The sequence below is a fragment of the Mus caroli genome, unplaced genomic scaffold (assembly GCF_978045245.1).
Source record: "Mus caroli unplaced genomic scaffold, Mus_caroli_1 scaffold_2, whole genome shotgun sequence".
Classification (NCBI taxonomy): domain Eukaryota; kingdom Metazoa; phylum Chordata; class Mammalia; order Rodentia; family Muridae; genus Mus; species Mus caroli.
This window is the reverse complement of record NW_028227257.1, coordinates 48,381,353-48,451,759: the sequence shown is the minus strand read 5'-3', so window position 1 is coordinate 48,451,759 and position 70,407 is coordinate 48,381,353. Positions and strand designations below refer to the sequence as shown.

The window sequence follows — 70,407 nt, the reverse complement described above, 5'->3', positions numbered from 1 at the left end:
ATGTCATTTTCTCAGTTGGGATTCCTCCACTTCAGTGTCAAGCTGTCTTAAGTCTAGCCAACAACTAGATGACTGTTAATCATGTTTGTCAAAAGTCATAAAACACACAATATGAAGAATGAGCTGTAACAGAAACCTGTCTTTAGTTATTAACCTGGGCTCATCACATTATCCCAAGAATGTTAAAGATCGGGAGGGGTCAGAGAACATACATGAAAACTTTACTTTCTATTAATTTTTACCTCAAAAAACTAAAACAACAACAACAAAAGGTTATTAGTTTTAAAGATCTCTGAAGTGAAGCTGCATATTAACTTGGAAGGCATTTTAGATTTAATGAAGTATCCTCAAAGGTACAATTGTTTAAATAAGTGCAGAAAAGCTCTTTCAATGAGATAAAAATCTAAGATTGGGAAGTGTCATGTCATGGACCTGTGAAATGGCTCAGCAGCTTAGACACACACACACACATATATATATGCTTAAAACAATAGATAAGACTGTATTGTATCATGGTTTCGTTGACAACATTTAAAATTATTGTTACATTTTTCAAAAATTTTTATTTCAAGTATTATGTGTTTACATGCTGCTCATACTCATACTGGCCCACTATTTTTCTTTTCAATAGATCTCAAAATAATATATTATAAAACCAATCAGGTTAGATGAAATAGGGTATAAATTTAAATAATAAAATAAACCGAGCAGATGTGGAACTGATGTGTTGTCTCTGTGTGACTTTCCCATCACTACAACAGAATACTTGACATAAGCAACTTAAGGGAAGAAAGACATTTTTGTCCTTGTTGTTGTTGTTTTTTGAGATAGGGTTTCTCTATGTAGCCTTCGCTGTCCTAAAACTCTATGTAGACCAGGCTGGCTTTGAACTCAGGAATCCACCTACCTCTGCCTCCCGAGTGCTGGGATTAAAGGCGTGCGCCACCACTGCCCAGCTGAAAGATTTCCTTTACATATGGTTTTCGTCCATCATGGTGGAAAGGCTCACAGCACAGCACACAGGGAGCAGAGTAGGGTAGTAACAGGAAGGACTGGGGAGAAATGCAGTCCCTAGGGACATGTCCTTGTGATCCCATAGCTCTACCTATTTAATGAGTAGGCAGGGCTAGTGAGGTGGTACTTGCCATCACGTCTGATGACTTGAGTTTGGTCCCTGGAACTCTCATGTCTCAGATCTCTATTTGCATTTGTGGCACGCCCCAAACACACACATAAAAGAAATAAACAAGAGGGTTTACATCACCTGTTCCTTCCTGCCCAACCTGCTACAACCTGGCTTCCGTCGGAAGCACTCTGATAAAACATCAAACGATCTCACGTGGCCAAATATAGGAGTTGTTGCCTCTCTCAGTCCGTCGGAAAACTTCAGCCTCCCCACAGGGCAGGCTTTCTGCTTGTGCCTAATTGGACCCTATACTCTCTTGTCTTCTCTCTTAACTTCCTGGACACCAGTGACTCTAGTCTGTGGCTAGGTCCTGACCACCCCCTCTTCCCTATGCTCATAAAAATCCTTAAATGATGTAACATTTAGCAAATGATATAAAAATATATACTATATGTTATATAATGTAAATATAAAATTTAGCAAGGATCACATTTGACAAGTGACTGCCATGTCTTTCTTGGCAATTCTTTTTTTTTATTAAAAAGTTTTAATTATTTGTGTGTTTGTATATGTGTGTGTGTGTGTTTTCTTTCTGCATGTGAGTACAGGTGTCCATGGAAGCCAGAAGAAGGCATCATATTCCCTAGGGCTGGAATAGGTGCTTGTATGCTGGCAGATGTGGGTGCTGGGAACAGAGCCCTGGTCTTCTATGGGTGTTTTTAACTGCTGAACCATCTCTCTAGCTCTGTATTATTATAATTTCTTTTTCTTCTTCTTCTTCTTCTTCTCCTTCTCCTTCTCCTCCTCCTCTCCCTCCTCTTCCTCCTCCTCCTCCTCTTCCTCCTCCTCCTCCCCCTCCTCCCCTCCTCCCTTCTGCCCCTCCTCCCCTCTGCTCCTCTTCCTCCCCTCTCCTCCTCCTCTTCCTCCTCCTCCTCCTCCTCCTCCTCCTCCTCCTCCAATTTAAAGCAATGACATAGAAGCAAATGGAAAACAAATTGAACATCAACAGCCCAGAAACTTCCTGGAAGCAGCTAATTTTCTTGTCTGGGGAAAGTGTTTTGGGGTAGTTGGGTGATAGTGGAATTTGCAGTAGTTAAAAGGCAGGCAGGCTGACACAGAAACAAAACCCACATGGTTCCAGTTTTACGAGCTGCCCACAGTTGTGAGATTTAATGAGACAGAATGCAGAATTACAATTACCAGAGGCTGAGACAAGACTGGGGTTAGCGTTTAATGCACACAGGATTTTTCTTTAGGACAATGGAAAGTTCTGGATGTGGGTAGACAAAATAGTTATCCAAACTGTGAGTATATTCAATGCTATTGAACTATACATTTGAAATTATATTATTAATATGGTATTATATACTTAATTACTAGTTACATTACCGTGGGGGAGATAATGTGAACCATGGTGTGTTTTTCAGTTGGCTGACTTTGTGGAGTTGGCTTTCTTCTACCTTTACGTGGGTCCTGGGGATATGACTCAGGTTCTTAGGTTTTCAAAGCTGACCCATCTCACTTGCCCTAATAAACATACATTTTAATATGTACATGGAAAGGGAATAAAGTTTGATTTGGGGACATGCTAAGATTAAAATGCTCAGGTAGCTGGATCAGGTAGTAAGCCAAGCTGTCAGTAAAGACTTAGTAGGTGCCATATTGGAGCCACGAGGCCAGAGAACATGTTAGGAAGGGGTGTTGGAGGTCAGCATCTACCCATAGCACGGAGCGCTGGTGTCCACGAAGGTGAAGCAGACAAGAAAGTATAGGGTTAAAATTAGCCACAAGCAGAAAGCCTTCCCTGTGGAAGGCAGCCATTGAGGCAACAGTTACCAGATGTGGCCATGTGAGATTGTTTGGTGTTTTGTGAAGGGAACCTCCCACAACACTTTGAAGAAAGTTCTGCTGTGAACTGGGGGTGGTGGTGCGGCAGCTGGAGACCGAGTCTGAGATTGAGTGTGGTCTCGGGTACTTTTTTTTATTGATTTACACTCCCTGTGCATGGCATGCAGGCATGTTCTACTACCGAGCTACACTCCCACCCTTGGTTATTTTTAGATGAAATTTTGTGCATGTGGAATGGCTTACCGGAGAAAGAATGGCGGGACTAAACAGGAGAGGGGGGAGAACTTGAAGGAGGGACATGGATGGTGTGAGGACCTTTGGTGGAAGCAGGGCACCCCCTGTACTTTCCAGAAGAGACTTTGGTCCTGACATGGGTGAGGCTGGAGATATGCTAACGAGAAGCTCATGTCTGTGCTGGTTGATTTTTGTCAACTTGACACAAACCAAGGCTCATCTGTGAAGATGTAACCTCAGTTGAGAACATGGCTCCATCAGATTGGCCTATGGGCAAGCTTGTGGGACAATTTCTTGATTAATGATTCATGTAGGAGGGTCTAGCCTACTGGGATTGCTGTCACCTCTGGGCATATGGTCCTGGGTTGTTTAAGAAAGCAGATTGAGCATGCCATGGAGGAGTGAGCCAGTAAGTAGTGGTCCCCCTTAACGTTTACTTCAGTTTCTGCCTTTAGGTCCCTGCTTTGAGTTCCTGACTTCCCTCAGAGATGGGGGCGGAGAGTTATAAGATGCTTTTGGTCATGATGTTTAGCACTGCAATAGAAAGGCTAACAATGGCTTCTGCTTTCTCCGTGGGGTGTGAAGTTGGGTCACAAGATGGATAGGGGATCTAAGAGGCTTCTGAACACTTAGGAGAGTAAAAGGAAGTCACTGTAGAGACTGAGAAAGACAACTCCCAGGAGAAGGACAGTGGGCGGAAGGGGCTGTGCTCTGGGAAGCCTCGAGGCCTGAATATAAAGCCTGACTATAAAGCAGCCTCCCTGGTCCTTAGCTACGCGGTGTGTGAGGAGAGCAAAGGTCGAGGGCCACCTGCACTTGTGTCTCTCGAGGTGAGCTCATGGTCCAGCAGTCTCAGCAGCACCTGGGAACTCAGATGTGCAGACCACTGCCCCTCCCCCACTCACTGAACCAGAACCTGTGTGGGTGCAGTCTGGTTGGTTCAGTTTCTCACAAGCCCTCCAGTGTCTCTGAAAGTTTAGAAGCACTGAATGAGGGGGAAGGAGCCAAGGGCATATGCATGAGCAAGTCCAGGCGCGCAGGGCAGCCGTCCTCCCAGGTGGCCTTTCCTAGTGCTCTGAGCTCTGGTGCTCTGCCCTCCTACTCATCTGTCTTAGTCAGGGTTTCTATTCCTGCACAAGCATCATGACCAAGAAGCAAGTTGGGGAGGAAAGGGTTTATTCGGCTTACACGTCCATGCTGCTGTTCATCACCAAAGGAAGTCAGGACTGGAACTCAGACAGGTCAGGGAGCAGGAGCTGATACAGAGGCCATGGAGGGATGTTCTTTACTGGCTTGCCTCTCCTGGCTTGCTCAGCCTACTCTCTTATAGAACCCAAGAATACCAGCCCAGGGATGGTCCCACCCACAAGGGGCCTTACCCTCTTGATCACTAATTGAGAAAATGCCTTACAGTTGGATCTCATGGAGGCATTTCCTCAACTGAAGCTCCTTTCTCTGTGATAACTCCAGCTGTGTCAAGTTGACACAAAAATAGCCAGTACATCATCTATAAATCTACATGGGGAATAGATTGCCATTTAAAGGAATTCTCAAACTGTTGCTAGGCCAAAACATATTCCTATAGCTCTTTTTCTTTTTATGATCACAACATAAATCTTTCACACACACACACACACACACACACACACACACACACACACACTGCAAGGCAAGTAACATTTTTCAAATGCATTCTTCTATACATCTCTTGAATCTGAATTTGAATATTGAGTGTTATGTATTGCTCTTTGCCCTGACCCACTGTGCTTTGAAAGACTTCCGGATTGTCCTTCCTTCCCAGGTTTCTCCATTCAGGATAGCCACAAGGACCTTCTTGGGGCCTGATCCACCTTCTTACGTGGCTCAATTCCAGCTTTCTTCCCCCAGTGCTGTTGGGGGAAGAGCAATGAACAGGCTGTTATCCTCCAGGAGTACTCTCCTTCTCAGCTGAAACAGATTCAAGGATGATTCAGAGCCTCCCGGTCCTGCTAGTGACTCACATGATGCTCTGTTTATGGGTAAGTGCTTCTCCCAGGAAGTTGACAGCCCTATCCTCCTACCTGAGTCACGAGCCCTCTGGTGCTCCCATCAAAGCACAATTATCACCAAGATCAGGGGCGGTGAGCCAAAAAAGACCACCTAGATGTGGCCTCAGAAAATCAGATGAGGGTTGAAACTTAAGCCCAGGAGGTGAAATTTGTTCTTAATGTGCTGGTGGCCTTGGGCAGACTGACAAAGGGTTCAGTGCTCCTATATGAAAATGGAGATATCGTGTCACCTAAGGAGACATCCAAAATGGTGCAAAAGTAAACCTGGAAACAACTCTGGGAGAGACTTTTCGGTACCAAAGAGAGAAGTCCCGAGGATGAGGGCTTTCAGGATGCTCTAAAGCTTGAGAGAGACCTGGCAAAGGGTGGGAGAAGGACATGTAGGGGTCTCCAGGGGACAAGGAATACAACAGGGATGGAACAGAAGGAGGTTAGATTTAGATTTTGGGACCTAGTGGCAGGGGCTTGAGTGACCAGTAAGAGCTCAGAAAGTATAGTCACAACATCCCAAGCCTTGGTTTTGGGATCCCACCTACCTGTCTGACTTCTTCACTGTCTCTGCCTTCATTCGCCTGGTGTTACTACTATCTACCCCACCCACCTCCTCCTTCCTCTCCTCCATGACTGAGCATGGCCTCGTGTGGGCTGAGTACTTCTTTTCCTGTTTAGTTGGTGTGTGGCACCGGCATCAGCCCATCCTGTTTACTCCGCACTGACACACAGGCTGTGGTGCAAGCCTATCATCAACAAGACCCCCGCGTGTGGGAAGCGTCGGGATGCTGACACACACCGTGACCAGATTTGTTTGTTACACTGGAGCCTAGGATGTTCCGTGTTCTGTATGCACCCATGTCTGAGACGGTCAGCTGTGCTGATGACGTCAGTGGGCCAGCATACTGGGTGGGCATGGCTCAGGACTCAGAACAGACCTCCTGACCGAGTGCATATTGCACAGCTCTTCAGAAAGTGTGGACACCTCAGCAGTGAGAAGAGCTGTGCGTGGTGTGGGAGCATCGAAAGGCCTCTCATTCCATGGGTCTATTTCTTTTGAGGTAGTTGGGTGCATATGAGTAAAGGAGCCGAATGAGCGAGTGCCTTCCCCATATCCTCTTTCAGTCTGCCTCCCCTTGGTTGAGACTCTTTTAATTAATGCGATTTGAGGCACCCTCCTTATTATTTTTTTTTTCTCATTGTTGGGTTTTTGTTTTGTCTTTTAGGTTTTTTAAAAAAAGATTTACTTATTTTTATTTTATGTGCATTGGGTGTCTTGCCTACATATATGTCTATGTGTGGGTTAACAGATCCCCTGGAACTGGAATTGTGAGCTGCCGTGTGGGTTCTAGGAATTGAACCTGGGTCCTCTGGAAGAGCAGCCACTGCTCTCAACCACTGAGCCATCTCTCTAGTCCCTGTTTTAGGTTTGTTCCCCCCGCCCCCCATCCCAAGTAATGGCCACGATTTAGGCTATAAGTGGATGAAAATTTCTGGTTAGGTGGCAGGAAGAGGACATGACCATGGAATGATAGATGGTGGTGGTGACCGCCATTTACAAGGAGGCGTGATTCTTGCCCAAGACCAAATTTCTAAATTCTGAGTACAAGGGTCTGAATAAACAAAGATTGTCAGATAAAAAGTCAGGGCACAAACAACACTCATGTAAGCAAGTAATTGAGGTGAGAGGCTTTGAATAACCTGAGGGAGGTCTGGGGTTCCCACAGTCATCCAGAGCTCTGCAGGCCACTGGTTGTCTGACCTGGTTGTGCACCACATTGGAAGGGGGAAATGTCAAACAGTCCTGACTTCCTTTTAGGAGGGGAAATCCATTCCGTGTGTCTCTTCTGCTTCCTCTGGTGGGAGAGAAGAAACAGTCTGTAATCAAGGGGGCTGCTGCTGATACTGCTTGCTAGGGTTGGTTATAAAGTTCCTGGTCTTAATTTAAACCTATCTGCCCCAGGATTCTGTTCCTAAAGATAAGAGCAAGGTATCCCTCGGGAACTTTCTTCTCTTGTCACTTACTGCAAAGATGGCTGCCAAGGCTTCCTGCTACTTCTCTGTCCATATTTGTTACATGACAGCCTGTGGTTTCCCAAAAATGGTATGTTGGAATCCTATTCTCCAGTACTTCCAAGTCTGACAGTATTTGGCCTAATTAAAAAAAGATTAATCCCTAGAAATTATATATACATATATATGCACACACATGCACACACACACATATATTTGGAAATATATGTACTCTGGAAATATATAAAATATATATACATATACACATACACACGTTTTTGAGTCAGGGTCTCTCTACATAGCCCTGGCTATGGTGGACATCTCTATGTAAACCACACTGTCCTCAAACTCACAGAGATCCGCCTGTCTTTGCCTTCCTCTTGAGTGCTGGGATTAAAGGTATGCACCACTATGCCCTATTCTTTACAGACATAATGAAAGTGAAATGAAGTTATTATGGCCACTGTAGATGATAGCTAAGACCAAGGAGATGGATCTGGAAGTCATGGAAAGACAGTGGTTACCTGCACCTTCTAGAAGCCAGAAGAGAAGTGTAGGATAGGTCCCCCCATTCTTGAAGGAACCAGTCTTGCTGACACCCTGACTCCTGGACCTGCCACAGCTCTGAGACAGTGAGCTTTGTTATGTAAACCATCAAATCTGTGCTAATTAGTAATTGTGGTCCTAGAAAATGCTCAATTCTACTGCAAGTACTTGCCTTTGGTTCTTTCTATCTTTTATTTTATTTTTGAGATTATAATATAATTACATCATTTCTCCCCTTCTTTCCTCCCTCCATTACCTTTCTTTTGGAGTCCTAGATGGCTTTCTGACTTTTGGCATAGAGTGCAGTAGAAATGATTAGTTGGCAGACCTGGGCCTATGTCTTAAGATGCTTGGCAGCTTCTGTTTCATCCAGTGAGAAACCAGGTTGCCATGTTATAAGGAAGTGTAGGCTATTCTGGTGGACATGTTCTATGTGGCTGCAGCCAGATTTCCATTTGCTGTGCCTAATCGATACCATATGGCAGCCGATCTGCCCAGCTGGGTCCAGTTGACCCAAAGAATTGTGAGAAATAAGAGTTTTTCTTAAGCCACTGGGTTTTGGAGGACTTACATGGTCATAGACTTCCGAAAGTGCATTGTATTGTGGCAAGCGCTTTGGTACCTCTCCCACCACTGTCCTTAAAGCCACCGTTTCTCCCTTGCTGCTCTTCGTCTGAATAGATGCTGGGTTTTCTGGCTCTTGATTAGTTCCTTTTACATAAAAACATCCAGTGATTTATCTCATTGGCAGTGTCTGTATTATGTGATCATCTTAGCTGCAAAGGAGCCTGGGAAAAAGCAGTTCTGGCTTTGAAGCAGGGATGTAGAGAAGGATTTGTGGCGTGGGAAGTTACTCAAACACAGACAGATATTCTAAAACGTCTGGCACCTTGTGCGACAGTCGTCCAGTTGGAGTCCTTTTGTCTTACCCAGATAAAAATCACAGGTAATTGCTTCCCCTTGTGATCTTTGGCAGCTTTTGGATCCCCTCGTGTTACTGCTCTTGCCAGTCCACTGCATTGGGGATCTTTTTGCAAGTATTAGGATGCCTATTTTTGGTGGTCAACTTGACTACCTACGGAATTAATTAAAAGCAAAATAAAATAGAATAAGAGGAGGGCACACCTATGTGTAGGGGTTGGTTCTGATGCTTTGGTCAGGAATCTGCATGTGAACTCTGAAGATCCTGTTCCCCAGTTGGTTTTTAATCGATCAATAAAGATGCTGGTGGCTAATGGCTGGGCAGAAGAGGTGGGACTTCTAGGTTCCTGATAGTAGGTTAGGAGACACAGGTGGGGAAAGGGAGGGAGAGATGCTTTGGAGGGAGAGATCTCAGGTGGAGTGGCCATTGGTCCCTTCCCCAGGCAGGAGATTAGAAATGCAGCTAAGCTGAGGGCAGATGTAGGGTGTTGATCCAGGAGACGTTAACTGGGCAACTCAGCCAAGGGAAGATTTAGAGTGTTGAGCCAGGAGTAAAGGAAAAGGCATACTAGCTGCGGGAGGCTTAGGAGAGCCCAGCCTTGGAGCCACAAGGCTGGTGAGCTTTCTCTCTCTCTCTCTCTCTCTCTCTCTCTCTCTCTCTCTCTCTGTTAACGACTGCTCCAGTGTTACCATCACTGCCTCCTACTGTGCCTACTGCTTCTCTCAGTGCCATTAAAAGTAGACAAAACCGGGCTGGTGAGATGGCTCAGTGGGTAAGAGCACCCGACTGCTCTTCTGAAGGTTCGGAGTTCAAATCCCAGCAACCACATGGGTGGCTCACAACCATCTGTAATGAGATCTGACTCCCTCTTCTGGGGTGTCTGAAGACAGCTACAGTGTATTTACATATAATCAATAAATAAATCTTAAAAAAAAAGTAGACAAAACCACTTGAGAAATGCCTCTTACTGAGTTTAATGCTGCAAAGCCAGTGGAGGGAGCACAGGAGGGCATCTCTCAGATGATGCATCAAGAACCAAATCCCAAATCTGTCTCTAGCTAGAAAAAGAGCATTTGGACCAACGACAGAATGTCTCATGCATAAATGATGCTTTGTGTCTTCACCAATGGTAGCACACATAATACATAATACAGCATAATACAAATGGGTATTTTTGTCTATCTAGCATAGGCCATGACAGTGCCTCTGCCAGGCCACTAGGGGAAGTGTGTTCCCTCTGTCCTGGGAGGAGATGGTTATAGGATCATCTGAGTTCATTTGGGCGTCTGATAGCAAAAAGTCTGTTACAAACGGAAACAATCTTGCCTGAGTTGGTGCCTTCAGGAGACAGAAAAACCAGGGCATTCTTTGCGTCTATGCAGTGTTCCAAACAGCTCAACTGGCCTAAGGGTAGTCTAGTTGGATGCTTGACTGGCAGCCTTTTGCTCAAAGCAATGAAGCCAGAGAGACAGAATCCAATAATTGCTAAGTAGGGAGCAAGATCTCCCCACTCCCCAACATCTTTCTGTCAAGGGCATAAATATCAGTGATACTTTTAACAAGAACTTTAAAACATCATTAATAGTAATAGTGATTTTTCCCCCCAAGACAAGGTTTCTTTGTGTAGTCCATGATGTCCTGGAATTTGCTCTGCAGTTTGAGGCTGGCCTCAAACTCAGAGATCTGCCTACCTCTGGAGTGCTGGGATTAAAGGCGTGTCAACACGTCCAGCTGGTAATAGCAACTTTAAAAACAGTTTTAACAATGCTTAACACCCGCAGTGCACCAGAAATAGGTGGATCTTTCTTATCTGTCTCAATTGGAACACCAGTATCTTTAATGGCTTTTGGAGGGGAACTTAGTACAAGCTTGGCACACAGCTCTGGGGCTGTTCACCTTCTGGTAGTAAACAGGGCCCTGTAATTATTCTTCTTCCCTCCCTATCCATATGGCTTAGAATAGATGGCCTGGCTCCAGGCTACACCTCAGTGACTGCCTCGGGATGACGTATGAACCACTCAGAGCCAACTATTTGACTGAAAGAAATGAGGATGAGGTCTGTGGGGATGGAGCTCAGAGCTGCTGAAGACATGTTCTCATTGTGAAGAGCAGGTTTGAATTTTTATTTATTTATTTGGGCCATTGCATACCTGAGTCAGTTATACTGCTGGGCTTTTCTGTTGTACGAGTAACTAAATTCAGCTGCTTGTTTGCATGCAAACCATTTGAATAGTTTTCTAAACAGTCAGATCAGATTAATATTTTTGTGTAATACCACCCTTTGGAGCAGGTATTATTTATTAAGGAGGAGGGAACGGAAACAAGAAGACACTAAGTAACTTGCCTAAGACCAAGTAACTACACAGAGGCTTTAGCCCTTAAAGTCACCCATAGCCATTCCACTCTTTGGTGGAGGGTGACAGAGCCACAGAGGAGAGTATGGTGTGTACCTGAGTTTAACCCCAGGAGTGCGTGGTGTTTTAAAGAGGGGTGGGAAGAGGGACTTTGAGTTTGGTGAATGACTAGACCCTTTCTGACAGAAGAAACTTCACCTGAAATTCATTTGTCCCCTACTCAAGTTGGCTCCTAGGTGGTTCCCTTTGGCTGGGACCATCAGAGCCATTTCTGCAGGGCTACCTCTCTTTCCAGGCCATATATATATATATATATATATATATATATATATATATATGCATATATAATATATTATACATATATAATATTATATACACACACATATATATATACATATACATAAATTATATATATAATAATAATTCAGTTTTGGAGATTGGCCCCAGAGCCTTGGATATGTTGAGAAGTGTTCTGCTGTTGATCCACATCTCCACTCCTTGCTTCTCTGAGGCAGGCTTCACTGTGTGGTTCAGCCTGGCCTTGAGGTTGGTATGTAGCCAAGGCTAGCCTTGAACTCTGTGGCCCCCGGACATGGCCTTCTGAGGTTGGGATCATGAGTATGTGATCCGCATCCAGGATCTCTCCTGGCTGAACCTACAGCGACCTGTGCTCAGCATTGCCTGGTTCCAGGTTGAAATCAGAGGAGGGCACCCTGAGACACAGTTTGGAGTAGGGGCTCTGCGGCCACCAAGGGCTTGTATTCCCTCGGACCAAGTGTTGACCTGGTGTAGTACCAGCAAAACATGAAAAATAGATTAGGAGGTGCAGAGATGAATAAAAATAATTTTCTTTCAGCCGGGCGTGGTGGCGCATGCCTTTAATCCCAGCACTCGGGAGGCAGAGGCAGGCGGATTTCTGAGTTCGAGGCCAGCCTGGTCTACAAAGTGAGTGCCAGGACAGCCACGGCTACACAGAGAAACCCTGTCTCGAAAAACCAAAAAATAAAAAAAAAAAAATAATAATAATTTTCTTTCTTTTGTGTGTGTGTGGGAGAGTTGGGGGTGGTTCAAGACAGGATTTCTCTGTTTAACTCTGGCTGTCCTAAACTTACTCTGTGGTTCAGACTGGCTTTGAACTCAGAGATCCACCTGCTTCTAGAGGGATTCTGCAGTGGTCCTTAACTGTGGGTTACTATCCTTTAGGGTTCCAACGACCTTTCATAGGGGTCGCATGTCAGATATTTATTTATGTTTCAATTCATAACAGTAGCAACATTACAGTTACGAAGTAGCAATGAAATAATTTTATGGTTGGGGGGGTCACTACAACACGAGGAACTGTGTGTCAGAATTAGGAAGCTGAAGAACCACCAGATTAAAGGCGTGTGCCACTTTCGCCCGCTAAAAATAATTGATACCAATTATAATTTTTTTTTGAAAAAAGGAAAAAGTGCCAGCTAGTATTAATGTTGGATTTTATTAAAAGTTTGAGGGTTTTACTAGGGAAATACACTTTTTAAAAAGGGCCACTTCAGGACATGGGCTGGGCACTGAGAGGATGTGAGCATTCTTTTCCTTTCACCTGAGGTTCCTGGTTCCCGCGGGCACCCACCTGAGACCTGCAGGACGAGAGACAGTCCAGGACAAGAGGGGCCCTTCCTTCTTTTCAAAAGGGCGGCAGAGTCTGGGTAAACTGAGGCGGGCGCAGCGCTCTGACAGTGCCGGAAGACCTCGTCGGCTTTGCAGGGCGGGGCGGGGCGGCGCGGGGCTGGCTCTGTTCCTAGGCGGATAGGTGGGTGAGGCGTCCCTTTTGCGAGATAGGGGAGCGCAGGTGGCTGTGCCACAGGCAACTCCAGGCTGGGTGGCCTCGGGCTCCCCGCCCCCGGTGGGCGGGCCCGGGGCGGAGCACCCAGGCGGGGTGGGCCGGGGACGCGAGGCGGAGCGGGGCCCCCGCACAGGCCCCGGCGGCTGGCTCGGCCCTACGGTCCCGGCGGCGGCTGCAGGAGGAAGCCCAGTGGCTGCGGAGGAGGGGAGGCGGAGAGGCCGAGGCCGCTCGCGAAGACGCTCCCGGGCTCCGCAAGGAAAGGTACCGTGCGGCCTCCCCGACCCGGGCGCAGGCAGCCACCGAGCCTCGTAGGCAAGGGGCTCCCGCTGGAGGCCGGCGGCGGGCGGCGGGCAGAAGAGGCTGCCCGGGCTGGCCGCGACCCCGGGGTCCGGGCCGCATCCTCCGGACGCCCAGCGCGGCGGCGCAGACAAAGCCGGAGAGGCACTCGGTCGGCCCGGAGGGTGTGCGCTGTGGAGGGGAGGGAACACAGCTTGCGGCGGCGGCGGCGGCCCGGCGTCTGCGGGTCTCCTTGGGACAGCTGGAGGAGTGGGGAGCCGCTCTCCCGCGGGTTGCCCCGGGGCTTGCAGGCTGCCCGGCTTGGCCGGAGCCAGGCTGACGAAGGGAAGGGAGCAGTCGCTTCGCCGGGAAGGGGTGCCGAGGCCGGCCGCCGGCTTGGAGGTGGCGCGGCGGTGGAGCAGGTGAGCGGTGCGCGGACCTTTTGGATCTTGCACCTGAGCAAACCACGCCGCGGCTGGCCCTTTCGTGAGCCGTGCCCACAGGTTGTTGGAGGAACCTACTGATAGTGGCACGTCCCGCCTGGGGTCCACTTGGCCGATCTTGTGGGGGAAACAGCAGGTGCTGAGTGGAGATCACCCGGGCCTGGGGGTAAAGAGAAGGTCAAGAAAGTGTTTGAATGGCCCTCATTTATTTGTGTTCTGCTACCTCTGTCCCTTTCCTCTTACAGAGGAAGGAGCATTACAGGGCTTGAAGGGCTGCGCTTCCTCCTGGGCCCTGTGACCATCCCCTTAGATGTCCCTGGCATTTCTTACCCAGCAGGTTTTGAGAACAGTCTTTGTCCGCCCTCTTCATTTCACAGTCTCCCTGTTTGGCTTTGAACCTCATCCCCGCGGCCCCCCCCCCCCCCCCTGTCAGCCAGGGACCCAATTCCCATCACAAGGATCTCCTCGAAAGTTCTGACTTTAGCAGTGCCCCTAAGAAGCAGGCACCCTTTACTTTCTGCAGTCCATCCAGGGCTGCCCTAGCAGGTTTTGCTTGCCTTGCAGTGTCTTTAGAAAGCTCTGTCCTAGAGTTGTATCTTTCCCTGGGTGCCCCAGTCCTCCCTTCTACCAGCCTGCCCTAGCCTGTCCCCTTCCCCTTCGTTTTGCTGTTAAATGCTTGAGGGCCCCAGGGCTCTGTTCTCAGCATTTCCTCTCCTGACTGAGCTTCTTGCCACCCTCTGTTCACTTTCTACCCCTGTTTTTATTCTTTCTTATGATTAAAAAATTAATTTATGAATACAAAGAACTCTGTTTTTGACTTATTTTATGTGTACTAGTATTTTGCCTGCATGTATGTGTGTGAGGTTGTCAGATCCCTGGAACTGCATTACAAGTAAGCTGTCATGTGGGTGCTGGGAACTTAACTCTTGGTTCTCTGGCAGAGCAGCTAGTGTGCTTAACCACTGAGCCATCTCTCCAGCCCAGAACTCAAAGATCTTAAGTGGCTTCATGCTCATGGTTTTCAGTGGCAGATCTTGTCTCTGGCCCTAGCTGGATCCTACAGGTCTTCTGATGTCTTAATGTGGACAAAGCAGAATCCTGACAATACTGGAGGCAGGATTGACAATACTTGGGTCATGACTTCTGAGAGTGGCTGATAATCTATCTCTTAGGACAGGCAGCTCGGACCCCTTTCCACTCACCCTTCACAGCCAGTCCTAGAACAAGGCCTCTTGGTCCTTTGCAGAGTTCATCTAGGGTCCATTACCCTTGCCTCAGGCTACTGCCCCACCCCAGTCACCTTTTAAGTGTCCCTAAATACTGTAGTAGCCTTCTCCCAGTGCACACACTTACCTTCTTTGCATCTATTTTTAACGGAGCAGCAAGACTAACATAGAACATTTTGATCAGATCATTTTATGCCTCGATGGCTTCTTATTACACTTAAATAAAATCTCAGAGCTTTCCCTTGGCCTAGTTGACCCTTTGTGACCTCTTAGCCTTATTTGACTCTTGACACCTTTATATTCTCCCTGTCAGACACTTCTATCTCTTCAATACCCTAAGCTTTTTCCTGACCCCAGGGGCTTTGCTTGTGGTATCTTCTATGACTTGAAGATTTTTTTTCCCCTGGTGCTTTTACTGGTCATACTTTGCTTATATTTTTCAGTTCTAAATTTAAGTGTACCTTCCCAGGACACCATACTAGCCCATGTAGAGGGCCCCTTCTACACATGATCCATTGTAGAACTTGATTGTATATTGTATATGTAACTTCACTATGTGTAAGAGTTGATAACCCTAGTTATAGTTGTCTCAACTTTGTTTGGCTTCTTAACCTTGACTGGTTGGCCCATGGCTATACCTGAGGTATCTTGCTTGGTGTTCTGTAGGTAACACTCAGGAAAGCTTGATCCACAAGGATGAGGTTGGGCTGGACTGGAAAAAAATGGGCATTACAGTTAGCACAGGAGACTCCTGTAGCTTTAAGTGATCCTGAAGGTTTTATTTTGTTTCCACAAAAGCAGTTGTGAAAATTGATGCAAGAATATGAGCCAGCCAGTAGGATGTGAAAAAGGGAAGCAGGGAAGATATGGGTACTTTGGGGTCATTCCTGTCTAACAAGGGGAGACCAATCACATGTAACTGCATATCAATTGCAGCTAAGTGGTTTCCTTTGATTTCTTGGCTAGACATCCAGGTGTGTGTGTGAAGCAGTGGGTATTAGCTATGTAGAAAGCAGGCTCTCTAATTCAGGACATGGGGACAGCCTGGGATTTATTTTCAACCTACTCCCTTGGGTGGCTGCTGCATGCTCAGACCTAGGGTGGGAGGGTGTCGAGAGGAAGAAGCTGGGTTTGGGGGTGTGCCCCTTTATGAACCCTCATTTTGGTATCCACACTTTTCCAGTTTGTACAGAACAGTCAATGGAGTGTTGAGTCATGGGGCCATCACTTCAGGGTAGAAGGGGAGAGCCAGGGGACCACTGATAGGGAAGGGAGGGGAGTTGGGATCTTGAAGGGGGGACCTAGGATAGACCCCAAGGTCACACTGTGGGTCAAGTGCTGGAGCCAGTAGCTGACAGTTCATATCTGAGGCTGGCATATCTAGAAAGGGCTATGAACTGGCATAGGTGGGAGCCAAGAGGACATCCTGAGGAGGGGAAATCTAGCCAAGGGCAAGAGGGTAGGGCAAGGTTCTAGTGTGCTCAGTGGGCACTAGATATTGTTTTAAGGACTCTGAAGATATTGACTCTTTTAATGCTCTTAGCAACTTACCTGGTTGCCTTTATTTCCATTTGATTGAGGGCAGACTGGAGGCACAGTATTACGATTGAGAGTGGCAGAGTGAGAGATCTGGCTCTGGAATCCAGGCCACTTCTCCCATGGCTCTAGGATTTGGGCCAGTGGAGGGCTTCTTAACAAGCAAGGGCCTTTCCTGCCTTGCAGGGGTGCCTGGTACCCTCTAAAGCTGGAACACTTGCTTAGAGTGGGCGGCCAAGTCTCTGTTTCTGACCTCACTTTCTCTTCTGGAATACATTCCAAACCCACGTCAAGGAATTGAGGTTCATGTACATTGATGTCAGGGTTTGGGGGAGGGGAACTCTGTGATTCTAAACACTAATTAGAATGTCACCTCTTGGTTTTTTATGTCCCTGTCTTTGCTTCTTTGAATTCCCCTTCCCTGGAGAGGGCAGAGCTCAGTAGAGCTCTGCAGACATCCAGCCTCTTTCTGACTTTGCCTAGAACAGTGAGGTAGTGCTCCCATCTTGGCTCTGGCGCCTCGCTGGGGTCTGAGGTGGGTTAGATGTGGTACAGAGCTGAGGGACAGAGGAGGATTGAGGGTGCCATTGTCTCTTTGTCCCTGGAGGCTGTGGAGGTCAGCAGTTTTGTGGGACTCTGCTCTTAGGGGTTTTCTCAGGGGTGTGGGTTCTGGGACCCAGGCCAGGGCAGCAGTGTCTGTGAGCCTTTTCCAGGGACGCCTCCAGACATGACCACCCCTAGGGTCCCGACTGGCTGAAGAGGGGCTGCTGACCACACAGACATAATGTTTATTACAAATTCTGAGCCCCAGTGTTTAGGGATTTGTTTCTCCACTTGGGCAGGTCCTCCATCTCCTCCCAAGAAGAGAAAGTAGGATCACTACATTCTCTTGAGCATTTCGGGAAACTGAGCCACACACCAAGTACATTGCTGTAGTTGTCAGGAAGTTCCTGGTGGAGGCCTATTTATGCCTGTATCCTAGTTTGCTGAGTTGGAGGCTAGGGCAGAGTCTGAGCTGGACACTGGGACTTCTTCGATGTCATTGGCACTTGGAATCTTCCCTGCCCAGTCTGGTGTTCATAGGCAACAGGAACAAAGGGCGTGGTCCTCATTGTTCAGGAAATAGAAGAGCTATGCCAGGTGCAGTTCAGAGATGCTTCCTGGAAGATGTAGTGCTTTGAGGGTGTCCTGAAGTCTGTCTGGGGACTGACTCGTGGCATTACAGGATGGGAAGGGAGGTCAGGGAAAAAGCTTGATTGCCCAGCTTTAAAGTTTGGACTTAAACCAGCCTCCAGGAAACCACTGAAGGTTCTAGGCCATGGCAGTCTTGATATGATTAGAGCTGTGGTTTAAAAAAACATGGTTCTCAAACATGAACACAGATGCACCACCTGTTCAGCTTACTAAAATGCAAGTCAGTCCTGGCTGCTTAAGCAAGGCCTGGGAATCTGTTTTGTTTGTTTGTTTGTTTCTTTGTTTCTTTTCAAGACATTGTCTAAACTGTGTATCTCTGGCTGTCTTGGAACTCACTAATTAGACCAAACTTGCTGTCAACTTGCAGAGATCCACCTGCCTCTGTCTCCAGAGTGCTGGGATTAAAAGTGTGCACCATGCGCTACTGAGACTCTGCATTTCTAAGTGCTTATGCAACGCAGAATTGCTAATCTATTGGTTACTGTCTGTGCAGTGAATTTAGACCTGTGTCCTGTTGGACAGGCTCAATTTAGATGGGACCTACAGCGAGTCCCCTTCAGTCCTTTGTGGACTGGAAGAATTCAGAGAGCTATCTTTATAGGGGAAGGAGTGTAGAGGATGCTTGAGGGTGACCTGCTTGGAAGTGGGGCTAGATGAAGGTCCTATGGGGACTTGGGTCTCAGAGGCTGGCAGCTCAGGCCTGATTTCTTAGAAGTCCAGGAGCAAAATGGGGTTTTTAGGGTGACTGGGTCTTACACAGGGTGATGTGTAGATGGTAGGCAGGGCACCTTATCTCTACTTGCAGCATAGTCTGGTGGGGTAGCCAATCTGGGGTGAGCACCCTTCCTCTAGCCAGGGCGGAGCGAGAGATTGGGGCTGCAGCTCCAGCAGCACAGATGTGACACTTCTGACAAGCCCTCTGTCATTCTCCTTCCCTTTGGGAGACCCTGTTGCTCCTGTTGATGGTCACATGAGCTGCCGTTGTGGTCTTACTCTGCCCAGGTCACCTCCCCAGTGTATTTGGGAGTCAGGGCCTGGCTGAGCCACTATAGGCAAGTGTCTGCTCCCTTTTACCATCTCAATTTCCCTGTCTGTAAACAGAGAGGTTCTGTTCCCCCATGGAGTGATGTCACAGAGTTTGTTGAGTGGGGCGCTGTGTAGTTCCAGAGCAGCAGCTTAATACACCTACGTTCTGGTTTACCATGACAAGTTGTGTGTTAATGGTGCAGGAGACTGAGTAATCTGTGTGGAAAACTGTCTGGCTTGCTTTGGGCTCTCCCAGCTCAGCACAGCCTAAAGTCAGTTGAGGTCCTATTAGATGCTGGCATCACCAGCATGCAGTCACCACCACTCTCCAGCAAAAGGTGGGAAGACGGACACCGAAGGTGAATGCCACCCTGCACCCAGAGGGGCTGGCAGGCTGGGATTGGCCTGCTTTAATGTTAAGTTCTACAGATGTTCTACCAACTCTTCAAAGAAGAGTACAGCCAAATCTGTCTCCCTACTTTGCCAGGGCTTCCTGAGGGGTGAGGAGGCAACATTTCTCAGAGACTGCTCTAAGTTCCCATAGGGATTAGGGAACAGATAAGAGAAGAAATTGGCAGGTCTTGTAGGAGGGTCACGCTGTGTTCATGAGAATTTGAGGTCCAGACAAGTTATATAGGAAAGAAAGACGACCTCATGTTTCTCAGGATGATTTGGCTAAGGGAATATGTGTTTTTAAAGATCTCCTAGTATCTTACTGAGCAGGAAGATTCCCTTTGGGGCTGGCTGATGTGGAAGGATGCTGCTCACTGGAAACCACAAACACCGTGGGAGGAAGGGAAGGGTTGAGGGCTAGCTTCCGAGAGAGGGAGGCTTGGGAAGCCAGGCACAATTCCACAGTTGGGGCTCCGCAGGAGGAGGGCCAGCCGGCCTGGATGCCTCCCAGGCCCAGAGCTGGTCTTGGCTCTTTTGCTCACTGCTCTCTTTGTTGGGTGAATTAGTGAGGGACCCAGAAGCCCTAATGTGATGTCCAGGACATGATGGCATTAGGCCGGGATCTTCTGATCCTGGAAGGGGCTTCTACCTATGTTACACCACTTCGCCGATTTTTTTTTTTTTTGGATAGACTGTTTCTCACCCTCTCATTCAGAAGTCACCCGAGCAAGGTTGACTGAAGCTGAAGCTCCCTGTGACTCAGTTTCTTATTTATGCCGTGGAATAATATTACCTCCTGTGTTGGAGCACCAGCTTGAAGTACTGACTAGTGTGATTAACAAATGAATGGAAGCGATGTCTCCAGGAAGAACCCGGGGAAGGGCCTACCCTGGGTAAAAGCCAGCAGAGATTCCCCCAAGGCTGGGGTGGAGCCCTGACAAACCAGTGCAGTGCTTAGGAAAGGGAGGGATGGGGGCTAGTGCAGCAGAAACTGGCTTCAGGAGTAGTGGCAGTCGGGTGAGGCCGTAGGAGAGAGGGGTATGACTAAGACATCACTGGGGCCGAGAGTCAGAGGATTCCTGAGAGAAAACAGTGGTCAAGCAGGGACATGTGCAGTCCCAGTGCTAGGAAGCTGTCAAGAGTTTCATATTGAGTTACATAGTGAGACCCCATCTCAGAACTTGAATCAAAAAGCAAAAGCATAGCAGCAACAGACAACGAAATGTAAGAGACTGGTAGGCACTTGTATTAGTTACGTAGGCCCTGGGGAGCCATTGAAGTGGGGTTTTTTTTTTTTTTGTTGTTTTGTTTTTGTTTTTTTTTTTTTTTTACGTGATCAGGACAGCGATTTAGTGAGAAATATGTCAGGGTACATAGTGAAGAGGTGGGGTACAGAGTTCCCTGGTGTCTGTGCCCCTTCCTGGCTGAAAGTGTGGGGAGTGGTTGGGTTGCTAATGTGACTCTTATCCTCAGGTTCTGTCCTTCTGCAAAATATTAGGAGTCTCACTCTGTGGCCCTCCCAGAGTGGGTGTAGTCAGCACAAGACAGGACGGGGAAGAGGTGGTATTCAGGGTTCCTGCCCCCCACCTCCCTGTGACTGGTGGGGACAGCCTGAGCGCCCCCACCCTTTCCTTGCACATCTGCAGTGTGAAGACTGTTCAGCAGCTCAGGTTGGGAGGCAAGGTGTGGCATCCTAGCAGTTCTAGAGGAGGGGCCAGACTTTGCAGTGTCAGATGATCACCCCCTGGTGCTGCTGCCACCTTGGTCCCCCTGGAAATCTAGGAAGAGGATGCTCAGTGGGACTTCCCACCAGCCTCAGCCTAGTCCTGTGGTGTGTCTCCTCCGTGTGTCCTTCGCCCTTGCTCTTGCTTCCTCAAACAGGCTGGAGCCCTGGGCTCCCTGTAAGTCCAAGCATTTGCATTTAAGCATTAGCTGAGTGGCCTGGTGTGGGGTTCCATACCCGTGCCATTCATTTCTCTGTCTGCTTCTTGGAATTTATTAGAAAAAAAAGGAAAGAGCATAGCTACCGATGATGCCAGCTATGAGTTAGCCCCTCCCCCTCCCCCCAACCCCCAAGCTGAGACTCTTGTTAAAGGGAACACTGACCAAACCCAGGTTCTGGGTCACCTGGCTTGATGCTGTCTCCTTATCCAGCTTCTCTCCCTCTTAGAACCTGCCTCCCTCCCCCTTAGAACCTGCCTCCCTCCCCCTTAGAACCTGCCTCCCTCCCCCTTAGAACCTGCCTCCCTCCCCCTTAGAACCTGCCTCCCTTCCCCTTAGAACCTGCTTCCCTCCTCCTTAGAACCTGCCTCCCTCCCCCTTAGAACCTGCCTCCCTCCCCCTTAGAACCTGCTCCCTCCCCCTTAGGACCTGCCCCCTCCCCGTTAGAACCTGCCCCTAAACCTTCAACTGTGCCCCACCTCTACTCTGCCCAGGTGCTTGCTGTCTTGATTGTGGAGCTAAGGGTGTTGGCCATGGAAGGCTGGTAAGATCCTGGATTCCGAGTCAATTAGATTTTAGGGTAATGCTGTCAGAAGACACCTAATGGGGCAAACACTCTGAAGAAAGTGTAAGAGGAGGTTTTCATTAATCGGCAGGTTATTACAGACCCTTACTATCTTTAGCTTTGGTGAATTAACTTAGAAAGCACACACACTGCAGAAAGATTTGGAGCTTGGAAGGTAACTTTGGGATGGAGTCAAATGTGACGCTCACGAAAATGAGAGTGAGGGCCAGGCTTAGTGTCTCCTAGAATGACTTGTATAACCTTTCTGAACCCCGCCCCCGCCCGCCCCGCCCCGTTTCCTCCTCCGTGATAGGGAAGGGTTGCTGCCTGGACCAACTGGAACATTCTGCAGGAAGGTGTTTGGCCCTACGCTCTGAGCTCTGAACCTCCGTAGTGACAATATTGGCAGAGTGTCTGGAGCAGACCTGACTTCAAAAGCAGGGAGTTGCCGAGTCTCTTTGAACTTAACAAAGGGACTCAGCGCCTTAGCTCCCCAGGTGTTTTATGGGAGACGTCACAGGCCTTAGACTCAGCTGTAGGCTTTGCTGGGAACAACATTGATTTTACAGACTGCTTGTCTGTTTTGTGGGGGTTCTGCTACCTGCTTGGATATTGTGAAGAGCCTTTGGTGGGCTGGTCCTGTGCACTTGTTAGCAGCCTAAAGTCACCAGGAGGGGGTGACTAGTCTTGGGCTAGTAAGAGGTGACTGACTTTTTAGTGAGGGTCATGAACTGTCTTGGGGTTTCCATTTATTTGGCCAGGCAAAGCAACGTTGCCATATCCCATACCCTATTTATGAAGGAGGAACTGAGGCTAAAGACTGAGTCTAGCATGGTGTTTGCCTGGCAAGCCTAAGCTAGCTCCAGGGGCAGGGAGACTAGAGTGCTCTGTGGCCTACCCTGCCAGGCACCCAGGCCAAGAGGCAGGTGGCCTCCTAGTGATGGTCCCAGGTTAGTTTTGGCTGTGCAACTGTGCCAGGCTTTGAGATGACTCTCCCAGCCCCAAGTGCCTGGGATAATGTGTGCAGGGTTAGTCCATAGAGAGAGAAAATGAGAGGCAGCTTGCCTGGAGTACCCTTGGGATTGTTTCTCAGGGTGGGGTGGTGAGGGTGAGGGCCTGAGACCTGAATAAAGACCAGAGTCTGACCCTGGGTGGTCTCCATCTGTCTCCACAGCCCTCTTTACCTGTTTGCTCATCTGTACAATGGGTGGCAGGGTGCTTGTGAGTGTGAGGATATGGTGAACGGAGAGCCTAGCACAGGGCTTGGTACAGAACATTAAAATCTAACAGCAGTCTGTCTGCTCTGCTGTTCGTCTCTCGTTGGATTTGGGGGGCGTTATTCTGTTAATGCAAACGCTGTGTGTGATCATGTACCTCAGCTATGTAATTTGTAGTGGGATGAGTGGAAGTTTTGCTGGAAAGGCGTTTATTGAAGACAAGGACTCCCTCCTTGGAAATTCTCCCCAGCTCCAGCAAGCCTTAGACAGCTCTGCATTGTGGGGCTGAAGTGTTTCTTTGCATGCAGGGAGCACAGGCTTCAGCAGGGTGAAGTGGAGGCTCTGTGACTCAGGAGAGAGGATAAGCTTGCTGGAGACCCCCGCCTCCCTGGGTCTGCAGTCACGCACAGTTGGGCTTTGTGCAGAGTCACGAGGGCCACTGAGGGTGCAGGGAGCTGAGAGGCTGAGTTCTGTTCACAGCCTCGTTTTTTTTGCAAGTGGTTTTAGCAGAAAGTGCTGACTGAGCTCATCTCCTTTTCCCCAGCGCCAGGCCACCCCTCACCTGCCGGCTTACATGTTCTCGGTGTCCGTCTTTCAGTATCCTCCAAGGAGAGATCGCTGTTGCATCTGGCCCTGGGTGGGATGACTCACATCTGGGGTGGGTTGGCCTGTGTCTGCAGGTAATGGTGACCTCTTGAGGTAGGTGGTGCCTTGTCTGTCCAGGTAATACCCCATGTAGTTCTACTGTGTTTTGGGGGTGAGCTGGGGACTGTGACCTGCAGAAGCTTACCCATCTCTGGTGATGACCCTGGCAGGAGAACAGGGCTCAGAGCCAGAGTCCAGGCTCTACCATTTAGCCAGTGGGGCCTTCATTAGGTATTTGGCCTTGGGTAGGTTTTTATCTTTCTCACACCCCAGACTTATCACAAGGAGTAAAAGGATCAGCTAGATAGATAACAAAGAATTAGTCTGGGTTTATCCCAGCAGTGTCATGACTGGTCACTGAAGTCATGCTGGCCTCCTTGGCTCCACATCCTGCCTCTCAGTGAGTTCCGGGAGGGCCACACAGCAGTCTCACTTCCTCTGTGCCAGTGCTGCCCCTGCCTTCCACCCTGACCTTTCTTTGTGGCCCTTGTAAGCTCTGACTTGTCAGGTTCTTAAGGGGGCAGCTCTGGCTTTTCTGTAGTCCTGGTGCCCAGGGCTGCCACAGAGTGACATTCAGTAAAACGTGCTCAACGAATGCCCCTTCTCCCTGGCGCTGGCTCGTCATAGCTTTCCTCAGACTTGTTATGTGTGGTATCCAGTCACTTTAGATCTGCCCAGCCTAGGCCTAGAATGCCCATATGCTTAACAAGAAGAAGCTCACCACATCCCCCCACCCCCACCCCCGTGTCCTATGTCCACCCAGACTCCACATGCACTGGAACACAGCCTGTGGAGACTGAGGCCTGAAGGCTGTCTGAGTGACTGGATGACTCCTTTCCTGTGGAGAGGAGGGGTGGGGATGCTGCTCAGAGGGTATCCTATCATCCAGTGGCTAGGTTCTCCCTAGGAATAGCACAGGGCTTATCTGTATCTCTTGTCTTCGTGAGAGTCATGGAGACTCTGAGGAGAAGGTGGGATGTGTCCTCCCCACTCCGTCTGTTCCCAACTCTTCAGGCATGGATGGAAGGAAGGTCAGGTGAGTGCATCTGGGACCCAGGGCCTCAGGCTCAGCCAGGAGATCTTTGGTAGGGAGGACAGTCGCCAGCCTTAGTCTCATGAGTTGTTCTCTTCATCAGTATCTCTAAGCATCACCATCTAGGAACAGAACTGACTCCTTCCCTGCCTGTATTAGGTTCCCCAGCTTGGATCTTAGCTGCCTGTTAAACCTTTGAGTTAACCAGCTGTGAGCCTCAGCTCTATCTCTATAATTCGATGTTAATTTGGGTCAAATGCACCACAAAGCTAGGCTGAATTTTACATGTAGATATAGATCTCACTGAATACTTCTGTTAGGGAACATAGGAGCCGGACCAGGCCAATTGTTATCGCTGTTTCTACTTTAGGGATCACAAAGGGCTTCCAGGCTTGATCGGTTAGACTCCAGCCCTATGTCTAGGGGCCATTCCTGCAGAGAAAGAGGCTGTAGAAGAGGGTTAAGAAGACATGGATGAGTGTGGTGCTATGTAAGGATACCCACTGCTTGAAGTGTATTCCAGACCTGGGCTACAGAGGACTTTGGGAGCTAGACAATGACAACATCAGAGGGGACCTTGACCATGACCTGGCCTCAGCTCTGTCACCCTTCTCTTCTGAAACCATGAGCCTCCTGGTGTCTCTGCATTTAAAGCCTTGGCTTGAAATTAGCTTTCACAGATGACCCTAAAATAATACCCATGTTTGTGCTCCTATTCCGTGGAGTCTGACTTAAATGAGCTAGTGTGAGTTTAGGTGTTTGTAGACATCCCCTGGGGTCTGTAATGCTCCTGTCAGTGGGACTCTTAAACTGTTAGGCCTGCTCTCTAGTTCTGGTTTTCAGAGCGGTGGGGATGGAGCTCCCGGAGTGAGGGAGGTGTTGCCTGGGGATCTCCCCCTTAAGGCTTCCTAGATAGGAGACTGAAGGTTATTCATTATCTATTTCTGGGCAACAAATTGCCTCCAAGCTAGTAGTTTTAAAACAGCGAAATCACCACCTGTAGCTCCTCTCTGAGTCACGAGTGAGGATGCAGTTGAGCTGGCTGGTTCTGGCTCAGGATCTCCCAGGAGGCTGCAGGCATCGAAAGTCTCTAGGGCTGGAGGATCTGCCCCCTTGCCGGGTCACTTCTGCTTGTAGATGGGATGGCCACTGTGTCTTTCATAACCCTGTTTTAGGCATCATGTCCCATCATTTCTGCAATATCCTCTTAGCTACAAAGGTCACTTCAAGAGGAGAGGACTTCATTAGGGCCTGAGTGCCAGAAGGGGCATCTTGGAAGCCAGCACTCATGAACTCATCAGGCCTGTGGCAGGGGGATACGGGCCAACCCTTCTCTCCTGATGTGTTTGTCCCTCCCCTGCCATAACACAGCACTTTGTGAAGTGGGTAGCTCTGTCAAGCTTCATGCTTCATAATTAATTAATTAATGTGAGAGGAGGGTCTGTGACCTTTACTGGGCGGCTTCCTTCAGTCTCCACCCACATCTTCTCACCTGGTTCAGTCTTCTCCCACTGTGTACAGGTAGGGGCCTGCGGAAGAATAAAGAACTGTTGCTGCTATGTGCTCTGCTCTTGGCCTCTGCATGCGCTGTCACACAACCCATTTTATGGATGAGGTCACCTATCTTAGGTTTCTATTGCTTCGATAAAACATTGACCAAAAGCTACAGTGGGGGAGAAAGGGTTCATTTGGCTCATAAGTCCTGAGTGACAGTCTGCAGAAGACACCAAGGCAGGAACTGACAATGGGGGATGCTGCTTGCTTACTGACTTATTCCTCAGGCTAACTCAGACTGCTTTCTTTTTTTTTTTTTTTTTTTGGTTTTTTTTTTTTTTTTGGTTTTTCGAGACAGGGTTTCTCTGTGTAGCCCTGGCTGTCCTGGAACTCACTTTGTAGACCAGGCTGGCCTCGAACTCAGAAATCCACCTGCCTCTGCCTCCCGAGTGCTGGGATTAAAGGCGTGTGCCACCACGCCTGGCCAGACTGCTTTCTTATAGAACCCAGGACCACCCGCACAGTGGTGGTACCACCCACAATGGACTTGACCTTTCTACATCATTAGTCAGGAAAATGCCTTACAGACTTGCCCACAGGCAGTTTGATGAAGGCTTCCCCCTTACCCCCCACTCAGGTGAGGTCTTCTTTTACAGATGACTCTAGCTTGTGTCAAGTTAGCAAAGCCGAAAAGTCAGCTAATCTGTCACCCATCCAGTAAGTGGTAGAAATTCAAATTACTGTTATTGAAAAGCTGGTGACCACACCTCAGGACATACCTGTCAACTGTGGTGGAAGGGGCTCTTTGTGATTATAAGTGAGTGAGAACTATCTTTTCTTGGTGATTCCACAGGTGGGCTTCCTATTGGACTTACCCTGCCAGGGAACTATGAGAGTACCTTATGCCTGTTCTATTTTGCAGTATAGTAGGAAATTGAGTCTGGCGCAGGGTGATACCCCCCCCCCAGGGCACCTCCCACTCCTGCCTACTACTTCCATAAAGGAGGTATGTACACTCCATCTCCTCCGCTGCCAGTCAAAGCTGCTATGGGTGCCTGGCTCTTCCTTCTTCTGAAATAGGTTTACAAGAAGCTTTTAAAGCTGTCCTTTTCAGAACTTCATTTTGGGGGAAGATGTGCACAACAGAGGCTCAGTGCTTGGAGAGAAGCCAGGCACCAGGAGGAAGTTAGGGCTTTAGTCAGCATCAGGGCCACTGCTGACTGTGAAATGAGGTACCCGTTTCCCTGTTGTGAACTTGGAGTTGCCTAATGGCTATGGATTCTGGGTAGGGTGGTCAGGCAGAGTCAGGTTTGAGGGGCTCTGACCTAGTCAGGATTGGGCTGGGAGTCAAGTTGTTGGTATTTGCTTGACCCCCAAGGTCAAGATCCTGTTTGCATTGGGGCCAAGGCTGATGCTGGATTCTGAGCTCAACGTTTTGGGTTATTTTACATGTAGTGGAGCTTTGGGATGTGGAAGGGTGACTCCAACCTCTGTGATGGCCCTCTGGGAACCCTCCTTCCTCACGCTCCCTTTGCGCGATAGTTCTTAGTGGCCACATTTCTCTCCTGTGCTGTCTTAATTCACCCAGAAGTCCACAGGCAGGTGGACTTGCCTCTATATTACAGATAGAGAATCTTGAAGACTGGCTTGGTGTCAGGCGGGGCTGAGATATGTAACCCCAGGAGGTGGGAGCATATTTGATATTCTTGGGGTGAGTTCAGAAGTGTTGGTCAAATGAGGCCTAGAGGAAGTCTAAGCCTAGCTGGGCTGCCCTTTTCTGCCCACTGTGTTCACAACTCTATTCCTGTCCATTGGCATGGCCCTTCTGGTTTGGTGGTGCTATGCCTTGTACTCATTCTGGCCTGGGCCAGAAGGCTGGGAAGGGTCTGGCTGGGAGGCTGGGGCGGCCTGCCTCAGACTGGAGGGTGGGAGGAGCCCTGCACAGACACAGAGCCCCTTTGTTTGCCAGCGCAGCGAGGCAGCTGGTGTGGGATTTCTGGGAGTGTTTTTCCCCTTCTTTCTTTTTTTACCTTAAAAGAATATTTTCATTGTCTAGGGGGTCTCAAGATTCTAAACCCTCAGCAGACCTGCCAGGAAGTCCAAAGATTCCCCCCTGGATCAGCCCCAGCTTCCTTCCTTCTCCCTTCCCTCCTGCTAGAACCTTGGAAAGAGCATCCCTATAAGGAAGATGAAGCTGGCCGTTAGTCCTACCTGTTGGAGAGACTCGTGAAGCTCACAGGGTTGGTGGAAGGGGGGTGCAGATACTCTGTCTACTGTAGCTGAGGGCGCCCGTGTCCTGGGTAGGTCTCTCACGAGTAAGCATAGGGCTTCAGGGTGAGGAGGGGTGCTGGTTAGAAGGAATGACCTAGTTTGGAAGGTTTCAGCTGGTGTGATCCTGGATGCTAAAGGAGGTGAAGTGAGGAGGGGGCTGGCGACCTTGGAGCCGTAGTCTTCTGCAGGCAGCAGTGAGGAAATCCAGACTGGGTGACCTGAGGAGCACATCATCTCAGGCGCCCGAGGGAATACAAACACACAGAAGAAAACCAAAAACTGCATGTTTAGAGGGTCCAGGATGGGAAGACTGTTTTGCGTCTTTGAAAGGCGTGGGAGATTGTTGCTGGTGGTATAGCTGCAGCAGTTATCACAGTTGAGGACATAGTGACCTGTGAATGAGTGGAAGATCATCCCAGTTGATGAGGAAGGGGCATCTACACTGTCTGGGGCTGCTGAGCTGCACGGTAGTGTCTCTCAGGCTGTGGCCATGCTCACTTGCTGGAGAAGTACCAGTTTAGCCTGGAATCCAGTCTTGCTCAGTGACCGGGAAGTTGCAGCCTCAGTTCTGAGACACAAGACAGTAACGGATCCCTGAGTGAGATACCCATGTCCTGGGGACCAGTAGGTAGTTGTTGTACTTAAGAGCCAGTATGTGGGGCCTACAGTCCACAGCTGCAAATGACGGCACAGCTCTTAAGTCCCAATGAGGACTTGTGTGGTCAGAACCCAGAGGCGGCTTCTTTGATGCATGGTAAGGAAAGTGAATGCTTGCCTGTGGTCATTAGGTGGTCAGGAAAAGCCCAAGGCTTTGGTGGAGCTTGGGATTTATGGTGTGTGTGGTGGGGAGTATCTTGTGAGAAGGGACATCTGCAAAGCCAGAGGATAAAGAGCATTCCTATGCTTGTTGTAGAGTAGATACTCAACAAATTGCTGAGTTGACTTGTGGTCATATTAAATGAGGTCCAGCCATAGTTATCTTTTAGAGAAGTGGTTCTCAGTCTATGGGTCGCAACCCCTTTGGGGTTGAATGACCCTTTCATAGGGGTCACTTAAGACCATCAGAAAACACAAATATTTACATTATGATTCATAACAGTAGCAAAATTACAGTTATGAAGTAGCAAAGAAGTACTTTTATGCTGCTGGTGGTGGTGGTGGTGTCACTACAACACGAGGAACTGTATTGAAGTGTCATAGCATTAGGAAGGTTGAGAACCACTGGTCTAGAGGATGGTGAATGAGACTGGGTTCAGGTGAGATTCAGAGAGTGGGAGCTGAAGGGTCTGTCCCTGAGGACATTGGGGGTAGAGGCGACATTGTTGGGTTGGCCTAGTGGATAAAGGGGATCTTCTCCTAAGGACACCCACAACTTTGACCCTGGGGCTGTGGATGGGGTGAGAGCAGGAAGATGTGTGCTACCTCAGCTGAGTTCTGGCATTTCTGGGAGGGGCTCAACAGCATCAGGTGTGAAGGAGGGGTTGACATCGGGAAGCTGAGGCCTGTGCTGGGAAAGTGCTGTCAGGAAGCAGTGGGTAATTTGTAGACAGGTACTCATGCTCTGACTGACCCGATTTCTTGAAACTTTGGGGCTTGGCCTGCTTGGGGACATGGATGCTGGGCAGGAAGCCCTAGACACCCCCCTTCCCGCCCCAGTTTACCATGGAGGCCAGAGCAAGAAGGCAAGTGTCTATTGTTCTGAGCTGCCTCAGCTCCCCTCCTCCCCCTTCACTGCCTGGCTGAGCCAGCACTTTTTCTTCATTCCTTTATCTGTGGGCTAGTACAGGGCGTTCTGTTTCTCCTGTGCATACAGATCAAGGCGAAAAGGGGACAGGCATGCACCAAGGACCATTTAAATTCTTCCTCAATAAGACAGTTTCCCTCCCTCCCTCCCTCCCTCCCTCCCTCCCTCCTTCCCTCCCTCCCTTCCTCCCTCTACATTCTCCCCCTCTATAACCCCCACCCCTTAAAAAAAACCAAGTGGGGAAAGTGATTAAAACTAACAGCAGAGGTTGATTGAGCCTGGCATAGCAGGCTTTCTGGATATGTCTTCTCTGATTTTTCAGTTGGGCCTCATGGTGTATGGACACAGGGTGGCAAGATGGCCATGATAGACATCCTCTGCCATCTGTGGCTCTGTGTGGCCTCTGGCTTCTTGTGGGCAACAGGGGTGGATGGAGCTGGTTTGGGACAAGACTCATGGAAGACTAATGCTGTAGAGTTAGCTGGGAAGGTCAGTGGGTTAGGGCCCTCGCAGGTCCTGTGCTGTTTGCATCTGATACCCTTGTCCAGGGTCTCTGAGATTTGGTGTTGGGAATGGAGGGGTCTTTCTGCAGTCATCTATATGGTGGCGTATGGTCCTTTTCAGAATCCTGTCATATCTACAGTTCCTGCATGTGTCAGGTCCTTAAATGCTGATAGTCTTATAATAACCCTATTTGACTGTCAACAGCAGTGTATAGTCATGCCTAGGGGAAGAAAGGTCAGGTAATCTCTTCTGGCTTTTAGAAGGTAGTGTCAGGGATCCTGTGATAAGCAAGACCCCCCCCCCCCAGGTTTTGTTTTTCTTTTTTTAGGTAATGTCTTTCAATGTAGCCCAGGTTAGCTTGAACCTCATGATCTTCCTGCTTTAGCCTTCCCAGTACTGGAATTACAGGTGTATTTGGCCGCAGTCAGTGTGAGAACTCCAGTTCAGTCCCTGTTACACCTGCTTTACATAGTAGCATTTCAAGACCTGGCTCCACTTTTAAGCTTTACAAACACTGCCGCCTTCCCACCCCTTTATTGCAAAAGTGAGGCTGTTGGAGCGTCTCTGGGGCCAGGGTGCTATCAAGGGGAATCCCCACTTGTCCAGAGTATGGGCTCGGCACGCAGCGCAGCGGTGTCAGGTCTCACCTGGTGCATGGGCACCCTGGCGTCATTGCAGCTGACGCAGGCCCTCCACAGCACTCTGGTGTGTTTGCTAGCTTCTCACAGCGTTGGCGGTGGCTGGCAGACTTCCGGTGGCATCACCACTGACCCTGCCAGCGCGTGCAATCCGCCACATCCTCACCTCTAAATTTAGTGCACAGGAACCTAGACAGAGGAGAAGGGAGGGAGAGACTTCAGAAGCCCTGCTTGGCATGTTCCTTAGAGGGTGGGGGCCTAAAAGAAGGGGGAGAGGGTAGTGGAGGAGGAGGGGGAGGAGGAGGCAGGAAAGGCTGGCGCCCACCTATTAGTGGCCTCTCCAGCAAAGCCTGGATTGCCCCGAAGGATTCTGGGTCTCTAGCGCCATCTGCTTGTAGTCTAGCACGCATGTTCTAGCCTGACTTGGCTAGTTGAGTCTGGGAGTGGAGTAGGAGGCTCACTAGGGGAGGAAGCTTATCTGTCTAGGCCCATACATCACATGGAATAAGTTGGGGGAGAAGCAGCCTCTTAGCCTGAGCATATTTAGGGAAAAAAAAGTACCTACTTCGCTAAACCTGCAAGTGTTAGAGGACACTGTACTGGGGAAAATGGAAACCTCGGAGGGAAGTGGACATGTCTTGACATGCTGTGTAACCTCCATTCAGACCCAGGTAGCTCTGCTCCCTCCCCTGCAGCAAGCTCCCCCTACTATTCTCATTCATGTCCCCTTTCCCTTAATCTCTGTCCTCAACAGGTTGTTTGCCTTTCTCAGAACTTCGTGTGAATGGAGCCACACAGTATGTGCAGCTCGGCGTCTGGCCTGTGGCTCAGTCACGTTCATAGGTGCATCTGTGCTGCTGTTGGAGCACAGCTGCTTGTTTCTGTAGTTGCTGAGTTTTGCATTGGGATGCGAGTACTACACAGTTTGAGCATCGGTTCTCATTGGTGGGCTTTTGGGTTGTTTCCAGATTTGGTTAGTGTGATAAAGCGATAAATGTCTTTGACATGTCTATTTGGTGGGATGTGCCTGATTTTTAAAAGTGGATTGCTGTGTGGAGGCTGGGAAAGGCCACGCTTGCTTCATGGGTGTGGGTGACGGGTTTTTATTTGCTTCTTGGCTTGTGGTCTAGCAGCTTCTGTCCATCTTTATTTCCTCATTCGATCTTGGTGCTATTAAATACTGCAGCATCTGTGACTCAAACCTTAGTTGAGACAACTGGTCTTTTACGTTGCTGAGTCAAGGGAATAAAAGGGATAGGACAGGAGCTGAATTTCAAAGCATTCTGACCATTCTTGGACTAGAGGAGCAGTGTATTCCAGCCCTGGGCCACCTTCTTGCCCTACATTACCAGCTGCCCAAGTCTGGCGTCTCTAAGCAAGCTGGCAGCGTATAACTGTCAATTTGATGTCTGGTCTCTGGTGCCACGGGTCATCACTATCCAGTGTTTCCTGGGTTCATTGCTGTTTTGTGGTGACTGGGGGCCTGGGTGGATGGAGAAATGACCTACCCAGAATAGCAAGGCTTGTTGGATACTGGCTCTTTCTGGAGGAACGGGGAGGTGAAGACTGTCCTTCCCACCACATTGCCACCTCACTGATACTCAGAAAGCCAGCTGAAAGGCAGGGAGAGAGGAGAAAGCTGGAAGGGGCAGAAGTGCCAGGTAAGAGTCAGGGACAGAGCCCAGTGCTGTGTGTACAAGTGTCCTGAGCTGCTGTGAACATTCTGGAGCCTGTGCAAGTAACTCTGGTATGTGTGAATATCCTGATGTCTGTGTAAGCAGCCTGGAGTTGTCACAGAGGGCAGCTATGCAGGGTTGAGCAAGGCATCAGGGTAAGTCTCCTGACTTTGGCCTGTTTGGTCATCTCTTCTCAGGTCACCTCTTGTCCATACTTTAGGCCTGTGGGTGAGGAACAGGCAAAGCCTAAGAGGTTTGAGGGTAGACTTGATGGATCCCACCTCTTACCTGTTAGTAGGCCCTAAAACACATGCTCTCTCCCTGGCTCTCATATCTCGCTGCCCCTTCCCATCTCCCTTTCTGCATTTAGAGGTTGTTTCTTCTTGATCTTTTTGATCTTTAGGGAGTGGGGGCAGCTTGCAGTGACCCCTTGGGTCAGGTGAGCTGACCCCCAACCCCCTCTCTCCTCACAGGCTCCTAGAAGGTGAGCACGGACGGCATGCAAAGTTGTGAATCCAGTGGCGACAGTGCGGATGACCCTCTCAGTCGTGGCCTACGGAGAAGGGGACAACCTCGTGTGGTGGTGATCGGTGCTGGCTTGGCTGGCCTGGCTGCAGCTAGAGCCCTTCTGGAGCAGGGCTTCACAGATGTCACTGTGCTTGAGGCTTCCAGCCACATTGGGGGCCGTGTGCAGAGTGTGAGGCTTGGTAAGCATCACTCGGGCCCAGCTACCTCTCTAGGCCACCTTTTGTTCCTCTGGTCCTGCCTGAGTCTTACTAATGTAACCTTTCCTTGGGATAAGTGTTTGCTCATGCACCTGCCTGGGCGCTTTCCGGAAGCTTCCGCAGGCCCTTGCACTGACATCCCACTTTGGAGAATGCTGTCTTGGTGTTAGAGTTGGGGCTGACAATGTTTGTTGGGAGGACATACTGTCTAAGTAAACTGTGGGTACTCATTTTAAAGTCACAAGAAGGAGGGGGCATTGTATAAGTTCTGATTAGTCATTAGTTTTTAGTATGAGTTAGTCTATCATAACTGAGGACAGACAACAGGAACTAGGGTTATTAGAGTGGAAGGGGGATTTTAGGCTTCCCTGTGGGTGATGTGTGTCTTAGGGTTGTCTGTAAAGATCGGTCCTTGTTGCAGCCAGAGAAGAGACTTACCCATGGGATGGGAAGATGTTGCTAGGGTTCTAGAGCATAGAGATATTTCCTGAAATGGAGCTGGAGATGAGGGTTCTGACGGCCACAGTGTGTGTGGGGTGTTCTGGCCAGCAGTGGGTCGAGTGGGTTGGGAGTATGAAGATGACCCAGTGAGAAAACATGCAGTGACCTGGTGCATGTGAGAGATTTGACCCTCTGTGTGTGTATGCATGCGTATGTATGTGTGTGTGCTATGTGTGAGTGAGTATGTGTATGTGTGTATGTGAGTGTTATGAGTGTGTGCGTTATGTGTGAGTGTGTGGATGTGTGTCTATGTGAGTGCGTGTGTATCTCTGTGTGTGTTTGTATGTGTGTATGTATGTGCTATGTGTGTGTGTATGTGTGTATGAGTGTATGTCTGTGAGTGTGTAAGAGTGTGTATGTGCTATGTGTGAATGTGTGTCTGTGTGTATGTGTGTGTGCATGTGTGTCTGTGTGACTGCATGTGTATCTGTGTGTATTTGTATGTGTGTATGTGTGCTATGTGTGTATATGTGTGTAAGTGAGTGTGTATATGTTTGTGAGTGTGTGAGTGTGTATGAGTGTATGTGTGCTATGTGTGAACGTGTGTGTGTGTGTGTGAGTGTGTCTATGTGTGAGTGTGTGTGAGAGTGTGTATGAGTGTGTGTGTGATATGTGTGTGTTTGTGTGTATATGAATGTGTATGTGTGTGTGTTTAAAGGCTAGAGGTCCACATTGATTATCTCCCTCAATTGCATTCTAACTTTTTTTTTTTTTTTTTGAGACAGGGTCTCTGTGTCTCAGTGAGCCTGGAACTAAAAATTTCTGCTAGGTTGGCTGCCCAGTAAGCCCTAAGGGTCCCCCTGTTTCTACTGATTATAGGTATGGGGTTTTTACGTGGGTTATAGGGGACCTAACTGAGGTCCTCGTGTTTTTTGTGTCTTCTGTTTTGAGACAGGGGTCAGTTTTCAGGACAGGTGGGCCTTGGAACTCCAGTTCTTTGCCTCCCAAGTACTGAAATACCAAGTGTGAGCCACCACAGTTGCTCCTCTAGAGGATTTTGTGTTTTTGTACACAGCCTGTGTACGTACGTACTTACTTGCTTACACAGGTGGTCAAGTTGGCAATAGGTGGGCATCAAAGAGACACTCTCTCTAAGTGTAGAGCTATTGACCACAGTAAGAGTCTTTCTTTAGAATCATTCCTGGAAGGTGCATATGAGGTTTTGTTTCTCTTTTTCAGGCACAAACTTGGGTGACTCTTGGCAGTAAGAATGAAAGTGCTGTCCAAAGTTCTCACAAGGCTGGGGCAGCCAAGGAGCCCCAGGGCTCTTTGCTCATTGTTGATTGGCTGGCAGCCTCTGGGAACAGCAGTCCCATTTATGATTCTTTGGGCTTGATGAGCTATTCAGAGTTTGATGTAGAAATAGAAGATGGGGAGATAGGTGGCCCAGTCCCTGAGGCAGCTGACAACTGAGACCATGCAGGGAAGGCACAGGGTGTCAGACGACCAGATGGGAAGCTTGCCAGGCAGAGAAGAGGGAGTGACTAGGCTGTGTGGAATAACGAATGTGAAGAGAGAGGGGAGAACATGCTGGTCAGGGCACCTGTGTTGTGTGCAGACAGGCAGGCCTCAGAACCCAGTGTGTCAATGGACATGCTGCAGCATGGCATGATGGCCATGTCCCTGTCAGAAGTGAGAGCAGGGGTCCAGAGCCAGCTCTGAGGATACCACTTGCTAGGAGGTGAGTAGGCATGAGGTGGTGCCTGGAGCCCTTGGGAATACAGGTGTGGCCGAGACGGCCGTGAGCGGGAGAAGTACCCTTGGTGGTGGCCATATGCTGGTCCTCCCAACTCCTGGTGGTGGCCTTATTCTGGTCCTCCCGACTCCTGGTAAACCCTGATCTCCACCTCGTCTCACAGCTGAGGAGCATCTAGAGACAGAAAAGGCGTCTCCTTGCTTTAGCCCTGCCCAGTCTCTCTATGTGCCTTGGAGCTCCATGCTGTGCCAGGGGGAGGGGGGTTCAGTTCCTTCTCCAGTGGCTGTTTTCCCTCTCAACTATTAGCTGTTAATAGACTCTGGGAGAGAGGGAGACCACTGTGTTTAGTCATTCCCACTGCTGAGCCCACCAGCTTCCCATAGATAGCTCTGACACCGTGGCCACACCAGAGAGTCCTGGTCAACCTCAGTGGGTCACAAAGCAAGATGAGTAGTCATGTATGTGAGGGAGGAGAGAGTGGCTGGTACTGTACTACATACATGTGCAGCATTGGGTAAAAACAAACTGATGATAATAGCAATAACAATAATAAGAATATTACTGTTCTCCCTCTGCTCCTATTGGGAGCTCAATGTAGAACAGATGCCTGAGGCTCTGGAGGTACCCTCTCCGGCCAGCAGGCAGCCCTGTGGGCAGGGTCCTGGGCTTTCTGTTTTTGGTCCTTCAGTCTGCTTACTTTTCCTACACATGGGGGCCTGGGCATGCCTGCCTCTTTCAGAGACACCAGGCAATTGTTCTCTTCTAGCTGCAGCATGAGGCTGTGTTTTGTTGTAGGCACATTCATGTCACAGGGCTATTTTTAGTAACTAGTGGTTTAATTAGAAACAATCCAAGAAAGGGAAGGCATGCAGATAAAGAGGACATGCCTACTTCTTGGGGTGAGGGACAATGCTACTACTGTCTTTAGACTGTGTCAGACAGCTCCTGCTACAGAACAAGCCACTCCAGATATAAGAGCTTATAAAGATCTGTGGGAAGGAAGTGTGGACAGGACTCAGGTAGGGTAAGTGAGTCTCTTGCTGGGTTTGCCTTGATTCCTGCATTTCAGGGTCACATGGAAATGTCACTCAAGTTGGTTAGGATCTCTAAATGGCCTAACCCTCTTGTCTGGTAGGAAGTGTAGGGTTTGGTCTGAGCTCATGTTGTTAGCAAGGTGAATCTCTGTTTCTTTCCATAGTTGTTACTTTGAGAGTGCTGGCTAGTTTTTTGTCAGCTTGATACAAGCTTGAGTCATTTTGGAAGAGGGAATTCAGTTTTGAAACTACCCCCACTAAAATGGCCCGTGGTGCATCTTGACTGATGATTGATGTGGAAGAGCTCAGCTCACTGTGGGTGACATCACCCTGTGCGGGTGATCCTGGGTGCAGGCTGAGCAAGCATGGGGAGCAAGCCCGTAAGCAGCACCCCTCCATGGCTTCTGCATCAGCTTCTCTCTCCAGGTTTCTGCCATGTTTGGGTTCATTCCCTGACTTCCCTCAGTGATGAACTATGAGGTGGACGTGAAAGCCGAAACAGACCCTTTCCTTCCCAAGTTGTTTATGGTCATGGTGCTTTATATCAACAATAGGAAGACTAATAGGCCCCTCGAGCCCTAGGCTCTGAAGCTGCAAATATAACTTTTACTACATTCTGCTAGTCAGAGCAAGTCACAAGTTTAACCCAAATTCAGGGGGCAGACCCTGCCTCTCAGTGGGAGGCATGACACAGCTATTTTTGTCAAGGGGCGTGTACATAAGGTATGAGAGATTATTGTAAATTTAACAGGAAGTTTACCATCTTGAGCCTGGCCTGCAAAAACAAACACATTGTTTCTCTGCTCTCTGCACTATTTTAACCTCTCTGGAAGCTAGGCAGGGAACACTGCCTCATAGCTTTATGACATCTGAAGAAGAAACTGAGGCTGAGGGCAGAGGCAGTGACCTCAGATCTGCTTCCGTTGCTGCTTTGTCTGGGGATGAGAGGGCAGGATGAATTTTTGAGGCCACTTATCTCTTGGATCCAGGAGTGCTCCTTAGCCCTCCTTGATAGAATCTCAGGGTCAGCCCCACGGGGTGAAAGGATCACCTGGAGATTGGGATTATATTCCTCCATCCTGGGAAAATGTTCTATATTGGAGTGGCCCCCTCTTCTGTCCTAGAAGTGTTGGAAGTGGGCATCTTGTATTTGGGAGGAAGGCTTGGACTCGAGAGCCATGGGCTGTTAAGGTGCTAGAATAGATGGTATGGAATATCCTCAGTATGTCTCTTGAGTGGGAGGGAGTTGAGGGTCTGCTGTGTAGTATTGTCTTAGAAGAAGGTAAGACTAGGAAAGGAGAAGCTTCTAACTGATGACACGAGGTGACACTGTGGCACAAGAGTCACTCTGGCCAGTGCTTCTCCCTGATGGTCATTTCATCTGCTGTCAGGTGTTCTTCTGTGGGCTTTGGCTGTTCCTCAGAGAGAGCTGCCAACCCCTTCCTTCCCTGTTGAGTCTGTATGGATGGGTTCCTCTTAGAGAAGAAAGGGAGGCAGTCCTGTCCTTTTCTAAAGAAACCTCTGCCCCTCTAAGGGTCTGTTGTCACCACCAGGAGACACCACCTTTGAGCTGGGAGCCACCTGGATCCATGGATCCCATGGGAATCCTATCTATCAACTAGCAGAAGCCAATGGCCTTTTGGAAGAGACAACAGATGGGGAGCGCAGTGTGGGCCGCATCAGCCTTTACTCCAAGAATGGCGTGGCCTGCTACCTTACCAACCGTGGCTGCCGCATCCCCAAGGACGTGGTTGAGGAATTCAGCGATTTATACAACGAGGTAAGGGGGCCGTCAGGACAGTGTGGGGACTCGTGGATGTTCTGAGTGAGCATCAGGACAGTGTGGGGATGCATGGATGTGCTGAGCATCAGGATAGTGTGGGGACTTGTGGACGTGCTGAGTGAGCATCAGGACAGTGTGGGGGATGCGTGGACGTGCTGAGTTAGGCAAAACACTGATTTCCTCAGAAAGGCCATGAATGTCATTTGCTAGACTCTACTAAGTGTTTGGGTTGTGGTAATTGTTGTCACTATGTTTTTTTGTTTTTGTTTTTATAGATACTGAAACATTTTCTAGTTGCTCCTAGTTTACAGCAATAGAGTCTCAATTCCCTGGTGGTTATTTTAGATAATTTGTTAATTTAGTTAATTTGTTTAGTTAATTCATTTACTTATTTAGTTAATAACATATCTATTGGCATTCTAATAATATTTTTGGAATTACATGTAACCAGCATCGTTCAGGAGACCCTTTTGTACTGATGGAGATGTTTCAGATCTGCACCGTTTAGTACGGTAACTCCTAGCTCCTCACAGTGTTTGAGTAGTTGAACTGTAGCTAGTGAAACTATGCAGGAACTAGTATTAAATTCTGAATGGCTACAGGTATCTAGTGGTTGCTATAGTGAGAGTCCAGCCACGGAGTACTGATTACTCGTATTACATTGGTTAGTATTGCAATCTATTTTAGATAGAAGTGCAATTCTGTGCATCATTGAAGCATCCAAGATTAAAAAAAAAAAAATCAGCGTTCTTAGTATCTCTCAGCAGCACTGCAAATTGCACTGAAGTGATGGGTAAAAAATGGCAGGTCTCACTGTTGTGACGACCCCACTCCCGGTCAGTAAATGGACCGCTAAGCACTCATTGTACACTCGCCAGTCTCCTGCTTCGTGGCGCTCCCTGGTCTGTGGAGGACGTGCACACCGTGTTCTCTCTATGGACCAGCAAGTTATGTGAGTGCAGTTCCATGTTTTTACTCACATACAAAGGGCAGATAGTAACCTGCGTTCTTCAAAGTAGACCTTACTGGCCTACATGCTGACACCTGAAAGTGCTTTAAGCATAAATACTTAGGTTTTTATTTTTTTATTATTTTTTTTTTTAGATAGGTCTCATTATAGCTCATCCTGGCTTTAAATTTGCTATGTAGCCAAGGCTGGCCTTGAAGTCCTGATTATTTTTTTCTTCACCTTCCAAGTGCTGGGACTGCAGATGTGTGCCACCATGCCTGGCTATGTGGCTACTTCCTGAGAATGACCCTCAGTGGCTATGACTTGTTCTACTTCCTGTTGGTCAGTTTCACTTCTGAAAAGCAAGAGAGGGGGCTGTGGAAAATAAAATGGACAAGGTAGTTATGCAACTGCAGTACTGCCTAGTATCTGAAGGAAGAAATATCGGCCAAGATTTCCTTGTGTGGCTTTTGGTCAATACTGGCGACCATTCTAAGTTGCCAGGTGAAGCCATGCCTAAAGGTATCTTTATATAAATGTTTCCAACAAAGATGGCTCTGAAGGGCCATTCCTATGGGTGTGTGTGTTTGTGTGTGTGTGTGTGTGTGTGTGTGTGTGTGTGTGTGTGTGTGTGTGTAGATCAGAGGACAACGTTGTTCCACGTTACATTTCGAGGCAAAGTCTCTTAGTGGTTTTGAAGCTCAGTGTCCCGGCTGGAACAGCTGGTGGGCGAACCCTTTGGCTCTGCCTGACTCCTAGCCCAGGGCTAGGTTTGCGGTATGTGCTGGGGATCTGAACTGAGGTCCTCAGGCTTAAGCAGGAAGTGCTTTACTTGCTGGGCCATTTTCCCTGTCCTGGCTGGTTTGTTTTCTCTCAGTGCTGACTGAGTCCAGGGTCTTGTCTGTGCTAGACTCGTGCTGTACTGCTGAACTGTATCCCTAGCCTTAGACAGAGACTATTGAACACTTAAGCTGTAGGACCTCCTGGACCCCCAGTTTTCCCATCTGTAAAATGTACATGGCTGTGTTTACTTCCAAGTGTTCCAAGGATTGTAATCCCAATGAAAAGTATTTAAGAATTGGTGTAGTGGTCATAGGCCTGTGCCCCACACCCTCCTTTCATGTCTGGGAGGAGACTGTATCCACATGATAGTCCTAGTTGGTGATGGCTACATTTGTTACTCCTCTGTAGGAACCTATGGTCTTCAATGGTTACTATGTTGCTTATCTTATGGGGGAAACCAGGGAGGAGAAGGAGAGTCCCCAGCTTGAGTTCCTGGCAGTGATCGTACAGGAGGAGTCTGCTGAGGCTCCAGCTATTGCTGACCACCCAGCATCTTGTGATTGTAGGCAGGACAAGCTAACAGTTTCACTCATCTCCTTCTCTATAATTTATGCTGCAGAGGCATCTTTACTTCATGTGCCGGTCTCATGTGGAGGCTTCTGTCCTGTGGAACAGCGGGGGTGGTGTGTGGTACTGTAGCCGGCTGCCTTTCACTCTGGCCCCACAGCTTTTCCTGGGGCTGCTGTGCAGAGCAGACATCTTTCCCATGGATGCGTGCTGACCAAATAGAGACTGTTTAAGGAAGGAGATAACGGCTAATCAGCCTGGCTACAAGTGATCAGCCACAGGCTATCAGCTGAGAAGCTGTCCGCTCTAGTCCCAGAAGTGACAGCAGTGGGAGGGGCTCATGCCGCTCTCCCATTCTCACATGGTGTCAGGGCCTTGGCATAGTGGCTAGCCTTCCTGCCCTGGCACCTGCCTACCTTCCCAAGGCCATTCATTTCTTACAGTATTCTGCTGTGGCCTCATCCCCAAACCAACTCATTTCAAGTTTCCTGACCACCTCACCCTCCATCTTTGTGCAGTTTCTTCTGCTTGTAACCCTTTCTTCTCCCTGTCTTTGCCACTGTTGCTATATCCTAATGAGTTAGGATTGTCTTGGTTGACCTCACCTTACCTGATTTCTTTCCTGTCACAGTGTATCATGTTGAAATCTTATTAGAATGTCTCATCGACTTGAGCATGGGCAAGGCTTGGGACTTTCTCTTGCTTAATACATTATGGGTGTGGAACCCACAAATGCATGTTGAGTGAATGCTAGGGCCTGTCTGGGTGTAGACTTGTTCAGTGTTTGGGGGTAGCATGGGAGGATTATGGGAGGGGCTGGCAGAGGAGGCAGAAGGACCCTGTTTCAAGGGACCGAGGGTCACTGTGGATAAGGAGTGGGTTGGTATTTTGGCTGAAGAGTACCTGCCAAGTAGTTTCTGTTTCTTGGCCTGCTGGAGCCTCCCAGCGATGCTTCTTCTGTGTTGCTCTTGTCTCTCTCCCTTCCATGTACTCCACACCAAACGAAGGGGCTCTTTATGGATCTGAGTAGTGCAGAGAGGATGTCTATAGGGGATAAGCTTTCTGCATCTGCTTCTTGGAAAAGGTGAATGTGTGCAGATCAGATTCTCCAGGGGATGGGAGTGGGGCTTGCAGATATGTGCAGAGCCCACAAAGTCCCAGATGTTTTCAGTTTGTTTTAGGAAGGGCCCCCCCAAAGAAAGCTTGAGGTCCATCACACCTCTCTTACTGTTTGGAGGTGAGGAGCTGGCTGACTAGAGCAGGTACCTTGCTCCACTTCATGCAGAAGCCACAGCTGCACCAGGGACATCAGGGGACAGGTAGCTTTCCAGTTGGGCCCTCAGTAGAGGATGATAAGTCTCTGGGTCTCTTTGTCAGGTCTATAACTTGACCCAGGAGTTCTTCCGGCATGGTAAACCAGTCAATGCCGAGAGTCAGAACAGCGTCGGGGTGTTCACCCGGGAGAAGGTGCGGAATCGCATCAGGGATGACCCTGACGACACAGAGGCCACCAAGCGCCTGAAGCTCGCCATGATCCAGCAGTACCTGAAGGTATCTTTGCTGTGGAGTATAGATGCCAGAGTGAAAAAGATGAATTCTGGGGGAGTCTCTGTCCAAAGTGCCCTGCTGCTCAGAGCTCTTGTTCCTTGCATGGCCTAGCCTGCCTCACCTGGCTTCTCTGGGTCTTCCCTCAGGTGGAGAGCTGTGAGAGCAGCTCCCACAGCATAGATGAGGTGTCCCTGAGCGCCTTTGGAGAATGGACGGAGATCCCAGGCGCCCATCACATCATCCCCTCGGGCTTCATGCGAGTTGTGGAGCTGCTGGCTGAGGGCATTCCTCCACATGTCATCCAGTTGGGGAAGCCGGTCCGTTGCATCCACTGGGACCAGGCCTCGGCTCACCCCCGGGGTCCTGAGATCGAGCCCCGTGGTGAGGGTGATCACAATCACGACACTGGGGAGGGTGGCCAGAGTGGAGAGAATCCCCAGCAGGGGAGGTGGGACGAGGATGAGCCGTGGCCTGTAGTCGTGGAGTGCGAGGATTGCGAGGTGATCCCAGCGGACCACGTGATTGTGACCGTTTCGCTGGGCGTGCTCAAGAGGCAGTACACCAGTTTCTTTAGGCCATGCCTGCCCACGGAGAAGGTGGCCGCCATCCACCGCCTGGGCATTGGTACCACTGACAAGATCTTCCTTGAATTTGAGGAGCCCTTTTGGGGCCCCGAGTGCAACAGCCTGCAGTTCGTGTGGGAGGATGAGGCAGAGAGCTGTACCCTCACCTACCCACCTGAGCTCTGGTACCGCAAGATCTGTGGCTTCGATGTCCTTTACCCGCCAGAGCGCTATGGCCATGTGCTGAGTGGCTGGATCTGTGGGGAGGAGGCTCTTGTCATGGAGAGATGCGATGACGAGGCTGTAGCTGAGATCTGCACAGAGATGCTTCGACAGTTCACAGGTGGGCCCCGTGTGCATGCCGTTCAGTAGGGCTTGGGGCCACATGTCCATGCGGCTCACTGGGGCTTGGGGCCACGTGTCCATGCGGCTCACTGGGGCTTGGCTACTTTCTCAGCTCCCAGATCTGTAGCAGTTTTACCCTTTCCAGATTGTGGCACTGAGGTAGCTGTGCCTACTGGGAGAGCCACTGCAGAGAACCTTGTTTATTTAGCCTCTGCTCCCTCTGCTGGCACATTCATTTTGTAGTTCGAATGACTCAAAATGATTGCTCTTTTCACTAAGGGCTTCATGGTAAAAAAGGCTCAAGTGTCACCATCACCATAGCTGTCCATTTCCTGTTACCTAGTATCCTATTCAGAGGTAGAATTGTTTTATTCCGATTTTTTTTTTTTTAGATAGGGTTTCATGTGTAGCCCAGGCTGGCCTGGAACTCACTGGATTATACCTACTTGCTTTGAATGCAAGATGCTCCTGCCTCGTTCAGCCTTCTGAGTGGTGGGACTATAAGCATATGCTATCATACACAGCATCTTTGACTCTTTTTTTTGCCCACGGTTGCAGGAGAGCCCATAATAGAAAGGGAAGCATGATTATCTGAAATAGTTTTGAATCCTGCCTGGACTCAACCCCAGGGCCCCGTGAGTGCTAACCTACCACTGAGGCACCCCCCGCCCCCCAGTGATACTTTAAGGAAACCAAGGCCTTGAGGTATATAATGTTTGTTTTCTGGGGATCACTACAAAGTGATGAATGGAAATACAGCTTGAGTCCAGCCCCCCACATTCCTCCCCATCTTTTACGCTACCTCCTGGCTGCTTGACTGTCTTGGAGCCCAGGAGTTAAGAGGATTGTCTGTTTTGGGGTGCCTTCCCTGTGTAGCCATTTCTTATGCTCCCTTTTCTTGGTTCTTCTGACTCCCCAACAGGGAACCCCAATATACCAAAACCTAGGCGAATCCTGCGCTCAGCCTGGGGCAGCAACCCATACTTCCGGGGTTCCTATTCCTACACACAGGTGGGCTCAAGTGGGGCGGATGTGGAGAAGCTAGCCAAGCCCCTGCCCTACACAGAGAGCTCCAAGACGGCGGTGAGTGGGCAGGGAATGCTGAGGAGAGGCCTGGGAGGGGGCTTTTTGCATGTGTCTGGTCCAGGGGAGGAGGGCTGGGGTAGTGTTCACTAAGGGCACCATGGTGAGGAATGATGGGGTTGGCTCCCATGGTGAAAGAGAAAAACAAGACAACACTTAACATCTGGAAGAAAAAAGTAGAAAATTAATATTTTCTTGAATCTCTGAAACATGAATCATTGTTTGCTGTGCTGGACAATAAGCCTTCAGCCACAGCTAGATTGAATTAATTAAACAGAATTAAAATTAATACATTAAAATTTTGGTTCCTTGGTTGCACTACTTACATTTCAAGTTCAAAAGCCACATGTGCTAATGGTCCCCACGTCGGGTTATGCAGTACAGAGTCTGTTGGGACAGCAGTGCAGTTATTTCCTTGATGTGTTTAGAGAATAAATGTGAGGGATTGGGGTTGTATCTTAGCTGGTAAGTACTTGCCTGACATGTCTGAAGCCCTGGGTACAATGCCCAGCACCTCAGAAACCCTGCGTAGTAGTGTACGCCTGTAATTCTAGCCCTAGGAGTAGAGGGGAGAGGATCAGAGGTGCAGAGTTATACCATAGTTTAAGGTGAGCCTGAGATACATAGACACTGTCTTAAGGCAAAGAAAAACTTGAGAATACTGCCCTGCCCCAAATTAGGTGAACTGTACTCTAAGACGAAAATAAACCTGAGGCTAGCAAGATGGTTTGGTGGGTAAGGGGGCTCACTGCCGACTCTGATGACTGATCTGGGTTCAGTCCCTAGGATCCATGCAAAAGATAGGAGGAGAGAGTTATTGATTCCTGCTAGCTGTCCTGATTTCTGTATGAACATGATGGTGCGCGTGCACACATACACACACACACACTCTGTTAAAAACAGGCAGAAATATGCTCCCATTGTAAATTTTGTTCATTAACTGTGAACACACATTAAATGCTAAAACGTAAGCAATTATTTTTAAATTAATTCTTTGGAGTTATTGATGAAGGAGATTTCTGTCCATGAAGGTGTCTGTCTAGCTGTGCTTAGAGAGGGTATCTCCCTACAGAGGGGCTCCCTTGCCTGTGACAGAAGCAAAGCAAAGCAAAAAAAAAAAAAAAAAATTGACAAAAATCTGAGGGCGGTGGTAGAGGAACACGTCTCGTTAGCTCCTGGCCTCCATGTTCAGTAGTCACTTGTGACCCAAGAGGGCAGTAAGAACAGTGGCACTTACATCTTCGGCAATAGCAAGGAAAAACCACACGGACCAGAGAGGAGATTCTCAGAGCTGAGACGGCAGTACACCTGGAGCTCATTGGCTAGAATCCAGTCACATGATTATACATTGTGGACAGAGAGGCTGAGCCATGGCATTCTTATTACTTTGAATAACTTTGGAACCAGTTTAGAACTAGGACTGGAGCTGAACGTGGTCGTGCAGTTTTAATCCCAGCACCCAAGTGGTAGAGGCCGGTGGATCTCTGTGGGCTCCTGACCCTGTTTCAAAACACACAGTAAAAGAACTAAGGCTTGATTAAGAAGGAAGGGGAGTAGCGAGTGAGTGTGCGAGTGGGCAGCAGCCTGTGCTGAGCCCCAGCCCCTCCTCTTCCCTAGCCCAGCAGCTGGTTAGGGATGCATGTTCTTAGTCTAGACTTGGTGGGTTCAACACTGGAGGAAGTCCTTTTAGAAAGCCCATACATGAGTTTGATGTGCAAGAAACTGAACCCACCTTAGATCCGCCAGGCCATGTGCTTTCTTGAGTTTGAGCGCTGGCTAGCCCAGAGTTTCACTGTCTTCAGTGTGCTGGCCTTCCCCTCTGGCTGAGCTCCTTTGTCTGCTGACTCACCCAGCATCCTTTAAGAAGTGGTGCAAAGGTCCTGTTCTCTGGGAAGCTTGCGGGATTTCCCAGACACTGAACCTCTTTTCTGGGCTCTCAAGCCCCTCACCCAAACACCCATTATCACACTGTTTAGTAACTGGGTTTCGTGTCTGGCTTCCCCACCAGCATAGAAGCTCCACAAAGCAGCAGCCTGGTCACCTTTTACCATCCAAGTGCCCAGAACAATCCCTGGACCCTAGTAGGGGCTCCATAAAGGTTTGTTAAATTACCACCTAACTTTGTTTACATTCTTCCAGATTCTAAGTGCTTACATGCATAGTTTCATTTCATCTTTGCAGCTGGCCTCAGAAGCAGGTGGTATAAATCTCTCTAAGAAAAGGCTGAGGAGGGTTAGACTATTACTAAGAGGTGAATGGATCCTTTGGGACTATAGAGCCAGGACTTCTGACAGCCTTGGGACAGAAGGAACTGAGGCATGGGTGTATGGGGAAGGGAAGGGAAAGTGGCCAGGTGGGTGGATGATCCTTCACCCCATGGAAACAGAGTACCTGTGTTCTATTCACTCATGTCTGCCTGGCAAGAGTGGGGGTTCCGGGGCTGACAGGGAGCCCGCTGCCTCTGCTGCTTCTCCACGCTCACTTCCCCTTCCTCCCACTTAGCCCATGCAGGTGCTCTTCTCCGGGGAGGCCACACACCGCAAGTACTACTCCACCACCCACGGTGCTCTGCTCTCTGGCCAGCGCGAGGCCGCCCGGCTCATCGAGATGTACCGAGACCTCTTCCAGCAGGGGCCCTGAAAGGTGTCCTCACTGCCAAATGTGTTCCTTGAAGAACCACTAACTCGTGACTGCTGGTCCTTGTCCCTTGCCCCGTGCTCTTAATTTCCTAATTGTCTGTAGAATGGAATTTTACCTTCTGTAGTGGACACCGGGCTGACGTCAGACCTGGCCCGAGAGCTTTTCTTTTTCTCCAGGCTGGGTAATGACCAGGTGGGGTTCTGCTTCCTGCTTTTTTTCCTCTCTCATGTTATTGCAAGTGCCTTCAATACTTTGCATTTTGGGATAATAAAAGAAGTGACCCTTCCCACGCTCCTTTGCTTCTCTCCTCAGTTCAAAGCCTCTCTGTGTGTTTGCTCCCATCTCTGACTGGGGCTTGGTGTAAGGAGTTATGGCTGTGCTCCTATAAAAGGGAAGGTGCTTAGGTTTATTGAGGAGACATCCCTTTACCCCTCTGTTTGTGCCTGCTGAGTGAGATTCCCCTGGAAGACATACTTCTCCCTGCCCAGTGTGCACTTCCTTAGGATGAGCCTGGTTCTACCTATTTGCCGTTCTTGGAGCTTGGTTGAATGGTAGACAGGCTGCGTGGAATGAAGGTGAATTCTATGGAAGGACACCCCAAATTGTGGCTCCATACCAGGGCTTGATGAATTTACTGCTGGCCACAGGGCAGTGGGTCTACTATAACAGAACCTAAACAGTATACAGTGAGTCCTCCTTTGGTCACCACCAGCTGCCTTCTCTCTAGCCCAGGTTTCTTTGTGGGAAGCCGCCTCTACTTTCTGTGAACTGGCTAGGAGGTTTTGACTCACTTCCACTGTCCCTGCTTTCTCCATCAACTGCAGTAGGAGGGGCAAAAGCAGCCACAAGATATCAAGTAGGAGGGAAGCAGTTACCAGGTGCCAGAGTTGTAAAGAACCCCATGGGAATAAGGAGCTTCAAAATGTTTGTTTGGTGATGGCATATTGGGGGGCATTAGGTGTGTGGGGGGGCGCAGAGGAGAACATTCAGCACCAGCACCCGTCATAAGCTTGCACGATATCAATCGTAAATGATGGATACATTGTTTCCTTTTGTTAAACACATATCAATCATAAATAATGGATACATTGTTTCCTTTCGTTAAATTAAACTTTTATGTATGTGGGTATTCTGCCTGTCTGTATGTAGGTGCACTCTGTGTGTTCCTGGTACCCACAGACCAGAAGAGGGGGAGGGATCCCTAGAACTGAGCTTACAGATGTTTGCGAGCTCTCATGTGGGTTCTGGGAATTAAACCCAAGTCCTTTGGAAGAACAACCAGTGCTTTTAATCTCCAGGCCATCTCTACAGTTTGTGCATAGTTTCTTGGTACAGTAGATGCCAGCCCTGGTTGGAAAGAATGGCTTCTCTCTCTCTCTCCAGGTGAGTAAAGCTTTAAAGTTAGTGTGCTTGTCTCACAGGTAGGCACTGAAGTCTGCCCTATGCCATGCCTCACAGGAAGGCAGCGAAGTCTGCCCTGTGCCATAGCCCAGGCCATCTATTGTGTTGTACTGGAGAAGATGAGGCTGGGATACCAAATCAGAAGCCATTGCTCTAGAGAGGGGGCCATAGGCACAGCTGTACCCGCAGTCTGTATGGCAGATCCTACCAATACTGGCTGCGCGCCTGTCAGCATTTGGCTCTTGGGTCCCACGCAAGAGAAAGACAAGACCGCTAAAACTATGACTTCACAGTTGCCAGAAATTGCTGGTAATAGCCTGGGTGTACCCCAACAGAAGAAAGAATAAAGTAATACATGTGTGTGAATAGATTATTACACAGTAGTAAAATAAATGACTTATTTGCAACACAGACTAGTCTCAACAATATGGAACGAAAGAATACAGGCACAAGCAAGGCTCAGGATTGGGCGCCTTGTTTTCATTTAAAAGTTCAAGAACCTGCAAAACTACAGTATCAGCAGTGAGAGGGGAGATAGTTCCTGGGAGCTGCTACATTTATATGTGGGTAAGAATGCATCCAGTCAGGCACTGAGTTTTCTATACTTTAAATGTGCCTCAGTTTAAACAAGCTGTATTTGAAGGTTTCTTTCTTGGCCCTCCCAAACCCAAATCCGGTGATGTTGTCCAGCTCAGAGAGAGCTGACAGCATCTTGAGAGCAGATGAAGGGAGGAAGGACTTACAATCCGTACCAGTTGCTTTTCCACCTCTGTGCTAAGACACCATGATCAAAGCAACTTGTAGAAGGAACTGTTTAATGGGCTCACACTTAGAGGGATATGAGTGGTCGATGGTGGCGTGGAAGGGGCAAGTGGCAGGCGTGGCAGCTGGAGCCGAAGCCGAAGAAGGCTCACATCTTAAACTGCAAGCTAGAAGCAGAGTGAACTGGGAACTGTGCGTAGTTTTGGAACTTAAGAGCCCAGGTTGGGGGCGCTAGAGAGATGGCCCAGTAGTTGAGAGCTCGGGCTTCTCTTTCAGAGGACCTCAGTTCAATTTCCCCAGCACCTGTATGGTGGCTCATGACCATCTGTGACAACTCCAGTTCTTGGGGATGTAGCGCCCTCTTCTGGCCTCTGCATGCACTACATGCACATAGTATGTAAAACACCTGTACACAAAACCCTCAAAGTTTGACCCCGGTGACAAACGTCCCTCAGCAAGGCCACATTGCTTAAGCCTCCCCAGATAGCTCTCCAACTGGGGACTAAATGCTTGAGACTATAGATGTGTTTCTTGTTCAAACTGCCACAGAGCCCACTGGTGGCTTGTTGATGCAGACTGACCTAGGTGGTTATTGTATTTGGTCTTTGTATCTGTGGCTGTGTGAGAGAAGTGAGGGGTTCAGGAGAGGAAACCAAAGTTCTTAAAAGGACTTGGGAGGGGCTGCCCTGGGCCACACAGCTTAGGGGACATGCTGTCTCATGAGGGGAGGGAACAACTGAAGAAGCCAAGGGACCCTTGGGAGATGCGGATGAAGATGGGGCAAGGGCAGCTCTGGAGAGAGTGCTGACATGGTCCCCAAAGCTGATCTGTGGTGGATGGACAAGGAAGACAAAAGGCCTTCAGAAGGAGACACTGCCTCTAACAGGAATGTGGGATGTTTCCCACATGCTGCGTTTCTGAAAGCAGATGTGACTGGCATCTGGGCCCTTTCTGTGTGCGACACTTCTGTCAACTGCCCTTATACCTCCATTACTCCCCCCACACCCCCATTACTGCCCCCACACCCCATTACTGTCTCCACACCCCCATTACTGCCATATCATTTCCACTGCACAGAAGTTCACTTGCAGAGAAAAGTTTTTTCCTGCAGTCTGTAATGTCCCAGAGTCTGTACACTTAGTCGCATGGTGTCTTGTGTCATAGGCACTGAGGACTCCAGGTTGAGGTTTTCAGCTGTGGCTTTGTGGAAGCCTGCAGTGATCTGAATCCCTCCCATAAGGCCTTGCCTCTTAAAGGTTCCATCGTGTCTCCCCACAGTGCCGCAGACCAGGTCCTTACATGTTGGCCTTTGAAGAACACAGTTTAGCTACATACTGTGGCAGTGACTGTGAAGTTTGCTTGGGCTAGTTGGGATGGGAAGAAGGGAAGTTCCTAGGTGTGGTATAAGCAAGCTAGCTGCTTGTCTAATTAATGGTCTTTTCAACTTAATGGCAGAGTGGCAGAAGGCCGTGTTTTCTCTGGGTCAGCCTGTTGATTGAGCCCATCTCTCATTTGTATTGAGCAACAGGCAGGCAGTGTCCTGCTAAGAGTAACCATGACAACCCCATGCTTGTATATTTAATAGTAGGCAAAAGGGTTGGCCACTGCCCCTTTCCATCCCCTAAAGCAGAGCTAGTGGCTAGAGGGACATTACCGTGTCCCTTTAGTCTAGTGTTGGTAATAGTAAAGAACACCCCAGACCTGCTCTCATGGAATGCGAACGAGCTATCAGGCAGTTTATTTTACGGATTCAGTGCACATGTGATTTGGGCCTCTTAGATCTGGGGTTCACTCCACCTCACCCTCTACTTCTTTTTGTCTTATGTCTACCATTACCCCTACCCCAAAATGTGGGGCCATGTGGGATCATACAGCCATCTGTATACCCCAGCCCAAGGCCGTGTCCCTGGCATTGGGATCTTGGCTTTGCGTATCATTTCGCTTGGCCTCTCTACTGTTTCTTGTTCTCCTAAAACCAGTCAGCATAATTCTGTCATGAGCCAAGCCATACCAGCAGGCTCGTCTGGAGGAGAAGGGCCGTGCCCACTGGCCAGGGTAAAGCAGAGGAAGCACACCACACAGACCATACGGTGCTGCCTACGCCATCTTTCCACAGACAACGCAGGGCTTTCCCTCCCACCGCTCACAGTCCAGTCCAACTGCCGACTTCTTCGTCTGAGCACGTGGCGCCACCATTCTCTGGCTTCAGAACACTCAGGTCACTGTCCACTCCCTATCATCTGCTTTCCCATAGGCGAGTCTCATCGACTCCTCTTACGCCTTCTGAATCGCATCCTTTGAGGTACCCCACTGTTCCTGCATCTCTGCCTTGAGTGGCTGCGGCAGCCTCGCATGTGGTGTTCCTCCATAGCCTCCTCCACAGGGCCAGTGCAGCCTCCCTGGTTTCCAGAGACAGCCCTCACACTGGAGAAGCAAGGCATTTCTCTCAGTCACCCTGAGAAGTTCTAAGGTCCCCCTGCTTTCTCTCTATCTTTCCTCAGACCTGGCTGCTCTTTCTTGTCAGGGTTCTATCAGATACTTTTCTGGGCATACTTTCCTTTTCCACAGTTACTCCGTCTACCCCATTCTGTGCCCCCTTTCTTCACAGCCTTTCTTTCCTCCCCTTTGCTATTTGGTGTTTATGCAGATGCCTGTCCATCCATCTCATGACTATGGAAGTTCCCTGTTCACTGCTACGTATCCGGTGCATCCAAAATAGTACCCAGTGTAGAGACAGGTTAATGGAAAAGGTTTACAGGATGGTAAGGGAAGGGAGACACCATGCAAGGGTGTGAGCCTGGAGACGCACCCTTAGTGTTGATGGCAGCCCTCTTGGGTCTCCCTTTAGGTTCATGACACTCCTCTCCTGCCCACAACTCTATTTCTCTTTGCTGTCTTCTGCCTCATAGACACATAAAATCTGACTAAGTCACTTCTCACCCACACAGAAAGCTCTCCAGCCTCCTGTGGGAATTCCCTCGGGACACAAGGTTGACCCCTACTCTGCTTTGGTGACCTGTGATCCCCACCCTCTAAGGCAGGGACCTTTATCCCGACTTTCCAGCTGCCTGTTTGCTTCTGTCATTGCTCCTCTCCACAGGGAAGTGTCACATGCTGCTGTCTGCACTGGTACTGTCTCAGTTCCACTGTGCTCACACCAGCAGTTAGTGGTGGAGATTTTCCAACTGCAAAGATACACAAGGGCCAAATGGGCTCTCCTTCTCACAAGGTAGGCCTGGAGAGGCAGAATTTCTCTGGAAGAAAGGACAAGCCACGAACCATGACCATGACCTCTAGCACCACCTTCTGGCCATATGGGAGCACAGCACTTGCTGCATTGAGAGGATTTGTATTCTCTGAGCTTTTCTGAATTCCTGAGAATGAACCAAGCAAGCTGACACTGGACCCTGTCTAATAAACACTGGACAATGAATAATATCAGAAGTGTGACTTCAATTTACTCTTCAATCTGGTGTCAGAGCCCCACACACGGTGTGGCTCTGGGTTGATGGAAGTGACACAGCTGGGGGAACAGCATTGCGTTTACTTATTGTGGCCCGTTAGATCTGGCTACACCATGGGGATAGCATGAACCTTTCATACATAACTTATATAAAAACTAAACGTATTTACTGGAATGTAGTTGTGTGTTAGTTATTTTCTGTTCCTGGGATATAACACCATGACCAACAGCAACTTACAGGAGGGTTTATTTTGGCTTATGGGCCCATGGGGATGAGCGCATCACCACCTCATCGAGGAGGTGTGGCAGCAGCAGGCAAGCTGCTGGAGCAGGGAGCTGATGTGCGCATCTTCAACCACAAGCAGGAAGTGGAGAGGGAACTGGAACCGCTCACAGCTGCCTGTAGTGACGTACATCCTCCAGCAGGGTGCAGCATCCTGACCTCCCCAAACAGCACCACCACCTGGGGCCCCAGTTCGGACATCTGAGCATCCAGGGCAGGGGGATCTTTCTGGAATAAGCACTCTGACATCGGTGAGTGGAAGAGATGAGCCGCCACTGGTGGACCAAAGCCAGAACAAATCCTGAAAGGTTTTGATGCCAGGCTCAGTTTGCGTTCTCATTTTATATTCTAAAATACAAGGCAGACTGGCAAGCAAGCAAGCTGTTACAGAAGGGTTTGGGGCAACAGCTCATCGTCTCGGCTTTTCCTCCAGGTCACTCTGTTCCCGGTAACAGGTGAAGCCATGCTTGCAGACATACAGTACATGCAGTGCTCTAAGTAAGCCATCAGATACATCAATATCTAATAACTGGTAAGGTTAATGATTGAGAGAGGCACAAAAAACACTTTTGTTTCTTGAAGTTCAAAACTTTAAAGGACAACATGCACGATCTGTGTATTGTATGTGCAGTTTGTAGTGGTTTTGAAGTAGAGTCATGTAGAAAAGACTAATTATTAGACATTGATTTGCCAAACTCAACTTTTCTAGTTACCTAAAACAGTGACCTGGAGGAATCGCCGAGACTGTGAGCCGTTGCTCTTAACAGCCTGCTGACTGCCAGAAACACTTCTGCACTTCTGTAAGGTTAATGCATTCGGCAGCTTTCCGCTACTGTGACAGAATATCTGAGACAATTGGCTCATAAAGTGGAAAGGTTCACTCTGACTTCCAGTCCAGGGTGTTTCAGTTAAGGGCCCTGCAGATGCACTGCTTTGGGTCTCTGGTGAGACATTATGACAGGATGTGTTTGGAGAGAGAGAGAGAAGGAAGAAGAATGACAGGGAGGGAGGGAGGTGGAGAGGGAGGGAGAGACTATGTGATCTCTCATATTCTTGGGAAACATTTTTAGATCTTAACCAAACCAAAGAGCTGCTACCCTCAAGACATTTGACATATTAGTTTGAACTTTGATCATTTCTTAAAAAAAAAAACCCTATTGGGAAATATTTTCAGTTTTATTTTATTTGCCTGCGTGTATGTCTGTGCACCATGTGTATGATTGGTGCCCACAGAGGCCAGGAAAGGGGGCTACAGATGGCTGGCCGTGAGTACATGCGGGTACTAGGAACTGAACCTGGGTCTTCTTTGAGAGCAGCCAGTGTTCCTAACCACTGAACATCTCTGCAACCCCAGATATTCTCATTTCTGTATTTAATGTAAACGCAATATCTTAATTTCTTTTCCTGTTGTTGCAATAAAATACACTGATAAAAGCAACTTAAAGGGAAACGTGTTGGTTCCACCTATGATGAAGATGAGTCCCCCGGCATCAACTAACATAAAAAAGACAATCCCCCCATTTGCTCAGCAAATATCCCAGGTGACTGTAGACTTTATCAAAGTGACAGTTAGTACTGTAATAACTCCACTCTCAAAATATCACTTTTTTCTTTTTCTTCCTTTTTGTTTTCCTTCAGTTTTTCAAGTCAGGGTTCTTCTGAGTTGCCCTGGCTGTGCCAGAACTCACTTTGTAGTCCAGGCTGGTCTGGAATTCGGAGACCTGCCTGCCTCTGCCTCCTGGGGGCTCATCACCATGCCAGGCTCAGAGCATCACTTTAAAGCTATGACCTTCTACCTTCAAGGTCACCTGTCTCAATGAGCTCAGAACACTCTTATAATATGGTATGATTTTAGTCCAACCTTAAGGTCCTCATTGTCTTTAATAGTTTTGACACTGTAAGGTCCAAAGCTTCAACTGTCAGCTTCTATGAAATACAAAAGTTTATTCCCAACATGTAATGGGACCGAGTAAACATTCATATTTCAAGGGGAAGAATCACAGCAAAAACAATCACACTATAACAAAACCAAAATCTACCATGGTAAACACCAAATCCTTGGATTCTAGGAACAGCAGCACCTCATGGGACAGAGAAAGGCTGCTATCCCTGACAGCTGACTGTACCCCGGAGCTCTTGCAATCACTTTCACTTGGTGCCTCAAGCAATAAGGACTTCTTTGGGGGCCTCAGACAGCAGGAACAAAGACAGTGATCAATTGACCATACCCTAAGGACTTCTCAAAGAGCTTTCTTCCCCTGCCCTCACTTTATCTAAACCTAAGGCTCATATCTCTACCTGAAGAGGAACTTGGGTTAACTAACCCTCCTGTCTGTTCTGCCCAGCACGTGCTGATTAAAGTTCCGTGATCGCATGCAGCTTGTCACCGCTACTCCTGTGATGGCTATTGGGATGGGTGGGCTAAGCCTGTTGGGACAGCAGGTGATGAGGCTTTTGCCTTAAAACGCTGGTTACAAGTAGGCCAGAGTGTGCCCTAATAATACTGTGTTCTATTGTAATGACCATGATGCATTTTAATGCTGTAAATTTTTGTTTGCAAATGTTTCTTCAGAAACTCTTTTGTCTTTTATAGTTACAAAAATACTTTAAAAATCCCCCTTTTTTTCTATAAATTTTGGGAAAATACATATAAAATGTTGACTATCTATTTCCTGAAGACTTACAGAGTTTACTTGTAAAAGTGGTAATGTCTACAGTGTTGTGGGGTTTTAAAATGTATTTGAATACTGTTTAAATTTTGTTAAGGATTAATAGTCTGTTAAGAATTTGTACTTTCTTTTCAAAGTGGAAATGACTATTTAGGAGAGTAGAAATTGCAATTTGGAAGGCAGGAGTTCAGCAGAACACGATGTGGGGGGGGGGGCAGATCGTAAGTGTTGAGAAGGAACAAGGTGATGTGGCCGATAGAAGGTTCAGAAGGAAGGGACAGAAGATAGAAGATAGAAGAAGATAAACAGAAGGGAAAGGCCTCTAACACAAGACTGTGGTAACCTTTTGATGAGCATCTTGAGTTTCTGGGCACAGTGTTGGTCCAGTGGCAAAGATGATTAGAGTTCATAGCCAGCCCCCAAGTCCTAAGTAGGTCTTCCATGTTGATGGTTTCTTGACTCCATTAAAAAAAAAAAAAACCCTTCAATGGTGTTTTGCCATTAGTTTCCTTTTCTTTTAACATGCTTATTTTTTACAAATTGGAATATAATTGCTTAATTTCCCCCTCCCCTTTCCTCCCTCCAACCTCTCTCATATAACTACTTTTCTTTCTCTCTGTAATTCATGGCTTTTTTTCTTTGTTATTGGTGTGTGTGTGTTTGTGTGTGTGTGTGTGTGTGTGTGTGGTGTGTCCATAAAAATATAAAACGTGCCCACTCAGTCTGTTCAGTATTGCGTGTGTGCATATGGCATGCATTGGATAACCAGTCAGGGGCTCACCTTGCCAGAAGATTGATTCTCTGGTTCTCATAACTCCTTGGTTGCCTCTAGTTCTTTGTCTAGAGGTGGGTCCCCATGAGACTCCTCCTTATCACATTAGCACCTCTGTGGTACTGTGCTTGTTTGGGTCTTGCTTAGGCAGCCATACTGTCAAAGCATCATGGATGAAGCTTCCCAGTAATGTGTAAAGAGACTCGTTCTCTCTCACAGCCACTTCCTGAGACCCATTCTCACAGCCACTTCCTGGTCCTCTGGCTCCTACCATCTTAGGTGGAGGGCTTGTGCTGCACATGTATCTGTAGGGAGCTGAGCTCCCATGATCCACTGAGCTCTTGCACTACGGCGAGTTGTATTTTTCTGTAGTGATCTCTGTCTGTTGCAAGGATTCAATGAGGGATGAGAGCCGACACTTCCTGGTGGGTTTGCGTATTTAGAACGCGGTTATCATGCCATGCTGGTCGTTGCTGCGGTTCATAGGCCTCGTAGGTAAGGCTGTTGGTTGCTTCCTTCCCTTGGCATCGTGAACAGCGCCTTCCAGTACTGGGCGAGCTCGTCCTTAGGGAGGAGGCTCTAGGGTCAGAAGTAAAAGCAAATGTTCCTAAGGGCCGAGCCATCTCTCCAGCCGGGCCTTCTCATATTGCTCTTAATATCTAGTATTTAAAGTTGGTTGTGATATTCTTTTCTTGTGACTTTGATATATATTTTTTCTGAGTGTTTTCTTTTAAAAATGTTTTAAATTTGTTTTTAAAATTAGCTGATAAAAATAACAGTTTTTTTTTCTGTGGGATTTTTGTACATATTTTATGTAGATTCTCTCTTGAATTTGGTTTTGTTGCCTTTGTGCTTTAGACTTATTCGTTTTCTCCCTATTGACTGGGCTTTGCCAGTTTTCTTTTCCCCTCCCTCCCGCAGTGATAGGGATCAAATCCAGAGCCTGGCACATGCTAGGCGGGTGCTCTCCTCCTGAGCTTCTCCTCCAGCTGGGAGACAGACTTCTTTAAGGCAGAGGCTTCTTACGTGGCACAGGCTGCCCTGGGCCTCGTGAGTTCTGGGATTACAGGCAAGTACCATTACACCCAAGTAGTGAGTAGGTTTTAGAGAGGGTTTGACTCTGATCTCTGTTAAGAACATCAGCCTCAGCCAGGAATGGTGGCATACGACTTTAGTCCCAGCACTTGGGAGGCAGAGGCAGGTGGGTCTTTGTGGACAGGCTGATCTACAAAGAGAGTTCCAGGACAACCAGGGCTGTTACACAGAGAAACCCTGCTTAACTCTTCCCTGAAAAAAGAGCATTAGCCACTCTGTGTGGCTGTAGCATGCTTCAAAGCACATGCACAGGAGGCTTCCATTTGGTTTTTGGGAAACGAGGGGGTAAGCTAGGCTGCAGTGACAAACGCAAACCTGGGCTTGCTGTGGGGGAGTCTCAAGCCACAGCTGTTACTCGGTCTGCATCTCTGTGGTTGTAGCTAGGCAAAGGCCAGGCTAGTGCTGGCTCGTATTGTAGGTGAAATACAAATGCAACACTCTGTGCACACTCTTTCCGTGGCTGTCTGACCTCACTCAGAAGAAGTTAGACGCTGAGTTGGGCCCTAGCCCCAGCACATTAAAGTCCTAACACCTACACCTTAGAATGTGACTGGCTTGGAACCAAACTCTTTTAAAGAGGTAATTAACTTAAAAGACATTCATTAGATTAGACCCTCAATTCAGTAACAGACATTAGGATAGAAACAAACCCAGAAAAGATGGCTGGAGACACAAGAATGATGCCCATTTGTAAACCAAGGAAAGAGGACTTCAGAGGACAATGATCCAACAACATCTTGGGTTTATGGAGCTTGGGTTTCTGCCCTGTGAATTGTAAGGAAATAAATTTCTGTTATTTACCCTAAATGGCTTTTTTTTTTCCTTAACAGAGGCCCTCACAAATGAATCCGTGTTTGGCCATCCAACTTCATACAAGAGAATGAAGTGGACATGGTCATACTCCCAACAGTCCTTGCGTGATGTGGTCACCGTGACAACGTGCTTGGGTCAGGCTGCAAGTGGGACAGAGCTAAGTCACTCCAGTCTGAATGGAGACTATCCAGGCTTGGTCTAGGTCACTGAACAGCCAGCCCTGAGAGATATAAACCTAGCCAAGGTCAGGAGAGCCACTGTGATGAGATCTGCTGACTACATCAGCCTTATTTCTGAATGACTGATATGTGAGTTCAGCTGTGACACAGGATCACTGGGGTAAAAGAAGGCAGTTCCAGGGTGATGATCATGACTGGCTAGCCTAGGAAGAGGGAGAGGGAGTCTGGAGGGACGGAGGTTGCAGAGGTGTGTGTGTGTGTGTCTAGTTATTTCCTAGGAGGCTGAGTTGAAAGGGTAGCTAAAGAGGAGGCCTAGAGACACTGTCAAGAAACCTAACCCTGAACAGTCAATAGATTGAAGAGAAGGTTAAAGAATCAGAAATATGACCCTGTGACTCCTTGTTAGGGTCATAGTTACCCTCTGGGTGTGACTTTGCCACCTCCCGGTTATACATGTGGTTGGGTGATGCAGTATTATCTGCCTGTATTGTCTGTCCCTGCTTGGTCCCACTTTTGCTTGCTGGAATCAGGACAGCCATCCTCAGAAGTGGGTCCAGGTTCCACAGGGTATCTCTGGGCTTCTCATTAATTGCACCCAGGGCTCCTGGACACAGGGTAGAGTAAGGCACAGAGCTATATTTGTCAGGAGAGTTGGGTTCCTTGTGATATGCTAGAGAATTGTTCAGCAACTGTTCACTCATGGGCCTCTTCCCTCGGATGAGAGTGTGCTTTTCTGTCCTGTTGATTGTTAGGTTGGCCATGTGACTTGCTTTGGCTAAGTGAATGGGCACATATTTGATATGACTTAAGGCTTCTTTCCTGAGGCAGGAAGCAGAAGCTAATAATGTGTGCACTTGGTTTCTGTGCAGCTTCCTGTACAGCTGCCACTTGCCATGAAAAGTACATGCTCTAGCTGATGGTTCAAGTCAAAGATGGAAAAAATGGGGATAGATTTGAACCCATGAGAATCTTTAGCCAATCTGAAGCCAGGCATAGGCAAGACAAAGAAATGCTTCCAGTTGTGATCTGAGAGTGCTGGGGCAAGCTGTTTCATGGCTTTGTTGTGATGATGGCTGATAGATATACCTTTCCTTGGGGGAAGTCAACAGCCCTGGGAGGTATTTCTGGCCACTGCTAATAGACTGGGAAGTCACTCAGGTTCAAGTGTAGCCCCAATCCCAACAAGGGGCCTGGAAGGACCAGACCACAGGGGAGACATTTCATGGCATAAAGGGTATGTTGCTGCAGGCTATGTTGTTACAGCCAATAAACACTTTTAATCCTGTTGTGCCCAGGTCCACAACCTCTCAGTCTCTGCCTTCAAGCTTACTGTGTTGCTTTCTGACACATTTAGGCTTCCCATCAGTGATTTATAGTCATCAGGACTTGTGAGAGTCGGAGCTTACAGACTTCACTTCCCTGTGAGTGCCGTGATGTGACCAGCTTCCAGACCCACTTCCTGTACTTGTAACCGTGAGATCTGCCACCTTGGCATAGGTAGCTGGTTAGTTTCTACCCAGGAAGATGTACTCTCCTCTTGTGAACATCCTACAACTCCATCCAGACACTCATTCTCTATCAGAGGAAACAGTGGGAAAAACACAATATTACTCATCTTCATACCTCTTCTGCCCCAAATCTACATGCTATCTCGGTAACCCAGTGACCAGGAAGTCATTGTGTGACATAGGAAGTTCCTGAAGGGGACTGGGAGAGTGGGAGATCTTGGCTCATTTCCCAATGATTCAGGAAGTCATTCATGGGCAGTAGGATGGTGGCTGGTGACTTTATAGTTGAGCAGACTCTTGGAGTTAAGGGTGGTGGCGAGTCTATGGAGTATGTGTGTGGGAAATCAAATTTCCTTCCACTGGCCTTTAATGCAAAGGGCCAGCTCTGACAATGACCCATAAAACTTTGAGTTGGTCCCTGGAGAATGCAAATGCTTGGCTGATCATGGTTTTATTTTTCAGATCTGCCTTGAAATTTGTATCCTCATTTTTTCCCCTTTGTTAGTATTACACAGGGAAGGGTCTTAGAAAGCACTTCAGAGGATGCCACTTTAAATTGGAAATGTCATTGATCAAAAACCAACCAACCAACTTCCCCAAGGGACAAAGGGCTCCTAACATGACTGAGTTAGTAGCTGGGGAGGTGTGGCCTCCCTTCCCCCAGCCTGGAACCTGCCTGCTCAAGGGTGGAGCTACCGGCTCATTCGTCCTGCCACGCCCACTGCTGGAACCTGCCCTTGCTGCCTGGAGTCACACACGTGTTCGTCCTGCTACTGGACCCTGAGTTACTTGGCGGGAAATTGGGTTCCCTCCCCCTTCCTTTATAAACTGAGTGTCTGGAAATATTAAATTGAGTCTTGATCAGAGTCTTGTCTTGACTCCATTGTTTCTTCCGCCCCGTCTAGATTCCTCTCTTTGCAGGGAACTGCCATTCTCAGTGAACCGTTCATGTTGTGGACCGCGGGCGGGCCGCAACAGGGAGGGGCCTATGGTACCTGGGAAGAGGGCCCCATTTCTGGAACACCTCCTGAGCCACCTCTTCACCTCCTGTTCCTGAACTGCTCTGCAAGCTATCCCCTCACTTCTTGGCTGTTGATATGGCCACAGCACATGGCATCCTTGGTGATGTTTGGACATGCCAGGAATCTTACTTAGTCACGACTTTGGACACCAGCTGTCTCCTCTGCCTGGAATGCTTCCTTTCAGTGATTCTCGAGAGTCAGTTCCTTAATGTCTTCAGACATTTCTCTTGCATGTCACCATCTGCTAAGAGCTCCCCTGTTTTCTAGGGTGTAACCTCCCCATCTCTTCCACTTCCTGTTACATTCTCTTTGCTTATTCCTATGCAACCTACCATAGGTTTTATTTAGTGTATTATGTATCCCCTACATATCGTATAACAAGAATTTCATGGAGGCTGAGGTTTTTTTTTTTTCCTTCTTATAAATTGTTTTATTCTCACCTATCTGGCACATGGCAGGTGCTCAGTAAATATCAAGGGTGTGCATTATCCAGTGACCTCACCTAGGTTGTTTGCTGCTGGTTAGAGAACATTGGCTGGTCCAAGAGAGTCAGAAGGCATTTAGATCCCTCCTGTGCTGGTGGAGTTCACAACAAACACAAGCTAGCCTACCAGGGTGACTACAAAGTTAGAAATAAAACTCTTAAGATTGTCTTTTGGTGTTCCACTCTGAAATGGACTTACAACATGACATTAGAGACACACATAGTGAACATACAGGCACAGAACAAGAGGAAAGTGTTAGGAAGGAAATGTAAGTCAGTGTTATAAAGGACTCAGCATCACCTTCGGGTTGGGGTGGGATGGAGAAGGATGCACTATGGAAGACAGACAGGAGAGCATCCAGGAGGATGGAGAGGACTGAAGCACAGGAACAAAAGCAGGATCTGCTAGGCTGTAGTTCACTGGCCCAGGCCCACAACCTCAGCCTCTGCCTTCAAGTTTACTGTGTTGCTTTCCCGACACATTTAGGCTTCCCATCGATGATTCACAGTCATTAGAACTTGTGAGAGTCGAAGCTTACAGACTTCGCTTCCTGTGAGTGCTGTGATGTGACCAGCTTCCGGACCCAATTTCTGTAGTTGTAACAGTGAGATCTGCCACCTTGGCATAGGTGGCTGGTTAGTTTCCAGTTTTCTCTGGTCTCTTTCTAAATCCTACAATTTGGCCAAGCTGAGAAAATATCCTTGAGGCAGATACATTCCAGAATAACTTCTCTGTTCCAGGGACTGGAAAGAGGGGTTAACTCTTAGTTTATGCTGGGTGAAGATTAAATAACTCATCACTGTGCACAATGAATATACACCAATAAAAAGGTTAAATAACTGAATACAAGTGTTGTAGACAACTAGGGCTGATTTTTTTCTGAGGTTTCTTGCTAGGCAGAACCCTGTTCTGGTCCAGGTAGTAGTCCAGGAAGCAGTCAGTGATTCCCCTGTGGTATCCTATGATGGAGGTTAGTAGGCTTTCCTATAAAGGTTAAGGTAATAAATGTAGGTTTTGTGAATCAAGAGGCAAAACTGAAGATATTGGATGGTCATGTTCACATAATGCCATAAACTAGTATTCTTTGGACTTTCCCCCACTTTCAGTTTGTGGGTGGTACTGAGTCAGGTGGCAGGCTGGGTTTAGCTGGCAGAACTTTTGGACTACTTCTTTCAACCAACCATACCCACTTTCCCAGTTTTTCATGCAAGGTAGTCATGTGACCTACTTCTGGCCATGAAGGCCTTGTGTGAGAGCTGTAGGAGAGGTGTGGGTCTGGGCCAGTTAATGCGGGGTAACTGGAGACAGGTGCTAGCTGAGCACTGCAGTAGAGCCTCTCTGTCCTTAACCTTGAACAGCAAGCCACTGGTCACGCATGGCGCAACCAAGGGGAAAAGCTCTCAGTGAAGGCTTTAAAGCAGATGGCACAAGCTTGGCAGTCCCAGCAGCCCATTTACCCCTTCACTTGTCAGGTGAGAAAAGCAATGCCGTGGATTACACAGGTAGTGATCTGTGTCCTTCATAGTCATGGTCTCCTGAGCTGATCCAGTGTGCTGAGGGATGTCACTGTCACCCACCCTGCTCCTCCCACTCTCTCCCATGCTGGTGCACAGATGGCATTGGTCCTCTGTGACCCTCCTACTCCCATCTGCCTCACTCTGTTAGATTTGATGCCATATTAGCCAACTTCTGATCCAGCCAATGACCTATGATCTCTTTGGCTTCACTCAAAGGATGAATGGGGCCAAATCTGATTCATTCTCAGGCAAAGGAACTCTCAGGTTGTTGGTTCAGTGGGAAAATGTGCTTGCTGCATGAGCCTAGGGACCTGAATCTGATTCCTGAAACCCATGTAAGAGGTGGAAGGATAGAACTCCACAGTTATCCTCCCAATAAACACACACACACACACCACACATGCGCATATGCACACACACACACAGACAGACACACCACATGCGCGCACACACACAGAGTAAACCTCCATTTGGTCAAGGTATGTTATGAGAAGAACAGAGAAGGACCTGGGACTTTTCCTTTGGTTCCTGGAAGGGTAGAAAGGACTGAATGTAAACTCTGATGGAGCCAATGGGTGGCAAAAGAAAGTTGTGCAATGGAGAAGTGCAAGTGCAGCAGATGTTTCCTTCCAGCCCTTGTCTTTCAAAGCCCAGCTTGTGTGGATTCATTTCGCAGACTCTGTATTGCTATTCCCCACCTCCACCCTCCCGATCCTGGGGATTGAAGCTAAGGCCTTAAGCATGAAAGGTGCACACTCTACTGCCACGGGGAGCTCTCCATTCCAAATGCATCCTGCAGTTTCCCGGGGGGTCCTTTCAAACCAGTCACTTTAGAATATAGGTCTCTGCCCTGGCCACAGTGTTTAGTTCCCTTGTTCTTCTTGAGGTACAGTCTAGATGGGGGAAGGGAAGACAGGAAGCCCAGACCACTGGAGGGCAGCACCAAGCTCCTCAAAAGGCCCCATCTGCCCCCATGTGAGCTATGCCCCATGTGAGCTATTCCAGGCAGAGCCTGAGGACTGACTTAGCCTTTTGAGCATCTGGATTTGTACTTCTCTGGAGCCACAAGAAGCAGGGCAGGACGGGAATTCATAAAAAGAATTCTTTCCAAGCGGACAGACGGTGGCCATGTAGTCCCCCTGGGGGTATAAAAAAGATGGGAATAGAATCAGGGTCAAGAGGGCTCTAAAGGAGTCAGAACTGATACAAGGAAGGATGGTGGAAGTCTCAGACACTTCCCCTTGGCCCATCAGTGACTGGAACGGGAGGGATCCAGGGACTGGATGATGCTAGGGGCCTGAGGGGGGGGTGGGGGTGGAGGAGGTTGGGATTGGAATGTGGGTCATGTGTTACCATAGATGTGTAGGGCATATCTGCTCTTGGGGACATAGGGACTTTCAGTGCACTGTGGACAGGCTGGGTGTGAGCGACCTGAGAGGTTGTAGTGTGCTTGGTGACTGCTCTGAGCTGGGAATCTGTGAGGGAGATATTGGAACAATGTAAAACCAGTAAGTTGGGGAGAGGAGGAGGCAGGGCATGCTCAGGGGGCTTTGTGGGAAGTAAATGGCCTTGAGGTGTGTGGGGGAGTTGGAATGCACATCTGGAGCTCAAGATATCAAGACCTGGGAGTCATTTATGTGTGATCATTGACAAGTGGAGTGGGTGAGATTCTGTGAGGAGTTGAGAAAAGGAATATAACCCTGTGGACCATTTAAGAGTAGACAGGGGAGCCTGTGGTGGAAGGAGGAGAAAGGAGAGGGAGACATGGATACCAGTCAGCTCCATCAGACTCTGTACATTAGAGAAGAGGTTGCAACAGGCTAGATGTCATTAACACAAGGGATGAGCCCAGGGAAACTGGAGGTCCCTGGCAAGTTGCAAAAGTATCCTAGGAAGAGTGTGGGAAGGAAAGGTGCGTGGTTAGATGGCATTTAGGGTCCTGAGGTGGGAAGCAGGCTAAGGGACAAACAGCATCATCCTTTAAAGCTTGCTTCAGTCTTTGTCACACCTCCTGTGACCATCCTTCACCAGGCATAGATGCCTTACCTATCCTTCAAGATCACATGAGGGCAAAGGCCTCCTGTCTTACCTGAACTTCAGGAACAGTTTCTAGTCAGACTTGTAGGATGGGCTAAGGGGCTATAGCACCCAGGGACCCAAGAAATGGTACGTTTCCCCAGATTTTCCTGAAGCCACCCCAGGGGCATCACGACTCCATCCACTCCTCTCTGCTGAGGTCCTGTCAGATCCAGGAGTGAGGTCAGCAGCTGTGCTTTATTAGCTACAAAATAAGATCCATGGAGGCCTCTGCTGAAGAGACCCTTGCTCCGGGCTCTGCAGCCTTCTGCTCCTCATTCACGCTCAGTTCCCGGTGTGAGCAGCAACAGTGTGCACAAGGCATAGGGCTGAAGCCTGGTCATGGATGACTGCTGTGCTTAGCACAAGTACTGAGTGGGACCCCAAACACCTAAGCTGGCATTTAAAGCAAACCTGGCCCCCTTCTACCAGAGAGATCAGTGCTCAGTAACTTGACATGGGGGGGGGCTACCAACTGACTGATTTCTGACTTGACCCATGGATCCTTCCACTGTGAGAAGCCTGCCCCCTAGCTTCAAGGAGGCCAGCAGGAACACAAGGGTCACGTTGGTGTAGGTAGCACATTCCCAGTGCCTGCTATAACTGCTTCTCTGAACCTGGGTGCTTTGAAAACACAGATCCCAGATTGCTTTGTAAACCACTTCCTTCTGATCCCAGCTACTACTCTTGTAAAATTAGCGTGAAAGGCTTGGAGTTTCAGGCAGACTACCTCCTTAGTAAAGGACAGAAACTTTTGGTTCACAACACCGATCCATGCTGGAGCCAGTAACTGGCTCTTCCAGTTTCAGGGTCTTGTTTAGAAAGGTAACTGATTGCTCCCAGTTATCAGTCCCATGCAGGTTGGATACATGCGGTTGATATTTTCTTTTCAGAGACTGATCCATGGGATGTATGTCTCAACTCAGAGCTAAGGAACATCACAGCTAGGTATGGCTTTTCTTAACATCCACACGCTTGTCTGTTTGGGTGTGTAGATTCTCTGTGATGATTTATCACTTGCATGATGTAGCCACTACGTTCCCTGAGGCCCTCAAAGCATTGCAGATACACCTGGGGTGGGGGTGGGGGGCGGTGGGGAGCTGATACAAAGTCTGTGTTTATGTGACTTTCAAAAGCCAACAAAACTCCAAAGTCCTTTAGTCTTGCTAAAAGACCCAAAGGACAGTGGTGACCCCATGGATAAAGGGGAGAACCAGTTCCCAAAGTATGTTTCTGAGCTATATGACCCTCCCTCCACACACCAGCAAGGTGAACACAGACTGTCCTGTGATGGCTAAGGATTTCAGAAGGCTCTATATGAATTACAGGCCAAAGATGGAGAGTTTGCACAGTCTGAACAAAATATAAGTACTCTTACCAATAAATAGGTCTCAAAATGATAAATAAGGCTCTCCCCTGTTGGCAGCCTGGAATCCCAGTGAGAAGTGATGGGCACAGACAGGCACAATGAACTATGTACACAGTGTAAACAGTAAGACCCCGGGGCGGGGGGGGGGAATGGTGAGGGATTCATACAGTTAGGAGTGTGGGGAAGGGGGCAGTGGGCCCAGGGCAAAAACAACAGATTTGTATGGCGGGCATCCAATATACCACCAAAGCTTGCTGTATGTCAGGTCCTATGGTAGTAGGTCCATTGACTTCCTCCAGGTGGCAGTAAGGAGTAAAACTGTCCACGGATCTTTTCCCTGGGAGCAGCAAAACAAGAATTTGTACCTCTTCCTCCCCAAGGGGAGTAGCCATACCTGAAGTCTTCTGCCTAGACATCAGGAGCTTGACTAAACAGTTTCTTAGACTGGATGAGAAGGGCGAATCCCGTAGCTCTTCCCTTTCAGGAAGAGCTCTGGACAACTATGTCCAGCAGGCGGCACCATAACCCACCACCTTCGGAGTGCTCCGACCATCAGGTCCAGCTCCGGTTGCTCTGAGGTGAGATGGAGCAGCCACCCTGGTCAGAGTTTTGGATCCGAAGGCAGCATCCCATAAAGCACCCCACCCCTGGCCCCAGCACCCTCCTCAGCCTGAGTTTCGGTCCTTAAATGTCAGTCTCCCGGAGGTTGCTGAGGTCGCCCGGCTCATAAGCCTGGCAGATGACAGCCTCTGCACCGTCTTGGGGGACGTTTAGGGACACTGCTTCTACCTCCGAGCGCAGGGCACACGCAGTCTCCGCGCGCCGCGCGCCCCCAGAGCGGAACTTATGGGACAGGCTGGACACCTTCGCACGCAGCTGGGTCGTGGGTCTCTGTAGCGGCCCAAGCAGCCTCCACTCCCGGAGGGCGGAAGCTGGCTTTCGACGGCCAGAGACCGAAGCCTGCGCCTCCGGCGTGTCTACGGAGCCCGGACCTGGGTGTGCAGTGAGGGCTAGGGGAGCCCCGGGGGGTGCGATGCGCGGGCTGGGGGCACAGTCGGAGCGCGGGTCGCCGGTCGAGGCTCGCCAGTGGTGGCCATAGACTCGCCAGAGGCGGCGGCGGCGGCGGCGACACTGGCAGCGCAGGAGGCGGAGGAAAGCGCGCTTGAACTCGCGACTGGAGCAGGGGTAGATGAGCGGGTTCACACAGCTATTGAAGTAGCCCAGCCAGAAGATGACCTTGAAGACGCCCTCTGATGGTTTCAGCTGAGGGAACAGAGAACCTGCGGAGTACAGAGACCAGGGTAGTTAGTTAACTGATGGGGTTAGGAGGGAGGTTGACAAAGGACTGCTGCGGACCTCAGAAGCTGAGTCACGAGGTGGGTGCTATCAAGGGGGCGGGAGTGTCTCTTTCTATGAACATAGATGGGGGAAAAGAACCATCTTCTCTTGTTTTCAGAGTCCGACCTGATAGAAAACTATTTGGGCACAGGCAACGAATCCCAACCAGAAAGAGACCAAACCACATTCAGCCAGTTTCATATAGAAACTGGAGACTGCATGTGCCCTGAGCTCGAAAAATGGAAACAATGTCCCTAAACGTTCCCCAAGATGGGGACAAAGGCTGTCATCTGCCAGGCTCATGAGCCTGGAGACTACAGCAACCTCCCAGAGACTGCCAGAAACAGGGCTGCACCAGTCTCTGTTGCGGAGCTTAGTTACTGCCCTCAGTGTGGAGGGCTCTCTGCTGAGGGCAGTCTCTAGAGGATGCCAGCAGGTCTTGTTCTTTAAGACTTTGATGTGGAAGTACGATTCTGCTACAAGTCTCACGTAAAAGTATTTTGACAACCTTTTCCAGCAAAAATGACTTCGTTCGCAATCTTTTGTTCTACAGCACTTGGTCTCTGTGTTGTACTCTACTGACTAAGCAGAGAAAGGGAGAGGTTTGCTCAGTGCTGGGTACTGTAGAGGAGTCATGAAACTGTGGTGCTGGCTCTGGGTGACAGTGTGACTACCAATGGGGCACCGACAGCTTCCAACCATTTCAGACTCAGGCAGGACGGGACAGGCACAGAGCCCGTGGCTATCCTGTAGGGTGAGCTCACCACATCTCATCTAGACTCCATAATGGAGGACCTTGAATGAAGACATAGCTTTCCTTCAGTGGGGGTGTTAGAGCTCTGGGTATTTTTAAGCTGGTGGGAGACCCAGTTCAGAGCACAATACCCGTGGCTGTCAAAATGTAGCCCTGTAGAGCTGTGCCCCGGAAAGGTTTGAGGAAAAGCTGGGATGGTTTTAGGCGGGGGAGCAGAACAGCAGGCAAGTGCAAACCGGCACTAAGACCTGGTTTTCCACAAATATCTCCATTAGTATCCCCAATATGGACTCCAAGGAAGCCATTCTCAGGGGAAGGAGACTGAGTGCAAAGGTGCCGTCCAGAGGCCACCTCTCACCTATCTCATCCTCAGCACAAGCGTCACTCTGGACAAAGCCTGCAGATCTGAGAGACAGAGAAGGCCAGGCATGGCATTCTCTGACAAATTCTCCCCCTGATTTCCCCCAATATGGCAGAGACCCTTGCATATCATCTACTATCCACATGGAGAAACAGTTCCTGATGCTAAGAGATGGTGGAAGGAGAGGACAGTACCCACCACACAGCCCAGCCTTTTCCCACCTGCTCATGCTGCCCCTGGCAAGCTACTTGGCCACTGAAAGCCTCACTTTCTTTCTCTGTGAGCTGGAGACAATAATAATTCTCTGGATGGGATTCATAAATTTCAGGGCTCAGTGCTTAGCAGGATTTTAATCTAAATGTGTTGGGCTAGAGATAATATAGATCAGTACTAGAGAACTCATGCAGCATTTGAGAGCCCCAGGTTCAATTCCTAGAACAGCAAGCAAACCAACCCACCAAACAACCCACCCACCCACTCATCCACCCCTAGTATCTACTTACCCCTCCCCTGCCCCGTGGCTTTTCAGAGAGGTACCACAGACTTGGGAAAGGACCTACTGACTGTATCTAGAGAGCAGTCAGAAACAGCAGCTGAAATACGGTGGGGTTACAGGTACCAGGGCTCAGCAAGGCTTATTTCCCCCTGCAGAAGGGTTAGGCAGTCCCTGGAAAATGCCCGAAGGAAGGACCCTGTCCTGCAGGAAGAGCGCCCTCAAGGATAGCATCCCTCAACGGCTGCAAAGTCAAGCCAAATGCTGGAAATGCCATTCTGACTCAGACTGCATTTTTTTCTGTTTAGCAGTGGCTGACACATCAGTGGACTATGTTGTCCAGTGGTTGTTGCCAGCCTGGTTTTATTCAGATATGTGGACAGCATGCCATGTTTTAGTGCTGTCCCAGTCTTACTGCAAACATTGATACTTTAATTTATACACAACTGACTTGTACAGAGTCTTCCTGGAACAGGGAATTTCTCACACCCGAAGGGGCTGGGATTCAAAGGCAGGCTTCCAGCCCCAACAATTTCCTTCTGCTTCCCTTGAGGTCTGACTTACTTTGAGTTTTCTCAGAAGCAAGCTCTGAGACAGGACAGGGTTCAAGCGCAAATGTTTAGCCTGATAGTGAAACACCTTGGGTAGCTGCTGACCGGTAAGTCAGTTGCTAATGTGGGAAACGGAGGCTTTACCCCTAAGGGGATTTTTGGGTTTTCCCACCAATGGTGAGAGATGTGGATACCTAATGCTCACCTCCATCATTCTCTAGCTGATTTCTTCACTAATTAAAATTCCCCACTTATATGGACTGCATTTTGGATGGGCTGCAAAAAGGAGTACGTTACGGAAGCCTGTGGGTAAGAGATGCAGGCAGGCACTTAGGAGTGGGCCTGTGCAAACTGGAGATCCGAGGGAGACAGGTGGGCCCCACAGCCTCTGCCACAATCAGTTCTTACTCTCTTTCTAACCACGGTGTGCAGATATACTGCTTAGGGTACTCAGGCTTCTTTGTCACAGTCTGCCAGAGACAGCTGGTGGACCCACCACTGCTTTACCTGCACATCCACCATCAGTGCAACAGCTCTGTTGCCGGTGCTG

At 48.8% G+C, this 70,407-nt stretch overlaps 2 protein-coding genes across 9 annotated transcripts in view; one reads left to right on the top strand and one right to left on the bottom strand.

The window, feature by feature from the left end:
* Window positions 1-12,972: 12,972 nt before the first annotated feature.
* Window positions 12,973-47,235, top strand: Smox (spermine oxidase). Of its 8 annotated transcripts, none has more exons than XM_085834027.1 (8): window positions 12,973-13,168; window positions 33,203-33,436; window positions 38,242-38,465; window positions 42,145-42,318; window positions 42,462-43,221; window positions 44,146-44,306; window positions 46,315-46,404; window positions 46,809-47,235. In XM_085834027.1, exons 2-8 carry the CDS (start codon window positions 33,229-33,231, stop codon window positions 46,944-46,946), a joined length of 1,755 nt encoding a protein of 584 aa, XP_085690153.1. In that variant the 5' UTR covers window positions 12,973-13,168; window positions 33,203-33,228; the 3' UTR covers window positions 46,947-47,235. The 8 variants fall into 8 exon arrangements, 7 of the variants coding, with proteins under 7 accessions (XP_085690153.1, XP_085690158.1, XP_021040242.1 ...); XR_015046181.1 differs by having other exon boundaries at window positions 12,982-13,168; window positions 38,239-38,465; window positions 44,235-44,306; XM_021184579.2 differs by having other exon boundaries at window positions 12,984-13,168; window positions 38,239-38,465.
* Window positions 47,236-64,822: 17,587 nt separating this feature from the next.
* Window positions 64,823-70,407, bottom strand: part of Adra1d (adrenoceptor alpha 1D) — a 19,023-nt gene continuing 13,438 nt past the window's right edge. Inside the window, exon 2 of the mRNA XM_021156513.3 lies at window positions 64,823-67,640. Coding sequence (XP_021012172.1) covers window positions 67,045-67,640 — 596 coding nt within the window. The 3' untranslated portion in view covers window positions 64,823-67,044. The remainder of the gene's footprint in view (window positions 67,641-70,407) is intronic.

Bases quoted from the DNA above. Each gene is read 5' to 3' on its own strand.
- Smox (XM_021184579.2), top strand. From the start codon at position 33,229: ATGCAAAGTTGTGAATCCAGTGGCGACAGTGCGGATGACCCTCTCAGT. The intron at 38,466-42,144 runs GTAAGGGGGCCG...TCTCTTTGTCAG, and splicing joins TCAGCGATTTATACAACGAG to GTCTATAACTTGACCCAGGA. The intron at 42,319-42,461 runs GTATCTTTGCTG...GTCTTCCCTCAG, and splicing joins TGATCCAGCAGTACCTGAAG to GTGGAGAGCTGTGAGAGCAG.